This window comes from Vitis vinifera, chromosome 14 (genome assembly GCF_030704535.1).
Source record: "Vitis vinifera cultivar Pinot Noir 40024 chromosome 14, ASM3070453v1".
NCBI classification, from domain to species: domain Eukaryota; kingdom Viridiplantae; phylum Streptophyta; class Magnoliopsida; order Vitales; family Vitaceae; genus Vitis; species Vitis vinifera.
In genome coordinates, this window is record NC_081818.1 from 9,223,636 (window position 1) to 9,295,724 (window position 72,089).

The 72,089-nt window shown below is 32.8% G+C and overlaps 4 protein-coding genes and 2 long non-coding RNA genes across 9 annotated transcripts in view; 1 reads left to right on the top strand and 5 right to left on the bottom strand.

Moving 5' to 3' along the window:
- Window positions 1-3,626: 3,626 nt before the first annotated feature.
- On the top strand, window positions 3,627-4,210 carry LOC132255039 (uncharacterized). Its single transcript, XR_009467608.1, has 2 exons — window positions 3,627-3,896; window positions 3,951-4,210. It is a non-coding gene; the product is annotated as an uncharacterized LOC132255039 (long non-coding RNA).
- Window positions 4,211-22,856: 18,646 nt separating this feature from the next.
- Window positions 22,857-29,477, bottom strand: LOC100246193 (uncharacterized). Of its 2 annotated transcripts, XM_002272434.4 has the most exons (7): window positions 29,141-29,477; window positions 26,266-26,409; window positions 25,537-25,604; window positions 25,378-25,428; window positions 25,196-25,255; window positions 24,636-25,100; window positions 22,857-23,205 (listed from the first exon to the last, which is right to left on the bottom strand). In XM_002272434.4, the coding sequence occupies exons 1-7, from the start codon at window positions 29,262-29,264 to the stop codon at window positions 23,167-23,169; spliced, it is 951 nt and encodes a 316-aa protein (XP_002272470.1). In that variant the 5' UTR covers window positions 29,265-29,477; the 3' UTR covers window positions 22,857-23,166. The 2 variants fall into 2 exon arrangements, with proteins under 2 accessions (XP_002272470.1, XP_059598750.1); XM_059742767.1 differs by lacking the exon at window positions 22,857-23,205 and having other exon boundaries at window positions 24,490-25,100.
- A 7,231-nt stretch (window positions 29,478-36,708) lies between these two features.
- Window positions 36,709-38,525, bottom strand: LOC132255038 (uncharacterized). Its single transcript, XR_009467600.1, has 2 exons — window positions 37,979-38,525; window positions 36,709-36,948 (listed from the first exon to the last, which is right to left on the bottom strand). It is a non-coding gene; the product is annotated as an uncharacterized LOC132255038 (long non-coding RNA).
- Window positions 38,526-38,895: 370 nt separating this feature from the next.
- LOC104881473 (probable disease resistance protein At4g27220) lies at window positions 38,896-46,955 on the bottom strand. Of its 3 annotated transcripts, none has more exons than XM_019225083.2 (4): window positions 43,619-46,955; window positions 42,375-42,975; window positions 40,615-41,346; window positions 38,896-39,745 (listed from the first exon to the last, which is right to left on the bottom strand). In XM_019225083.2, exons 1-2 carry the CDS (start codon window positions 46,439-46,441, stop codon window positions 42,661-42,663), a joined length of 3,138 nt encoding a protein of 1,045 aa, XP_019080628.1. In that variant the 5' UTR covers window positions 46,442-46,955; the 3' UTR covers window positions 38,896-39,745; window positions 40,615-41,346; window positions 42,375-42,660. The 3 variants fall into 3 exon arrangements, with proteins under 3 accessions (XP_019080628.1, XP_010660144.1, XP_019080629.1); XM_010661842.3 differs by having other exon boundaries at window positions 42,375-42,888; window positions 43,619-46,954; XM_019225084.2 differs by lacking the exons at window positions 38,896-39,745; window positions 40,615-41,346; window positions 42,375-42,975 and having other exon boundaries at window positions 44,066-44,322; window positions 44,876-46,952.
- On the bottom strand, window positions 39,258-41,193 carry LOC132255058 (uncharacterized). Its single transcript, XM_059742689.1, has 3 exons — window positions 40,615-41,193; window positions 39,638-39,745; window positions 39,258-39,362 (listed from the first exon to the last, which is right to left on the bottom strand). The coding sequence occupies exons 1-3, from the start codon at window positions 41,191-41,193 to the stop codon at window positions 39,258-39,260; spliced, it is 792 nt and encodes a 263-aa protein (XP_059598672.1).
- Window positions 46,956-71,500: 24,545 nt separating the features above from the next.
- LOC100246093 (uncharacterized) overlaps window positions 71,501-72,089 on the bottom strand; it is an 11,225-nt gene continuing 10,636 nt past the window's right edge. Inside the window, exon 7 of the mRNA XM_059742575.1 lies at window positions 71,501-71,771. Coding sequence (XP_059598558.1) covers window positions 71,722-71,771 — 50 coding nt within the window. The 3' untranslated portion in view covers window positions 71,501-71,721. The remainder of the gene's footprint in view (window positions 71,772-72,089) is intronic.

Below are 72,089 nucleotides of genomic sequence, written 5' to 3' on the forward strand. Positions count from 1 at the left end.
GGAGCTACCTGTTTTGATTATATCATCAACATAGACAAGAACTATCAAAGTAGTGGCCTGACCAAAGTGTAGAAACATAGAACTATCAGTCCGAGACATGTTGAATCCCCACTGAAGAAGAGCATAGCTGAGTCTTTGAAACCAAGCTCGTGGGACTTGTTTCAAGCCATATAAAGCCTTCTTCAATCTACACACTCTATTTGGGAATTGAGTGTCGAAGTATCCAGGAGGTTGAGACATATAGACTTGTTCTTCTAACTCACCATTGAGGAAGGCATTGTGAACATCAAGCTGCCGAATTTCCCACTTAAAACTGAGAGCAACAGTAAGTATGATGCGAATAGTGGCAACCTTAACTACTGGACTAAAGGTCTCAAAATAGTCCAGACTATGAGTCTGATTATATCCTTTTGCCACAAGCCTAGCTTTATACCTCTCTCTACTCCCATCTGGCTTATGTTTCAGTTTATACACCCACTTATAGCCAATCACATTGACATCGGGTGGTTGTTCAACAAGATCCCAAGTATGGTTTCGATGAAGAATAGCAATCTCCATTTCCATAGCTTTAGTCCAGTTTGGATCTTTGAAGGCCTGTTTAAGAGTAGATGGTTCTGAAACCTTTATGGTAGAGAGATCAAGAATGGTCTTTTTCTTGGTTATACCACGCATGGACCTTGTTGTCATTCGTGGAGCAGGAGCAGTGACTTGAGGTTCTGGAACAGATTCAGCTGGCAAATCTGTAGTAGGAGATTAACTAGATGTGTCCAGAGGTGAAGAAGAGTCTATAGGAATAGGACTTTCACTTATGGATAGAGAATGAGAATCTATGGAAGCATGATTGATATTTGAATCTGGGAGAAGACATGGAGTAGGAAAATAAGTAGGAACTATAATGGCAGGGGTAGAGCCTTCTGTTGAAGTATCATTAGACAAAATGGAAGACTTGGACTGAGCAAGTGGGAAAGTTGATTCATCAAAGACCATGCGGGGAGTAATATAGACTCTTCCAGTTGCATAATCAAGACATAAAAACCCCTTGTGATTCAAACTATAGCCATGAAAAAGACATTGGACAGATCTGTACTGCAATTTATGAGTGTTGTATGGCCGAATGAAAGGATCACAGAGGCAGCCAAACACACGAAGAGATTTATAATCAGGATGCCTTCTAAAAAGAGTGAAAGAAGGAGAATCATACTTGAGAACTTTGCTTGACATTTGATTGATAAGAAAAGTTGTTGTCTGAAAAGCGTAGTGCCAGTACTTCATTGGCAAGGAAGCATGAGATAACAAAGCTAACCCAGTCTCAACTACGTGTCTGTGCTTCCGCTCAACTCTACCATTTTGAGCTGAGTTGTATGGACAGGAGAATCGATGGGCAATACCAACTGCTTGAAGAAAAGACATAAAAGATCGAAATTCTCCACCATTATCAGACTGTAAGTACTTAATTTTCATGTCAAATTGATTCTCCATTTGAAGCTTGAATCGCTTAAAGATGGGAAGGGCCTGATCCTTTGTTTGTAATGAATAAAACCAAGTGTACCTGGAATAATCATCTACAAAAAGAATGAAATATTTCGCTCCAGATGTAGATTTAACTAAGGCAGGTCCCCAAATACCCGTATAAACAAGTTCTAAAGGTTTAGATGCACGAAAATTTGAGAGTTGAGTGGGTAGTCTATGACTTTTAGCTAACTGACAATCAAAACAAATAGTAGATTTATATTTCCCAGAAGCAACATTACAAGTATTCATGACTTTTGAAACAATGTCAGGAGCAACATGGCATAGTCTATTATGCCATAACTCTACTTTATTTTCAACAGTACTAGAAAAATGGGAATGAAAAGCAGAAGCATTATTAATACTACTGCAAGGTTTCTTGTTGCTGAACACAGGAAACTTGTAAAGCCCATTTTCAAGCTTACCTTGAGCAAGAACCATCTTCGTATGTCAATCCTTCACAAAGAAAGCATTAGAATGAAACTCAATCAAGGCATTATTATCTGAGTAGAACTTAGCCACACTAATCAAATTAGTTGAGATAAAGAGGACATGAAACACATTCTTGAGTTGAAAAGAATGTGTATGAGAATGAAGTTGTTTAGAGCCAATATTGGAGATGGAGAGATGCTTACCATTACCAATAGTGACTCTATCTGTTCATGTGTATGGTGAAGTACTGGTTAGATTTCCCAAATTCTGAGTCAGATGGTGACTTGCTCCAGAATCCAAATACCAACTCTCATCTGTAGGACTATTAAAAGAAGAAGCAACCATAGCAGGTATATTGTTTTGATTCCCATTATTCAAAGAATGAGAAGTAGTCGTCTGACCACCTTGAAAAGAGATATCAAACCTATGATAACATATCTGAGCAGTGTGGCCAAACTTACCACATAACTGACATTGAGGTTTCTCACTTGGACTGGAATTTTTCCTTCCACCTTGTCCATTTCTACCTCCACGTCCACAACCTCTGTAGGTGTAATTATTGTTATTTGGAGCATAGCCTTGTCCACGACCTCCATTAAACTTCCTTCCACCACCTATGTTATTAGAGGAAGAGGCATAATTGGCAGACATTTGTTCAATAGAGCTTTGTTGCTCAAGATGATGCTCAAAGGCTAATAGCGTACTATGTATAGCTTCAAAAGAGATCTTATCATCTCTAATGTTGATAGCAGTAACAACGACATTGTAGTCGGATCCAAGACCTCTAAGAAGATTCATAACCTGATCTTGTTTTGAGACAGGTTCTCCAATAGCAACTAGATTATCAGCAGCTCCTTTGATCTTCATTATGTAGTCTATCATTTACATTGATCCTTTCTTTGTGGATTGTAATTCGAGTCTGAGTTGCATTATCCTAGCTCCTGAAGAAGGTGAAAAAAATACTTTCCAAGGCATTCCTAGCAGAGTGAGAAGTATTATGGCCTATGATCTGTGCCATGATACTTGGTGTGAGCAACGAGTACATCCAGCTGAGGATTGTTCAATCTTGTCTCCTCCAAGCAACAAAAGCTGGATTGATCACTCCTGGACTCGGATCTTTCTCCGGACAGATAGAGGTTCCATCAATGAAATCCTCAAAGCCATTAGCAAAAACAACATTATCAATATGAGATCTCCACAGGATGTAATTCGTCCGATCAAGTTTCACAGGCAGAGTGTGATTAAGCATCTGATAAGAAGGAATGGATGCCATTGTTGAGCTTTTTCCAGATCCAATCGAACCAGAGGAAGAAGAAGATTGTGTTGAAGTAGAGGCCATGTTTGGATCGAGAGAAACAGAGAGAAAGTGAGAAAGAGAAGAAAAATTCACACCTTGAACGTGAGCTCTGATACCAAGACAGAAAAGATGAACTAAAACTCTGCTCTCTTTGTTAGAGAAGCAAGAGAGAGAAATTGAATATATATATTGTTCAAAGAACTCTATTACAATAGATGGAGACAGACTGTAATACCAGCTGGTACAACTAAATTAATACAGTTGGTAAAATAACATACCAATAACAATAAAGCTAACAAATAACAAGTGGGCTTCATCTCATGAGATCAGTAACTAACTCCGCTTTTCTTGGCTTATCACAAGATTTGCTCCATAACCGAAGAAAAATTAGTCGTTGTCTATTCTAGAATATTCAATGCAGCAGAATTGTATAGGGATTGCAACATCATAAAAACAATGTTTGATCAATGCTGAGAAGTAAGCAAACTTCATTTTTTGATAATATTTTACTCCATACATACTTGAACTGAAAACCTAACATGAGGTATTGTCAAAATAACATCGATCTTAATCTGGCGATAATAAAGATTAAAAGCATATGAGGCAGACATGCGCTAACAGATGCATGAAACTCATGGGCTGCTAGGTAGAGGTGGTGGTGGTGGTGGTGGAGATAGTGAATGTGGTGATGATTGCAGTAGCCCAACATGAGGTGGTGAGGGAGGAGGCACATAAAATTGATGCGGCTTCCCAGGCTGAGGAGGAGGCTTCCACATGGGACTCCCAACTCGATCTGGGTATACCTTCATTTGCTTCAACAATCGATTTGAAGCAGCGGGCACAAAATCCATATCAGAAGCAGCTTCTAAGGGTCGTGCCATCGCCACGTAGCTCTTACCTGTGTGACTGATCTGCAACACCACACTATGAATTAATATAACTAAAAGCAAGAAAAGAGCATTCATTGCAGTCACTTTGCTATGGCATTATGCTTGATCTTATGTATATATTATATAGATGGAGAGGTCAATTAGTTGACTCATTGCTCGAGAAATATCAGATATGTTACCAAACCCAAATCGCACGTCTTGGAATAAATAGGAAAAACTAGAAATTTAAAGAATTCTCACGCCACCAATTTCCAATATTTGGCGGCTTTCGACGATTTCAGTGTAGCAATTTGAAAACATATTGTTTGAAGTAGACATCATTAATTGGCCATATCAAAATTGTGTGGTCTAATAATTCATCACATGGTTCTTTCGATGAACAAGAAAGAGATGGTGCACAAAAATTCCAAGTCAAGCAAAGAATTAAATTGCATGGACTTGGATGATACCGTTTCGAAGAAGAAATTAAAGGGATGAAATTATACTTTTATACGTTTCAAATTCTCAAGTCCAAATAGTAGGAAGAAGAAGATGCGAAGAGTTTACAATTTATTATTATTTATATTTACTTATACAAAAATTTATTCATAAATTTCTTTTGATTTTAATACTCTTCATATATAAAAAAAAAAATAGAAAACTTCAAAAACAATATGTGGAAATCAAATAGTAAATTTTCATCTAATTAATTTGGTTGACTTATAACTAAGGTTTGACTTAATAAATATTATTATTATTATACAACTAAGCTCAGTGCTTATTTGATTTTTTTCTGTTGCAAATAAGAACTTTTGTGGAGTAAAAGAAAGAGGTTTGATATTTTGATAGAAGAAATACAATCCAGATATAACAAGGCCCTTGCTATTTTCCCTAGAAATTTTGGCTATTGACGAAGAAGTATAGAATCATAATCCTATTAGTTGAACTCCGAATATGGAACTGGAACCAGCTACCGAATTACCATAATATATGATAAAAGGAATTAAAGCTTAATTTATCAAGTCAATATATATAAAAACTCTTATATGTTCTTACTCAAATTAACTTTAAATCATTTACTTATAAAATTAGAAATTATTAACACTAGTTAGTCATAATTCCTTTTTTTTTCTTTTTGAACATCTTCATAAGAAGAAACATGAGACATAAATTTAGTATTCTTCTTGGATTATATTCTTCCTGAATTTGGAGATACTTGATTCATTAGTTTAAATTTGATAACACCCATGGTTATAATTGATTTTAATTTCAATCAGAAATCTAAAAGAATTTTGTCTTAAAATAGGAAACTACCTAGACTGGGTGAATAGGGAATCCAAGCATTTACCCTTATCCTGTGCATTTACCAAAACACTACACAATGCGTCACTAAAGACTATAAATTCGAGTAAGAACCATTGGGACCCATAGGAAAATATTAACTCTCTCATAATCTAATTTTGAAGTTGACTCAACGTTTTTCTACAAAAAGTCAATTGTACTCCAATATCCTATGATATTAAATCGATATATAAAGCTCAAATTTGTGACCTACTAAAATTGCATACAAGCACCCCAAGAATTAGCATTTGTAATCTAACTTGGTGTATATTAACAACCTTTCAAGATTACCTCTATAATCCTTAAGTCTTAGATCTTCTATAGTCATATGTCAAATTTCACTGAAGGGATTACTATGGTCATAGTTTTCATAATCACATGTCCTTAAATCATTTAATGGGACACACTGTCTCAATCCCATAAAACACAATGATGTTTGATTACTACCAAAAAGTGCTATTTTGTAGACCTAATTATAATGGTTTTAAGCACCTTTGAGTAGTAATCATATTCATTTAACCCAATTAATTCATTAAGGTCCTTAGTAATTGGTTTTAACCATTTTGTGGCAAGTTTACATGTTTTTATCAGCTTATGAATCAATTCAAGCATGCCAAATGATGGAGGAGCTACTTGGACAAGTTATGGCAAAGCTTTTGGAAGCTCAAATTCATGAAGAACCAAGCTTTGGAGCTCCATATCCCTTTGCCAAAGTCGTTCAAAGTATGCAAGGAAAGAACAATGGAAAAGAGGAAAAGCAAGCAAAGTGAAGAGAAGCAAAGAGGACAGCAGCTGCAGTATTCTTTCGCACTTTTGGAGCACTTACCGAAGTCCATTTTTTACATACTATATACCATTTCAAAGCTCTGGAAGTCAAGAATCCAACGCTTCAAACCGTTCATGATTTGGAGTTGAAATGAGGAAGATATGGCCTTCGGAAGCCAACTGCTCTAGGTTATGCGAAATTCGCATAACACCTTCAAAATTCGCATAACCCATGTGTGTTGCGAATTTTCCTCTGCTTTTGCCGACTCCACTTTAGATATTTTCCTTTGTATTTTGTGATGTAATTTCCTTTCTTATCCTTATAACTAACCAATCACAAGCTTTTGCTTTTGTAAAGACTATATAAGGGGTGGAAATCACCTCTTGGAATATATAGAATAGATATTACGTTTAACACTTAGAGAATAAATACAGAGCTCTCTCGTTTCTCTTTTCTCTTTACTATTTTATTTTCTTGGAAGCCAAACAACCTCTGAGGGCTTTTCCTCAGAGGATGATTGGCTAAAACTTTTAGTTTCTCAAAGTATGGATGTTATGTGATGGCTTGGATGCAATCCCATGGAAATTTCTCGCACCCGGAAGGTAAGGTAGTCGTTTTTCATTAAAGGTTCATTAATGAAAAGTTTGGTTTTTATTTCCTTTGGACAAATTCCAACGGCCAATACTTGATAAGCTTTTGGATTTCTATCCATTAGTTATCTCCTACGAGCTATTGGAAGGTGAGGTTTTCAATTCCAAGTTTTGTATTAATCCGTTATAACCAATTTCAATGGCCATTGAAAGGTGAGTTTATCACTTGGAATGACTTTGAGTTGCCAATATTTGGTAAGCTTTTGGCTTTAGACCATTAGTTATCTCTTACGAGTCATTCAAAGGAAGTCTAAGGTGAATAACCATTGATGAAATTCACTACCATCTGTTTTGCCATTTTAAAGGATTAAAACTTGATTTGCTAAATCCATACCGGTTCGGGAAGCAAGCATCACCATAGTTGCAACCCCAACGCGAGGAGCCTATCCTGAGATTTCCAATTTGCATAAGAGCCAGAGCATAGCTATCCTATCTTTGAGAAACTTGTTTTTACACCCTTTCATTTTAGTCTTTAATGTTAGCTTAGATTAGTTTAAATCTTTCTAAAACATTTACATCTTCTTTTAAAGCTAACATCCATAAGAAAATCACCTATTTTCCTAATTTGAATATCACTACTGTTTGCGAAAACCCTTCCCAATGAACGATCCTAGAACCACTATGCTATAGTAGCTTGGCTACTTTAGTAATAGTATTTAAGGTATAAATTTTGTTGATACGCCTTTAAAGCTAAGCTACCATGAGTCGAATCAAATGGCGCCGTTGTCGGGGAAGGTGCCACAAGCACAGTGAAGCAACCATTAAGGGTAACTTGTGATCTTCATCACAAGTTTGGTGAGTTTTCTTATAATTTTTTTTTTTTTAGTTTATTTTTATTTAGTTAAATTTTTTATTTTCTTTTCTTTTATTTTTGTTTTAATTTCAATTTGTGCATTCCTTTTTGGATTCGAGACCAAGAGGGAACCCTGGTACAAGTTGAAGAAAAGAGCCTTAGTTGAATATCATTTTTTTTAGAAATGGAAATTCCACATGAAGATCAAAGCTCTCATTATGATCATGAGAAGGACAAATTTGCATACTTATCCATGAGGGATCGGATTGAATTAGGGAAAAGGCAAGTTCAACAAAGCCAATGGGGTAATAAGTATGCTTTGAATGAAGACATGAGCATGAAGGCAAAGTTAGCATCTATGGCTAGAAGGATAGAAGAGTTTGAATTGAGGAATGTGCATACTGAAGCACAACCACAAGCCATGCCAACTTCATTTGAGTATATAAACCATCCCAACCTTACAACCCAACCTCAACCTCAACCATCAATGAGTACATCTTCATTGGAGCAAGCCATTTTGAAGATAAGCAAAGTCATGGAGGACTTTGTAGGTGAGCAACAAAATATCAACTCTCATCTTAATGAAAAGATTGATAATTTGGAGAGTTCAATGAATGTAAGAATGGAGGGGGTTTATAATGATCTATCAATAAGGATAGAAAAAGTTCAAGACTCCATTGAGAAGCTCACCAATCTCGACATAGCAAGGGGGAAAAGGAAGCTTCCTCCTCAACCCCACCATAACCTTCAAGGAACCAATGCAAAAAGATCAAGGAAAGTGTTGAAGAGCGACACTTTGGTGGGGGATTGCTATGACAACTCTATGGACCAACCTTCCATTGAAAATCGTAAGGTTCAAGATGATAAAGGGTTACCTGAATCCTTTAAAGCATCCACTTCTCCAGGGAAGAGAAGAGAAACGAATTCCCTTGGGCCAAATGGGAAGGATGCCAATTTTGTTTGGGATCCAGGGGGAATTCAGCATGAAGTGGGTGTGTGAGTGAGGATGAGCTAAATAGTTCATCTTCTTTTTGGGGTACATGCTATCAGCTTCATTTAAATTCTATGCTTTCTTTAAATTTATGCATGTTTTAGTTTGAATTCTTAGCTTTAATTTAGTTTTAATATGTTTTTAAGATGAGTTTTGAAGTGTTCATGCAGGTATGATGCTTGCAAAAATCGAAGTTATGGTGAAAACAAGGGAAAACAGGGGAGAAAAGCAAAAAAAAAAAAAAAAAGAGCAATTCGCACCACCCCATTTTGGCAACTGTTGGGAACATTTCGATCACTTCCCGAAGTTCATTTCATGCATACTATATCTCGTTTCAAAGCTTGGGAAGTCAGGAGTCCATAGGTTTAAACGGTGCTCGATTTGGAGTTAAAACGAAGAAGTTATGGCCGTTTGAAGACGATTGTGCAAAGCTGAACGGGAATGTTGCAGCCGCACCCCATTTTGCTACTGTTGGACACGTTTTTGGAGCACTTTCTGGAGCTCAAATTATGCATACCATATCTCTTTTTGAAGCTTAGGAAGTCAGGAGTCCAGTGCTTCAAACGGCGTGCGATTTGGATTTGAAACGAAGAAGTTATGACCATTTGAAAGAATCCAATTTTGCATTTGGGCGGGTGAATAGTGCTTGTGCGAAATTTTCGCATAACACCCCCCCTTGTGCGAAATTTTCGCATAACACCCCCCTTGTGCGAATTTTTAAGCTTCCCCTGTTTTAGCCAAAAATCTCCAATTTTAACACCCCTGCAAGCTACATTCAAATGTCATTGCAACTTATATCAGTATACCATCATGGCATGGAGCCTTTGAGCCTTGTCCTCAGCTGCTCAAAGTGGGGCCCACTCATCATTTTTGTAAATATTTAGTATAAATTCCTCTCTCATTCAATTTTTGAATTTTGAAACAGGTGGTTCAACCTTCTCAACTCCAAGTTCACATCACATGAGGTACCACTTCCTTCCTCCTTATTTTCGATTCAAACATTGAGGACAATATTCATCTCGGTTGGGGGGAGAGATGAGGAAGTAAGTATTAGTTTAAATTTTTATCATACTTAGTTAAATTAGCTACTTTTTGTTTAAATTTTAAAATTTTTGCTTTAAACTCCATGGATATTAAGGATTAACTCTCAAAATTAAATGAGAGAAGTCGAGTTTCAACTTGATTACATGAGTCTTAGAGTTTGTATTATGCTCTTCTAAAAGTTGATGAATTGTTGAAACTCCCATTGCATGCAAACTTATTTCTTCCACTTTAAGCTTATCACACACCGTGCACAATAGGTTCCAATTATAAGATGAAAAACTATTTCCCTCTTGACTTAGGAAAATTTTAGACTTGGTACCTTTGACCTCATTTAATAGTGTTGGGACACCTTATAAAAGGCCAATGAGTCTTTGAAGAAAATAAAGAAAGAAAGAAAAATGTTTGCTTGCTTTGAAACCCGAGCAAGGTCTGAGGGGTATATGGTGAAAATCTTTAAAACCTGGTGCCCTAAGCCTTAATTGGTTGGGAGTCACCGACCTCAATGCTCGTTACAAGGGTGGATAGGTGGAGTTTAACATGTTGTAGGTGCTTGGGTATTAAAAATCATTCTCAAAAGTCCGGGGTAAAATCCAAGGAGTTAGTGGTTGAAAGATCCTTAAAGCTTGATGCCCTAAACCTTAATTGGTTGGGAGTCATCGATGGACCCCCTTTACGTGGACAATTTAGAAAAGAATGCCTTTAAGCTTTGCACTCCTACAAGAGAAAAATTGTGAAAGAAAAGAGGTGCGTTCTTAGCCTATTGGAGGTTGATTAGTTTGCTAAGCTTTGAAAAGAACTAGGTTGAGGGGAGAGATTAGTTTGACATACTATATCCGGAAACTAATAAATAACACTTAGATTTTAGTGGAAGAATTTGATTTGGATCTTTTGAGAGTGGAAATTCTTTTGATGCTTAAACTTGCATAATATCCATTCTTTGTACTCTATGATCAAGTGAATGCTTTGACAACTCTTATTATAGGTTGAGTTTCACATCTTTATTGATCCATGGATGTCCATCATGCCACTCATATCATTTTTTGGAGTGATTTGCATGATCCCTTTTATGTATATTATTATAGTTTACTTAGTTTTTATCTCCTCCATTGCTAAGGGACTAGCAATGAGTCGGTTGGGGGGTGTGATTACTACCAAAAAGTGCTATTTTGTAGACCTAATTATAATGGTTTTAAGCACCTTTGAGTAGTAATCATATTCATTTAACCCAATTAATTCATTAAGGTCCTTAGTAATTGGTTTTAACCATTTTGTGGCAAGTTTACATGTTTTTATCAGCTTATGAATCAATTCAAGCATGCCAAATGATGGAGGAGCTACTTGGACAAGTTATGGAAAAGCTTTTGGAAGCTCAAATTCATGAAGAACCAAGCTTTGGAGCTCCATATCCCTTTGCCAAAGTCGTTCAAAGTATGCAAGGAAAGAACAATGGAAAAGAGGAAAAGCAAGCAAAGTGAAGAGAAGCAAAGAGGACAGCAGCTGCAGTCTTCTTTCGCACTTTTGGAGCACTTCCCGAAGTCCATTTTTTACATACTATATACCATTTCAAATCTTTGGAAGTCAAGAATCCAACGCTTCAAACCGTGCATGATTTGGAGTTGAAATGAGGAAGATATGGCCTTCGGAAGCCAACTGCTCCAGGTTATTCGAAAATTTCGCATAACACCTTCAAAATTCGCATAACCCATGCGTGTTGCGAATTTTCCTCTGCTTTTGCCGACTCCACTTTAGATATTTTCCTTTGTATTTTGTGATGTAATTTCCTTTCTTATCCTTATAACTAACCAATCACAAGCTTTTGCTTTTGTAAAGACTATATAAGGGGTGGAAATCACCTCTTGGAATATATAGAATAGATATTACGTTTAACACTTAGAGAATAGATACAAAGCTCTCTCGTTTCTCTTTTCTCTTTACTATTTTATTTTCTTGGAAGCCAAACAACCTCTGAGGGCTTTTCCTCAGAGGATGATTGGCTAAAACTTTTAGTTTCTCAAAGTATGGATGTTATGTGATGGCTTGGATGCAATCCCATGGAAATTTCTCGCACCCGGAAGGTAAGGTAGTCGTTTTTCATTAAAGGTTCATTAATGAAAAGTTTGGTTTTTATTTCCTTTGGACAAATTCCAACGGCCAATACTTGATAAGCTTTTGGATTTCTATCCATTAGTTATCTCCTACGAGCTATTGGAAGGTGAGGTTTTCAATTCCAAGTTTTGTATTAATCCGTTATAACCAATTTCAATGGCCATTGAAAGGTGAGTTTATCACTTGGAATGACTTTGAGTTGCCAATATTTGGTAAGCTTTTGGCTTTAGACCATTAGTTATCTCTTACGAGTCATTCAAAGGAAGTCTAAGGTGAATAACCATTGATGAAATTCACTACCATCTGTTTTGCCATTTTAAAGGATTAAAACTTGATTTGCTAAATCCATACCGGTTCGGGAAGCAAGCATCACCATAGTTGCAACCCCAACACGAGGAGCCTATCCTGAGATTTCCAATTTGCATAAGAGCCAGAGCATAGCTATCCTATCTTTGAGAAACTTTTTTTTACACCCTTTCATTTTAGTCTTTAATGTTAGCTTAGATTAGTTTAAATCTTTCTAAAACATTTACATCTTCTTTTAAAGCTAACATCCATAAGAAAATCACCTATTTTCCTAATTTGAATATCACTATTGTTTGCGAAAACCCTTCCCAGTGAACGATCCTAGAACCACTATGCTATAGTAGCTTGGCTACTTTAATAATAGTATTTAAGGTATAAATTTTGTTGATACGCCTTTAAAGCTAAGCTACCATGAGTCGAATCAATGTTCATCTTGAGAATATCTATTGTCATCTGCCCTTAGTTAATAGTGACTTAATCCATAGAGAATATATAACCATGCACCTCAAAGTCTCACCCGTAGGTCAAAGCCAGTAAAGACATAAGCAGTAGCTCAATATTCTTTCAAAGTTGACAGCTCATATAGTATAATAGCTTAGTGAAATCATAACTAACCAATAACTAATGTCATGACTCATCATAAGTCCTATCCAATGTGTAACCATACAAACTAGTGCACTCATCATGAGAACCTTATCGTTATGACCATGACAAGTCATCCCTCCAATTAAGAGTAGAGTACTACAATCTCAACTAGATTACCTAAGTCCATGAACCAGCTATAAACTTGTCATTAGCTTGCAAGGAACTCATAATTTGGATCTTTTGTATAACTTTTAATACACCCAAGTCATGTATAATGCAAGTAATGTAAGAATGAATGTTCGATTATAGATAATGCAAAAACAAGATAGTGAATGGAAAATTGAAATCATAATATAAATAATGAAATTTAGTTATTGTTACATGATATCATGCTTTCAAGGGTTCTATCTTAATACAAAATGTGTCAAACTATCAACATCATAGTTTTTCTCTTAAATACTACTCTAACTTGACTTCGATGAAGCTCTGGAGTAGCTTTTGGGGTACTTGATGACATTAAATCATATTCTCATATTGTGCCTGAAAAGTACCATTCACTTATTGGACCATTAGTCAGGAGTTACTTGATATAACTATTTTTTTTTTCTATTTTTTTTTTCACTTGAAGAGATTTAGCTATAGCCAGTTCAACCAATAAGGCTTCATGCTTAATCTTATTATTAGTTTTTGGAAATATAATTTTAAGAAGCTCTTAAAGTGCCCCAATTAGGCTAATAAGAACAATTCCTACTCCAAAGCTCTTCCAGGAAGAAGATTAATCAACTTTTAGTTTCCCAAAGTGTAATTGTTGTGGTGATGACATTAGACTCTTTGATTTCCCTAATTTCCAATGCAAAATCAGCTAGTACTTGGCTTGTCTATGCATGGAGAGGGTAATATCAGATACCAACTTCCCCTAATTCAATAAACCAACACACCATTTTCCCTTAAAGCTCACTTTTTGCAGGATTATCTAGATTAGATAAATTGTTAAAATGACAATAACAAGAGCTTGAAATATAAGCTTGATTTTTTAGCAACCATAACTAATGCATACACCAACTTTTCTAGCGCAAAGTATGTGCTTTCTAGGTCAATTAGGACTTTATTAACATAACACACTAGAAGGTGATTAATTTGGATCTATTAAGTTAACATGGCACTTTCTACATGAACTAAAGTTGCTAAGTATAATAACAACTTATCCCTGGGTCATGCACTAATCAAAATAGGTGGCAAAGACAGATAATCTTTTAGTTGGGTTAATGCTTTCTCATGTTCTTTTGTATAAGTTTTTTTGCCTGTTTTATAAGAGTTTGAAGAATCGTAGGCATCTATTTGAACTCCTTGAAATGAATCAATGTAGGGCAGCTATTTTCTAGGCAATTGTATATCATTTTCAATTATAGAAGACAACATATCAAGAAAAGCTCTCATCTTATTCAGGATGACTTCAATTCCCTGTTAACTAACCAAAAAGCCTAAAAACTTTCCTCTTTCCATACCAAAAATGAAATTCTTCAAATTTAACTTCATGTTATATAAATTCAGGATGTTGAAGCAGTGTTGAAGTGGGCAAAAATGGTCTCTATTGTCAACATTTTCACAAGCCTGTCATCAATATATGCTGCCATCGTCTTACCTAATAGCGAATTGAACATTCTGCTGCCAGTTTTTGATATGTAAAACCTTCATTTTTCAATCCAAATGGTATAATAGCATAGCAAAAGCTTCCCTTTTCTGTTATGAAGGTTATGTCTTCAGCATCTAGAGGATCCATTCAAATTTGGTTGTACCCTAAGAGGTATTTGGCAAAACTTAATACTTACTACTTATATCTTAAGCTACTTGTAAGTTAAATTCGTAAGTTTTTTACTCAAAACTTATTACTTAATTTTTATTTTAAGTATTAAGGTTGTTTGCTAAATTTAATTTAAAATTTATTCGAGATCATTTTATTGGTATATTTACCGTCATTAATTTTAACTAATATATATATATATATATATATATATATATATATATATATATATATATATATATATATATATATATATTAGTTAAAATTGATGAGGGTAAATATATTTTTTAAACATTTATATTTAAAGTATTGTAGATTCATAAAATAACCATCAAAATATTTACTATAAAAAATGAGTTATAAATATAGTCATTGTTATAAAATATACCCTAATTAGATATGGGTAAATCAATAAGGCAAAAGAAAGTTAAGATTTAGAATTAGTTAATCATTGTGACTGAATACATTTTTTGCAATATTAAGCTATTTTATCAAATATACTTAATCTACTTAATGACTTAAATTAAGTCATTAAGTCATAAAGTCATATTAAGTCATTAAGTTGATTAATCAAATACCTTCCAAGTAAGCATTCATGAATGACAATCATTGATGCACAATTGTAGCATTTATCATTTGTTCAATACTAGGGAGTATAAAAATCCTTTAAGTACACTTTGTTTAGAGCAGTATAATCTACACATAAACACAACTTCTCATTCTTCTTCTACATGATCACTATATTTGCCAACTAGGTGGGGATACTTTACTTTTCTATTAGATCTGGCTTGTAGAAGGCACCTTACTGCCTAACTCACAATCTCTTTCTTCTTGGCTGAAGACTTTTTGATTTTCTATTGTCTGGGGGGATATATTAGGTATACATTCAAGCAATGGCCCATCACTGAGGTTGTATCCCAAACATATCTTGTATATCCCAAGCAAAATGTTTTAATTAGCCTTTAAAAAATTTATCAATTCTAACCTTTCTTCTGCCTATAAAAGCTTTCCAATCCTAAGATTTATGAGGTGCTCAAGTCAAATTTATCAATGATTTCTATGTCCTCAGCTATCGAGAAAGAATCCCTACACTTACTAGATAGAAGTTGTAATTTCTACAATGGTTATAATATCTCATTAGATTGTTTTACAATAATGTTTTTCGATGCTATACAATAGCACTTCCTAGCTTGAATATGATTCCAAGTATTGCCATTATTTTATTATGAGATTGGAATAGTATTTACTAATGGAAGCAACGACCTTCACTTGGTGAATCCACCCTCTCCCTAAAATTGCATAGTAAGAAAAAAGGGACATCCGTTATCAAAATTCTAGTAGTCTACAACGGGTGTCTCTTACTCTTCCTCACATCTCTATCCGCCACATATAAACCTCACAAACTCATCTCTCCCTCATAACCTTTTTCCCTCGTGACCTAGAATATTTATAAAGATATTCTCACTAGTTTTCTTTATTTTATAAGGAATCTATGTTGTGAAAAACCATGATAAAGAATAATAATAGGAATAAAAGAATAAGAGAATGAGAACACAAAGCACACAACGATTTGTGGTTTGGCCTAAAGCCTACATCTATGGGTAAAGATAGAGAAGAATTTCCACTATTGTTGAAGGAGATTACAACCATATAGCTCTTAAATCATGAAGTCCCAATTACACCAAAAAAATAAAAAAAGACTCACTTTTTTTTGTTAAAATATTTTCCTATATTTTTTTCCAAATTACATAGGAAGATTCCATATAGGAAACTAATTGTATAATTTTCAAAGATGTCTATTTCTAAAAGAAGATCTCACAATAGGATATTTATTTTATAATAATAAGAAACCCCCTTTGAAGAATATTTTATATTAGGAAACTATCATTGACTTTCCAATTGACTTAAAAATAAATTCTGAGATACTTTCCAACAATCTCCACCTTGGATCAAATTCCATTGAGTCAACCTTTCATCTCTCTATGATACACACTTTTGAATCACATCCCAACAAGAGAGCAATCAACTCCATCTTCAACTAAAATTCCTTTTGTCATCTTCTTGTGTGCTCTATTCTCTTTCTTCTAAAAATCTTCATTGAAATCCACACCCTTCTTTTATGTGTAGCCCTTGTCATTAAGCATGCTTCGAACCGAGCATCCTCCACTCCTTGAATTCCTTCCTTTCTTTTAAAGACCTATTTACAACCAACAATCTTTTGATCTTTAGGCTTCTCAACTAGTTGCCAAGTATAGTTCTTTTGAAAAGATTCGATCTCCCTATTCATAGCAACAATCCATTGTGTAGACTCTCAACTAGTGATAACTTCATGATAAGTACAAGGTCCCTCATTTTCAATGCATTTTGTCACACTAGTGTATAAGCAACCAAATCTGCATAAGTATACCTCTAAGGTGGTTTAATCTACTTCTTCATTCTATCTCTAGCCAAACAATAATGTTGCTCTAATGGTGTATTTTCTTTATCATCAAGATGTTGGAGTACGTCTTCCTCCTTGGGCTTTATTAAAATTGTTCTTTCTATAGTTCCTGAAACTTTAGGCACAAACTCCACCTTTTCTCTTCCACTTAGGTTGTTTTCTACATCAAATTGCTCCTTCTTAGGACTTGAAATTTCAAACTCATTAAAAGTCACATCTCTACTAATAATAAATTTGGAGAATTTTGAATTTAGGCACCATAACCTATACTGTTTCACTCCATCTGCATATTCTAAAAATATGCACTTCATGGACCTTGGTTCCAACTTACCTTCATTCACATGAGCATAAGCAAGATAATAAAAAAAAAATCTTAAATTAGCATAATTAGAAGAGGAACAAGACCATACCTCTTTAGGAGTCCTATAATTGATAGGAATTGAAAAAAATCTGTTCATAAGATAACAAGCTGAATTTATCGCTTCTGTCTAAAAGTTCCTTTGACAACCTTGCACTTGAAAGCATGCATCATGCTCTCTCTTAGAGAGTTTTATTCATTTGTTTTGCAATACCATTTTGTTGTGGCATATGTCAATGTCTCACAATACCTTCATTCTTGCAAAACTCAATAAACTTTTTCCTGCAAAATTCCATGTCATTGTTGCTTAATCTATTTTCTTGTATACTTCTCAATCATAGTTTTCCATTGCTTGAACTTCTCAAAGACATCATTCTTATGTTTCAAGATATATACCTAGAACTTTCTAGAGTAATCATCAATAATGGTCAATATATATCTTCTATCACCATGTGATACAACCTTAGAAGGGCCCCAAAGATCTTAATGGATGTAATCCAAAGTGCCATTATTTCCCAAACACACAATGCTCACAAAATTCCAATTCTCTTATTTTCTATCCATCAAGCAAACCTCGTTTGCTCAAGATTGTCAACCATCTCTCACTTATATGCCCAAGCCGCATATGCCGCAATCTAATGGTCTCTAAAATTGATTATGTTGTAAGTACAATTGTGCACCTGTAACCATGCTACCTTGTAATATATAAAGACCATTAATTTTCTTTTATTTCATCAAAATAAAAGCAGCTTTATTCTCAAAATTATGAAAATTTTATTAAACTCATCAAGGTGGCCTTTAATGGATGTACCTTCTTTCATCTGGAGAGTGAACCACCACTTCTTTAAATAGAAGCGATTTGTTAGAGACTCTGTCATATACAAACTTTCTAGTTTCAACCATAACTTGGCAATCGTATCCTCATTGCTAAGTACAACAGAACAACACTATGTGTGTTCTCCATAAGTCCATCCTTTTCTTTGTCAAACATCACTGTTGGTAGAGTCTCTCTACCTTTCAATGCTTTAAACAACCCCTACTAAACCAATAAGGCACACATCTTAATGCGTCGTAAACTGAAATCATATCTTTTGTCAAACTTCTCAACCTCAAATTTTATCATCATTCCAAGTCTAATAACATGTGTTTTGATGCTAGTTCATTATGAAAAAATCACGTTAAAACCTCAAATATCTTTGTGTGAATTGTTTTATCTTTGTGTTCTTCAACTAACAATTGTTTGTATTAATGTTTTCATCGGTACAACAATCTAAATACAATCATATATAAACTTTAAAAATATTTTATATAATATTCCTTTTACACAAAGAAAAATGTTCCAATTAGAAATTTGAAATACTTCACAATATATAAAATTTAAATGGCTAAAATCTCATAAGCATCTCAAAATTTATGAGATCTTCCATGAAAGGACTATTAAATATTCTTGGAACGATTTTGTTCACTATTTGAAAATTTTCTCTTTCATCGCACCAATTCTTTCTTTCAACTCATCAAGCTGTAATTCCAATGGTCCTCTCTCTCTCTCTCTATCTCTATTTGGCTTCAAAGTTCCGTTTCAAATGTATTTCTCCTCTTCAGCAATAGGTGGTGAATCTTCCCGTTGCAATTTAACTTCTTGTTAATGTGGTCATGAAAAGACAAAAATGCTGGTTCGTTTGAGCCTTAAACAGGAGCATAAGTCATTCTCCCTATTCAACTCTTCATTTTATTGTCTTATGGCTTGTAATCATGGCTTAGGACACAGCAGGGAACTCGACATTTTGAATTTATGTCCTATCATGGCTTAGGAGTTGTTAAATGCAATAGAACACTTGTTTTCAAATGTCACTACATCTATTACAAAAATTTATTATTGGATTTTTTTAGTAAAATCTATTCCTTAAGGCTATGTTTGGTTCTTGGAAAATGTAAGGGAAAATACGAGGAAAAGAAAATAGAAAGGAAAAATGGAAGGAAAGAAAAAAACGAGAGAAAATAACAATGGATTTAAAATCAATAAATTATTTTTACATGCTACTTCAAACTCATTTTACTTATTTTCACTTTCTAATATAAAGATTAAATAATTTGAAAATATATAAATTTTTAATTAATCTTACTTATATATTATTTTTTTTACTATTTTCTATAACACAACCAAACATGAGAAAATTATTTTCCTTAATATTTTTTTTCTTTCCTTACTACTTTCTAGGAACCAAACATAACCTAAATGATTAATAAAAATTTTACTAACTCATCATTTGTAACTTTTGTAAAGTTTACTCATATATGCAAATTGCATGAGAAGGGAACAACAAAGTGCTTTTATGATGAAAATATTTCATTATTTGGAACACATTATCAAGTATTATATGTCATCCATTATGGTGAATGTTGAATGCTTATGGAGATAAGTTAGTATAATAACTTCCTTTTTTGGTACTATTAAATTTCGAGGCTTAACAAAAACATTAATTGTTTATAAATTAAAGTTTGGAATAATTGTAGAGAAATATTTTAAATGAAAACTAGTTAAAGTTTGAATTACCACCCGTTCAAGAGAAAATAATGATGATTTTAAAGCAAAGTAAAATGGAAATTAAGGCCTTGTATGGTAAATGTTTTTTGGAATAGTTTTTTACTCCCTAGAATAAAAAATCATGAAAACATGTTTGACAATCATAAAATAGAAAATAGTTTTTTGTTTTTAAAAATAGAAAATAGTGTATTTTCTTATAACATTTTTTAATTATTTCCACTTATTTTTTAGGGCTATTTTACAAAATAATTATAAAAATATGAAGATGGTTAAAAATAAATCATTAAATATAAAAGTTATTTTGAAACATATTTAAAAACATATAAAACAAGTTAAAAATATTTTAGATTTCCAAACTTTTGTTCTACAAAACATTAAAGAACAATTTTCAAAAATTATTTTCAAAAATAGTTGCCAAACAAAGCCTAACTTAGTAAAGCTTCCTACATATCATGAGTTACAAAATTAGATTTTTAATTATAATCCTAATGTCAAAGACCATATTTAAATATTATATTTGCAAAAGGTTTTCTCATCAATCTCGAGAAAATAACTTTATTTCAAGAAATTAAATTTTGGGAAATATCATAATGATTTAACACTACAACTTCGTTCGATAAATATGAACCAAAGATATTGCATTTTGTTTATATTGTTGTTTTTTAAAACAAGATATTAGATTATAAGTAGTTAGTGACTCCTTTATTGATGTAGAACTAGTAAGCTAAGTAGTACTCTTTTACTGGTGAAGAGTTTTTATATTAAAAGAAGAAAGAAAAATTTAGAGTGTGTTTGGTAATGATTGTAAAAAGTGTTTTTAATATTTTTAATACATGAAAGATAAATATTTTTTAGTATTAGAAAGGTTTGAAGCACTCCCTATAATCACTATTAAACAAATTCTTAATATTCATATTAGATGCCCTTATAATACTCACAGTCATGCTTAAAGTAGATATGAAGTTTTATTAAAATAGAAGTAACATCTAGAAACACATTTTTTAAATCGTACAATCAAACCAAACTTGAAATGAATATCAAATTATTTTGAATATATTCATTGATTATATATATTTTTTTTTTTCTGCAACAATGATTATATTTCATGGTCATAATGAATATGACGATTCTAACAAACAATGAAACTTTCTTAAATTTTTGACAAATTCACTTGAAAATCTTAAATTGACACCTAAGTAAGATTTATAAAGACATTAATTGCCACAACGGCTACAATTAAAACCACCAATATTGCTATTATTAAAGATCTAGAAGCTTTATTTTTTCTATTTTGATTGATGAACCCCATGATACCTCATCAAAAAAGCAAATGGTTGTTGTATTGTTTTGTATGGAGAAAAGAAGTTTGTAACTACTTTTACTTAAAGTAGGTATCAGTCGATTATTTTCTAGACATGGATTGAGCATGAATGAAGGCGCATTTTATATTCATTTTTTTCTCATAAACTTTAATTAACACTTGTTTAATTCATAAACAATGGTTGGGTTTAGAAAAAAAAAAAAAAAGGCCTTTTTATTGCAATGAGGATGAGGGATTATGATCATGTTTTAGAAGAAGATGATAGTGTGGTTTTATAAGGTGGAAAAAATAATCATAGACTGTCATTAGAAGCAACTTCTGTGATCTAAGCAAGAAAATGGAATGAATGAAATATAGTTAATAATTTATGGGTGTCAATAAAATTTGCTTTAGTCAAATCCAAAATTCCACTTAAACTTAATGAAATTTGAAAGTTCAAAAACTTCATTAAAATCCTTTAAACACTTTCCTTTTATAAATTTCAAGTATTTCAAACTCTAGTGAATTGAAACCAGTTTATTTATTTTTCCCTCTAGACTCCCTAGATTTTCCTTTTTTTTAAGCTATGTCAAGCTCCAAAAAGTACTAGGAAAAGAAAAATAAATAAATGCTAAAAAAAAAAATATGGTTTTCTCATGTTTGGTTTTATTACAAAAAATAGGAAAGAATGTCAAATGTAATTAAAATTATTAAGAAAATTTTAAATTATTTAATCTTTATATAGAGGAGCTAAATAAAGAAAAAAAAATTGAAGTAATATATCAAAATAATTTATTAATTTTAAATCTATTTTTATTTTATTTTTTCTTTCTATTTTTTCTCTCCATTTTATTTCCCTTGTATTTTTCTTCAAACTTTCGAAGAAATTAAAAAGTTTAAAAAAAAAAATTGGTTTCAAATACCAAAATTTGTTGGCATGAAAAGTTCTTTAGGAGCAGAAAAACTCCTAATTATTTTCTAAAATCACTGTAACATGCATTTTCTAATATCTTTCCTTTTTTTTTTTCCCGCCCTTTCGGTAGAACATGATCCAAGAAATACAATCCTTTCAATATCACACCAATAATTCTAACTTCTGGTTAGTACCTTTAAGAAGCCTTAGTATCATAAATAATAAAACTATAAATTATGATAGAATTTGGGTAAAGCATCCACTAGTTTATTGGCTTCACTTCCAATGTAAATACTAATGCATGTCAAATCTTCTAACGGTACCTCACCGTCCAAATCCATTTCCCACAAGCCAAACACACCAACACCGGAACTGACATACATTATGGCACCAATTGCCCAAAGAAGCATTAAATTCCTGGAAAACTTCACCATACATGTCCAAATTAGAGATTCAAAACCATCAGTCTCTTGAGAAGGTAAGGATATGGCATTAAGGGATTATTTAAGAAGAAACTAGTTTTGTTGTTTTGATTGATTTTAAGTTTTACATTTTAAAGACAATTTTCAATTGATATCATTAAAAAAAAATCCTTCAATTTTCAATTGATATCATTTCTAGCGGTGAATTGGGGAGTTTAGGTCTCTTGAGTTCATCCATTGCATTTATAGAGTTGGGCTCTGCCCCTTTCTCTTTTCATATGTATGATGGATTGGTAAGAAGCAAATAATTGGCACATATAAAATGAGATGAAATTCTGAAATCATGAAGACTTCAGATTCAACCTGAACCATAAAAAATCCTTGGTATATTTTCATAAAATACACTGATCTACTTGAGAATTTGAATTCATTATTTTAGTGGCAACAAATACAACTAAATAATACAAAGATCTAGAACCAGGATTTAATACAAGAACTAAAAGAAAATGGAAGACTAGAGACCAGAATCATACAAGAGCTCTCGAACCATGAAAGAACTAAAGACCTATTAATACAAGAAACTAAAAGGGAAGGAAGAGAAACCATGGAGCTGCACTTATATCTTCATGTGCAATTATAAAGATCGATGCTCTATGTATTACTGTTCAATATACAAGGTCCTCCCCGATAATGAAGGATCATGATAGCCTCAGCTCTCTCATCGCATCAGTAAAAATCTGAAAATTTATGGATGGAATTAGCATGATCCAAAATAGATAGTATAATCCAGCAATTTGATATCAGGATATGAATTACCAGAGAAACATATGCTTTGACAGAAAACATGATCAGAAGAGTGGAAATGGTTGTGAGTGAAGCATTTATTATAATGTTCTTATGCTTCCCTCCTATCAAAAAAAAGTTCCTCTTATTTGTTTCAACTAAAAATATAATTAATTAGGAGAAGAAAAATAGTTTTGAGTGAGACATTTTGTTGTCACAATCTTATGCAACAATCAGCACCATCAGCATATTCATCATTTTATTGTTGTCTAAATAATGCATAGTACAATATGAGATAAGACCTATGTAGCCAGCCTATACTCAGGCCACACAAGCAAATGAAATGAAGGCCATGCGCCAGGCCTACTAATGCAGTGTCATATACAGCAGCACAACCGTGTGCATGGGCTTTCCACTGCCCAGCAACCACACACACCACAAAAGAAAAAAAAAATGAGGCATCATTTTCCTTCCATTTTAAGACAAACATTTTGGTTTTAACAAGCAACCATGTCCATTGCACATAAGAGTAATTAACATGTTCTGAGAAAGCCACTTCCCAAGGTAACATATTGCAGCCCACAAGTTTTGAAAGTATACAACCTCACTTGGGACACTAGATTTGTCTTCACAACAAGGACCAAATATTATATATGTGAGTGTAGATAACCTTCTTTTCTTGTTTTCTTTCCTCATGTTACCTGGAACTGAACATGGAACCTCCCTCATCCCACCCCAACCTCTTACCACTCAAGTCCTCAAGGGCATGGACCAAATTTTATAATGATGTGTACTTTTTTTAATGGGGAAATGAGTGAACATGGTAGTCAACCTCCATAAGAGACTTGAAGCTTATTTATAAGCATCAGATCCATCTATTTCACTGGATCTCAGGACACAAGGAGATAGCTGAACAAAAAAAACAAGTGTGCAACTAAGACCCAATGACCAACGCGAAACCCATGGTTGCTCAACATGGACCATAAATCAGTTCCTTTTCTGTCTGACAATCCATTGGGTACATATGATATACTTTAAAATTGTTCCATTTAACAGAAAAAAAAACTGGTAATGTTGCCATGAAGGAAGCTTAGATTTGGACCTAGTATCTGATAGTATTAGATCTGAATCAGTCTTAAAACAGATTTGTAACTGAATCAGATGAGACGTAGGATATTGTAATGAGATATGAGTTCGCTAAATTGCTTCAGATGTGATTTATTTTATGGATAGCCATGTTAAGGTTCAAATGTTTCTAAGATAATATTAATTTTTCATTTAGTGACAATTAAAATGTCCAAACAACATAGTTCATCAAATGAGCTCATCTTTCTAAGGAAGAACATAAATCAATTCCAACAGTAATAGTCCAGGATTTGCATACCTTAGAAGGAGGCCTCAGATGCTGATTTGAACCTGCACGAGGAAGCTGGTTGTGACTACTGATTCTTCCATCATGCTCAGAGTAACTGCTTTGCCCTTGTTTAACAAATAACTGAGTCCCTCTATTAGATCCTTTATTAAAGTTTCCAGCTGGTGATTTATTGTTCTCCCAAGATTTACTCTCAAATTGACCTATTCTCTTGGCATTAATTATATTTCTATTCTGGATGGCATCATTGTGGGAACTCTGGTCCTTCTTTGAGAATTGCGTAGCTGCTGCTTGTGCACCAGCTATGGCTGAACTGAGAGTTGACGATTTCTCCATTTCAGTTGCTTTAGATTCAGGAAATCGTGCAAAAATAGATCCTGGCTTCAAGGAAAAAGGATTGCGTGGATTTGGAAGCGGGAACTTTATAGGCAGTGGACTTTCAACAGGAGCAAGACCTCTAACTGCAGCCTCATATATCTGTGTGGGGGTGTTACACAGTTACACAAGTTAGTCCAAAGTTCACATGCATGTGTGACAAAGAGAAAGGCTTTAGTTCTTTGCTCTATATTTACCTTCCTTTCCAAGTCATAGACACCTTGGTTGCCTCGCATCTCAAATGGAACTAATAATTTCTACATTGATTGGAGAAGAATTAATTCAATCCACATCTTCAGAAATGCTTAAGTAGAACAGTAAGCTACTAAGTGTAATTCTGGAATTTATAGTAAATGCATATCAGTATGAAAATAGATACCTGCGGCTGTTCACAAAGCCAGCAAAAATCTGTTAGTGCCTCCAGCCTCACCTGTAGTGGAAAAGATGCTCTAAATTACTCAGACAGCACTGGGAAATATGAAATAGTATCTCATTGTTTCATGGATAAGAGAAATGGAATAAAAGTTCAGTAGCCCACCCCTTCAGATACCTCCTTCCAGCATGCTAGTTCTTCACGTTTAGAACAGCCAACCACTTGAACACAACCTATTTCGCAGATGACACAATTCAGATCTGTTAGAGCATTTATATATTAAGAATTCTATTACAAAGGAAAGTTCCGAGGCATGTAGCAGCAACCCCTCTTAGCTTTTTTTTCATGCATATATTATATGCTGTGCCCATAGACATGTCAATCGTTTTTAGGTATCTAAATTGGACTGTTAACACCTGTATGTCATTGTTTCATAGATTCCAATATGGTAACACCATATTGGAGTACATAATAAATTGAGATTCCAAATCATGGTTAACTGGTTTACTGGTATGCTTGCTCCCGTAATTATTGTGATTTGAGAGGAAAACAAAAATATGCCCAAAAAATTTTTATAAAAAAAATGTCTCAATTTCTCTTTTCTTTTGCATTTTCTTTTATTTCTTTTTTTTTTTTTTCAGTTTTTTTTGGTATAACCCTTTCTTTTTCGAGAAGAATTTCTTATCCAAAAAACAAGCAAAAGAGGTCCTTGAAAATTCAATTCAAAGCAGGAAATAGGCAGGCCTCACAGAGTTTAGTCACAATTACCAATCTATACATGAAATGTCTTGACAATGTTACCAAAATAGGTTAAAATAAAAATAAATAAATAAAGCATAAAACAAAATAAAAAAGAAAAGTCAAGCCATATCAGAGTTACAAAAGTATAAATACCTAGAAGTCGTGAAACAGGATAATTTTCTGGGAACTTGAGATCATAAATCCCATCCACTGCATATATTTCCTTGTAGAACTCCTCCATCGCTTTAACTGTAGCTTCATCAGGAACCTTACTAGCAGCATGAATCCAAAGTCGGCCTTCAAAAGAGAGAAATCCTATAACTCAGCATACCTTCTTTTCAAGAACAGAGAACATACACAAGAATTCAAACTTTCAGGTTTAAAAAATTAAAGGCACTTCAAGATTTAATCAATGAATTCATCTCTATGTTTTAGATGGTTATATATGTCTTAGATTAAACAAACAACTCGGGTCTTAAATGCTCTGTAGAAAAAAGCTTCAATTTTCATGAAATTTCAAACATATGCCTAATGCGTCCTTGAGTTTAATAGATGCTAGCAACAAATGGTAATCAAACCAGAACGAACACAATTACATTATTCTAAAATCCATGCTAACATGAAGTCCTCGCCCAAAGACGTAAAGTTAAATTAAAGAATGATTCAAGCCCAAAGCTTTGAATTGCTATGCAATTTCAATAGCTCCCACTAAACAAAACTTCTCAAAGGTAATCTATTAGAAGAAATTAACAACTCTTCTCAATGCCTCCCTTAGCAATAATTTTCTTTCCCCTTTTCCCAAAAGCAGGAATTATTTGTTGCTTGAAGAAGCCTAAAACAATTCCCTATTCCATCTACGCCCCACCAACATCACACCCAAAAAAATGGTGATGGAAACCTAGGACAGAATAGCAAACTACCCCTCCTAAAATGTTACAAAGCTTCTTTATAGAATTATGGGTCTGGCCTTAGAGTTCAACCCTAGTGAAGACTAACCAAACACAAGACATCCATCACAAAATTCTGCAGTAAATCATTTCCACTGGAGGTATGGTACACCTCAAGACTCTTTAAATAATGATTCTCAACTTGCACAAAACATCATCAAGATTCACCCCAATCATGTGAAGTACTCACTCCTATTCATAATGCAGAATATCTCTTCTAAAAATTCACATAAAGGTCTACACGCTACATCAAAAACCTTAAGTAAAGTTCTTGAGTCTTCTTATATCTAATCCCAGGAAAAAATGTTACTCCAATATTCTGGTGGCAGGTCATTGCTGTGGGTCAGCACATATTTTTAGCTTCCCAAGATCTAGTTCCTTTAATAAAAATTTTATTACCTAGCTTATCTAGCTTATAAAATTATTCAAGAACAGAATTCATTGACTTGTCCAAAGATTCAAGACCCTCCAATAGCTGAGAATGCAGTTCCTTACTAAAAATCTTCAATGCCAAAACACCATTTGAGATAATGTTCTTGAGCTAAAAGCAAGTGAAGTCACTTTTATGTGTGCACGTGAGCTAAACAAGGTTTTTAATAAAAGCATAAATTTAGAGAACCCTTTAAAATATGGTAGACAGAATTTTAATTTATCAGCAACCTACAAGTTAACCAAATTCTTTAACCCATATTTGCAATATCAAAAATATTTTAGCATCTAATGCATCACATATGAGGATTCAGTGAACAGGTCTTTTAAAACTGTTGTAGCTGATGTGAAAATTGACAATTTTCTGTTTCTTGACTGCTGCAAATTCTACCCGGGCTGAAAGTCACAACCCAATAGCACCATTTATCACACACATACACACAGTATCAGATATTTTACCAATATCCAAAGATGGCTCACAAAAGATGGTGTTGGATCTCAAACGGGCAGCATGAGAACAGGACAAAAAGGCAAACAACTTCAAGGAAAACCATTAAATGAAGAATTTACCAATGTAATCAACATTCCAGGTAAAGAACCTCTCCAGTGCAAGCTAAGAACCTCAGTATAATCACCCACCATGCATTAGACAAGGGTCCCAAATCAGAGGGCAAATCCCATCTGAATGCAAAGTGTGAAATTGCAGAGGAAGGATAATGGAAGATCTAAGCCTCTAAGTAACAGAAAGAAGCCACACACATTCCACATTTTGGTCACATCAAAGATAATAATGAACTTGCAAACCCAATCAGAAGACAATCAATTTCTTCAACTTGGTCAAGATAAAATAAATTCTAGAAACTAGCTTAACTAACCATGGTTGTAATTAGTGTTTTCTCATCAGGAAAAGTCAATACATATACGGCATTGACATGTGATTTGAATCAAATTGAAGGAAATTTGAAATGAACATAGTTTAGCCCCTTTTCAAAAGCTAGGTCTCTCTATTCAACAATTCGTTGGAAATCAGAATGTATGGCTGTTTGGCATGATATTTAATTTTGAAGAACTGTTTGGAAAGTAAAACTAGGTTGAAAATTTTGAAAAATCTACAGCAGAGTGAATCATTAAATTTAGTATTTGAACATTAATATTAGTCCAAATGCTGTAGAAAATTATTAAAAAAAAAAATACAAAAAAAAAATACAAACAAACAAAACAAAACAAAAACAAAAAAGTGACCATAATCATGAACCCAAATAAATAACAGAAAAACCAAAATCAGAGTTTCAAAATAACTTTCCAACCCTAAATGTCTTAACCAACTGAACAGAAGAAAAACAAAAATTCTCAGCATTCTATTCCTTAATACTCTATTATTTCTCGATTTGATTACCAAGAAAACATGGAAAAACAAGTTTGGCTTCCTAAAACAAACAAAGAAACAAGAAATCAAAACCTCAATACAACTTAACCAGAAACTTGTATCACACTCAGCGGAGTCTGTACTTAATTTTCTCGGTTACAAACCCCCAAAAAACCTTAAACGCTTATTTTACTTATTTTATTTTCCTACTATTCTCCGCAAAAAGGAAAAAAAAATGGTTTTAGGGTTTATAACTGAAAGAAAGTGTAGGGTTTAATATGATTACCTCTAATAGGAGCAGGCCAAGACCTTCCCTCAATTCGCTTGATACCATAAACAAGCAGTGAAGCCCAGGGTTGGTGCATGGTCAAACATGGGTTTCTATAATTCCAGGAGTTTCTTTCTGTCATCTCTCCACCAGATTTTGTTTCTTGGAGGTGTTTGGAATGAAAGAAAATCGAAGAGAAGTGTGTAGCAATGAATATGGAGCTTGTGGGTATAGAAAGTATGAAGTTTTGTTTTGGAAACTTTACCAAAATCAAATAACTTTGGCTGGAGTTAGTTTTATTTTTCCGTTAAATATTAAGATTATGCTTTACGTCAAGATTGTAATGAATAGGAAAGAGATAAACTTGAATTTCTTTGTATGCAATCTTATTTGAAAGTATGGATATTTATTATTATTTAAATTTTAAAATTTGTAAATATCTTATTTTTAAATATTACCTGGTTTATTATTATTTAATTTTTTAAATATTAATAAAATTAGTTAAATTATAACTTAAAATAATCTAATTTAAAAAAATGAATATTAAATATCTAAATATTTAATTTTTAAATATTATCTAAATGATTTAAATTGTTTCAAAGGATTCAAATGAATATGATAGGATGATAAGGCATTTTACGATAAAAATAAAATAAAATTAGACAAATACTTCACTTTTTCCTATATGGTATAGATTTTGTTTTTGTAATTAAATTGTATGTCTTTTATGGTAATTTATTAATATTAAAAATGTGTTCATTATTATGTGATATATGGTCAAAAAAATACTATTAAAATATCTTTTTCAAATTCTTATAAAAGTATTTTTCATATAAGCACTAGAAAATGAAATACTTCTCATAAAAATGCTTAGATTATAATTGACTCTAAAAGTGATTTTTCAATTAATTTTAAAAAATATTTTTAAAATTTTATCAAACACCTCATTTAAAAAAATTATTTTAAAATATTAAATTATTAATATTTTACATATTTTATCCGTAGAGTTGCCATAATAAAATTATTTTACAAATTTAATATTAAAAGTCAAAAAAATTTTCAACTACTGTTTCATTCTTGATAACAAAAAGTTCAAGAAAATAAATTTATATTAGGCCTTTGAAAAACTTCATCTTAATTGTGGAAGACTATGCGCGAAAGATAAAAGATTAAACCAAAAATTAAAAAGGTAAAAACTTTGATTCTTAAATAAAAAAATACTACAAAATGTGATTGATAATTTCAATAGAAAAATTATTTCTTAATAAACTATATTAGGAAATGAAGATTATTAGAGTCAAGATTGTTCAAAATTTGTTGCATTCATAGCTTCATTGGTTGAATTTGTTTTTTTTTATTTATTGGATTTTCATTATAAAAAGTAGATTATTTTCCTCAATTTTGATGATGCATTTTTTAAAATTTTTATTTTTATATTAAGAAAAGAGTAGTTCATTCATAAGAAAGTAAGTGACAATGAACAAAATATTATGATGCAAAATAAGGTTTTCAAGTTTCCTTTTGAGATGTCCAAGAAGTACTATTGATTTTTTCATTGACTACTTTTTTTTTGTCACAAGTCATGAATGTAACTACAAATACAAAAGTTATTCTTTTCCACCATATAAAAGTTTTGATCTTTGTTTTCATATGAAAAAAAAATTAAGAGAAAATAGTTATTTTTTCATAAAGAAGAATTGTATTCTTTCTTTATTTTCAAAGAGAGAAAAAAAAAATGTATTCTTCTCATTTTTTAGGGTGAGATTATTCCCACATAGGCTAAACTTTTTTTTTAATAATGGTTGTTTTGAATAGTTTAGAAACTCTCAAAAACCGCTTCCTTTATTTCTCTCATTTATTGAGTCGAGTTGGGTCAACTCATTTAGGCATTCTAACCCAACTCTTAACACATTGGATTGAGTAAACAAGGTTGACCTAGTTTTCGGAAAGAAACGTTAATTTTTAGCCATATTTCATCAAAAGATGATACTTTCACTTAATTTCTCACCATTATCCTAATTTAGTTGGTTATTTAGAAGGTTTGATGATTATTTTAGATATTATTTTACCCTACCCTTCTGGGTACCAATATCTCACCAATTTTTCAGTTGAACTATTGGAAATTATAGAGCTTATTTGGCTATGCAATTTAAAAATAATTTTTTATTTTTTAAAACAAAAGATTGTTTATAAAAACTTGAAGTATTGTTGGTTATTGTTTTATGAAAACAGTTTTAAAAAATAAAGTGTTATAGCATGGATTTCAAATGGTAAATAAAAGTACAAGTAATGAGAAGCAAAAATAAGAACAATTAGGATGAAACATGAAAATATCATTCTATTTAAGAAGATTCTAACCCTTTTGATAACTTGAGAATCAATGCACCAGGCATCTCTTAGTTTATCCCCACTCTAAGATATAATAACTCAACTAATTTGTAACACCCCAAATTAATTTTTGTGGGCAAAGTAGTAATTTAAATAAAGTAATTAAATACTTTTAATAAAGGTAGAAATGTCATTTCATAATTAATTCTTTCTTGTCTACTCTTTTTAGAAAACCTTATTAATCGAAAATCAGATAGATCGAAGAACATAGAGCACCTTAAAATTGAACATTTGGAGGTTTAGAGTTTGAAGAACAGATTTTCCGATAAAATTTTAATCTTTAAATTATTATTTAGATTGATTAATTAGTTTTGAACCCTAAAAAAAATATAATAATAATAATAATTTTCTTTTAGTTCAAAATATTGAAAATTTATGAATATAGGTTGTTTTATTGATAAAAAGAAGGAAAAATCAAATTTTTAAATGAATAGATCTAAGTAATGAAATTGATTAAAAAAAAAAGGGTTATGTGATTGATGAAAGTGTAATAATAATAATAATAATAATAATAATAATAGGTTTTGTGGTCGTGTGTGTACGTGATATATATCCAAACTAAACTAGTTTTTCTTTTAATTTTTTTTAATTCATTATTACTTACGCCATATCAATCAATTATAGTTCATATCATGTCACTGTGGAACTCTCTATGTAGAGAAATCAATAGCTAAAAGCAAAGAATGCATGAACTACAAAAAAAAAAAAAAAAAAAAAAAAAAATGGACTTTGTGCATGTGAATGTAACATTATTATAAATAAAAAGAGAAAGTGGGAGGATAAAGAAAATATTTATAATATATTTATAATATATTTAAGATATTGAAAATGGGGATACAAGATTAGGTTAGTCGTTGGTTTAATAATAAAAATAATAATGTATATTAAGTAATAAATAAAATAGAATTCAATAAGTGAAATAAAATGATAGTTTAATTAAATTAGTGATGTGTTCTTATAATCAATTTGAAAAAAAAAATATATAAATTAGAAATTTATTAATTTTACTCAAATAAGGAATAGATTAATTAAATTTTCTTTCATAATTAGAAATATTAATTTGACTATCTAAAAATTTTTAGGATTGTCAAACTTCTAATTTTAGATAAATAGTAACAATTATTTTTTTTAATGTTAAGTTAGGTGAGGAGTAGATTTTTCAAGATTATTTTTCTCATAATATATATATATATATATATATTATTTTGAAATGTGTAAATGTTATTTTTGTTTCTATGCATGGATCAAACAAGTTTTGTATGAAAAATATGTTAGAATATTTTTTTTCTTATTTAAAACAAAAAATTTATCGGATATTATGTTTTTGTAAGTTTTGAATAAATGATGTCAAGTATTTGACTTTAGTTTATTTGATTCATATCAATGGGATATAATAGTTGATTTTTTAGTCATTGTCAAAGGGATATAATAGTTGACTTTTACATTTTGGTGTACAATGTAATTGATTTAGACCTTAACTTATAGAAGTTTGATTGGAGGTTATTAGTACTAGTAGTTTTTTTATTTCATCCACCTTAAAAATAACAATTTGAGACTAACCGCCCATTTGTAAAGTGTCACCTAATTGAGCATCATTTGTTGTTTGATAACCAAAGCACAAATATTTTGGAATTCTTTTAATTTGAATTTGATATGAAATTATTTTAATATAGATATGAATGTTGGGTATTTTGGTAATTTTCGACCTACATATTAACATCGTACATTAAGCTATCTTATTTAAAGTAAGGAGTATGGTCCTCGATCTAAATAAGGAGGAAAAATTTGTATATTATTCACATCCCATTAGTGAGTGATATGAGGATTCTATACAATACTCGTTCCAAACGTGGAAGACAAGACTCAAGTACAACATCTCAATGGATGAAGGTGTATCTTTTAATATTGTTATCCTATCAATTTAGCATGAGATTCTGACGTATTTATCATCTAGATTGTTTTTGTTTTTGGATGAGATTAGACTTTATTATCTATCCATGAAATAAAGTTTTATTATTTACCTAGATGACAATTAGTTTTTATCATCATTTGATATGATTCATGGTTGTCTAACAATGAAATGTTTGGTAGAAAAGTTTTGGATGCTTAAATATGTTTGAACTCAAAAGTTTTATGAAAAAGAATGTATATTATATATTCTGTTTGTAACTATAATTGAAAATATTTGATCCATAAAACTGTATTGATATTTCTTATTGGGCTTTGAACTCATTTCCCCATTGACAATTTTTTTGGGTACCCTCAGTTCAAGTGAGGAGTGACCATTAGGATGAGTGTAGACCCTCAATTTTGTCCCTTTAGCACATGTCTTTAAAATTCATTTTCAATGCTCCACAATAATTCCTTGGTGGCCCATGGCTACTCATACCACTTACCTTTTTCTGAGTTACCTCGGAGATTTTGGTTGAGGGATTATTTGATCCCTTATTGTGACCCTTGGCAGCCCTAACTTAGACTTAGGCTTTTCTTGTTTTTTTTAGGATAGCTTTTAGATACACTTGCCCATTAGGCACCACCCTAGGCCCACTTAGTCTCATCATAGGCCGTTTAGGCACACTTGGCCCATTTGGACATTTTTAGTGTGACTTGTATGACTTGCATGGCTATATGGCTTTTGGGCTCGGCTTTTGTTTATTGGTTTATTTTTATTTTATTTTATTTTATTTTTTAGTTTTAGTTTTATGATTATCATTCACTTTTTATTGGTTATTTTCCTCTTTATATTATTTTCCTTAACTTATTTATTTATTTATTATTTATTTTTGTTTATTTATTTATTTATTTTTACCGTTTCCTAATTTATTTACTTGCTTATCTATTCATTCAATTATTTAACTTCAAAAATTTCATGTTTTTGCAAGGAAACTTACTATTGGAGTTTAAGGAAGGTGGGACTCTCCTTGGAAGGTTTTGGAGAGGAATTTGAAATTGGGAAGATTGCTTTTGAATTGGAAGATTTAAAAAAGGATAAGGAGAAAAGAAGAGAGAAAATAGGAGATTTCGCCTTTTTTAGGGGGAAACAAATTTAGGTCTTGAAGGCTGATATATATACGTGAGAGGGGGCATGCAAAAAGGGGATTCGGTGGAATTGTCTTAGGAGGGTGGATTCTTGGATGGTCTTTGCGGAAAAGCACACAAGAACGAGAAAAGGGTGATTGCAGCCAAGATTGTCCAGATACGTGAGATCATTATGCACCTATCATTAAGCAATCTTGTTTCCCATAGAGGCATTTTAGCTTGCTATCCAGGTACGCTCCTTCATACCTATTTTTGAGAATTCTATAGACACATATGTTACTGATGACTATATCCATACATAATGCGATTCTTGGGTGTTTTGATATATGCTTGATTTGCTTGGATAAAACACTTTGTGTGATATATCATCTAAACTAAGCATTGATGTTTTATAATAGCGCTCAAGAAGCGGTTCAGGTACGCACCCTAACTCTCCTTTATTGTGTTCTTATCTTGTTTAGCATGCAATTTTTTTGAAATCACCCTAGCTCACTTAAGTATCCATGATTAACCATTTAATTGCCACGTTTCCCTCAACTTAGTCAGTAGAGACCTTTTAGGGCTTAGAGGGGTGCTACCTCCTAGAGGTACCCTCCCAATAAGTAACCTGATCCCCGGACCTAGACTCAGGTTTCCCAAAGACATGCTTCTTTCCAAAATTATGGAGTCACTTTTTAGGGTTTTTCTTTCTTGTTTTATTTTCCCTTTAAAATAAAAATAAAATAGGTGACGGCTCCAACTTTTCCAAAACTAAATAATTTTTCACAAATAAATCAAAAGCGAGTCTCGCTGATCGAGTGGGGACGCATGTGAAAAATGCGGGTCCACAATGAGATTTTGGCTTTATTAGGACATTTGTTTAAACTTTTTTTTTTAAACATTGTTAAATATTATAATTTAATTATTATTATATATTGTTTAAGTTTGAACTTGTTTGGATAAAAGTATCTTGATTTATATGTTAGTATTAAAGTTGAGATTTGAATATTTAAGAATTTTTGTTGAATTTGGTAATTGGGTAATTTTCAATTATAAGATGAATGTTTCTGTTATTTCCACTTTAAGCCTTTGGGCTTAAGGTGTGAAATGACCATTATGCTCTTGGAATGGATTTTGGGGCGTGTCATAATTCATTATACAAATCACACAAATCATAAACCTCAAAGCTTCACAAGATAATACCCTTCTTTTCCTCAATGAATTAAAGAGATTTTTTTTTTTTTTTTTTGTCAAATATGGTACAAAGATATTGATCAATGTTGGCTAAGATATATAAAGCTTTACTATAGATAATAATGTACCATCTGATTTAGAACTTTGAAAGATTGTTGTTTATTTTTATAACGGTTTAACTACGTAATCAGACCACTTTCTACAACAAATTTTTTTTGAAAAAAAATATATATATTTGGAGATAAAATAGTTATTTCTCTTGATATTTTTTCTTTGTAAATAATTGAGAAATTCTCAACATATGTTGACAACAAAAATAATTTTAAAAATGAAGTGAATTCAATTTAAGGGTTATTTGATTATAAGGGTTGTTGAAACCCAATTTTGAAAATTTAATTTTTCATTATTTTTTTTATCTTATTTTAACAAAAATACCCTTATTTTTTCTGATAAAAATATATATTTTTTTAAAAAACTTACATATAAATACTTGAAATAATTAAAGATATTTATGTTAAAGATATGTTATTCTTAAAAAAGAAAAAAATTAAAATTATTTTCTCATATTTGATTACCCATGAAAAATATGAAAATAAATTAAATATGATTAAAATTAATTAAAAACTTATTCATTTTATATTATTTTATATTTATATAGAGGAGGAAAAATAAATAAAATAAGTTTAAAAAAATATATAAAAATAATTTATTAACTTTAAATTATTTATTTTTTAATTATTTTTTATTTCCTTCTATTCTACTTCTCTGTTCTAATTTTCTTGTATTTTCCCTTAAATTTTCCAAGAACCAAACATAGGTTAAATCTATGCTGTGATACCCTTCTTATGTCTCAAGCATGATTGGATCAAGCCAAACCAAATATAAGCTATGTGTACAAAAACAGAGACTTATACATGATCCAAGTCGAGATTCATTATGCCACATAAATGGTAACCATCCACAACTATGAAGGAATTTCAACAACTATGAACAATGTAGGATGTCTAAATTTCATACCATCCAACAAGTCTACATGAACTTCAAATATAAACAAATAGCCTGAGATAGAGTGATACATACTGCATTAATATGGTTAGAAATCCAGCCACTCAATGCCATAAGGCAAGCTTTAAGAGCACAGTGACATCCCAAGAACTAAACAAGGTGTGATCATAATGCTGAACCAGCTCCCAATTCCAGAATCTCAACTTCAACTTCAACGTTACCTGAAAATTGCAAATAAAATATTATGAGCGTTTAACGAGGTTAAGTAAAGAGATTACAATTACTAGTGATTGCAAATGGTATATATCGTATTTGATTGAATTAGAAATATCAATTTATTAGCCTATAACTAACGAAGTAATCAATTCAACATGATAATAACTTAACAGAATGAATATTACATTGAAATAATTGGTATTAGCAATAGAATTTGGTCATCACAAGTCTATAGTCATCTTGACCTCCCTACCACATGAGATCGGGAATTAGCATCATGTTATCAAGCAATCAATATGTCTTGGAATGGAGAAGGTCAGACTGCATCTTGGAATCTGAGGAATTTATACACCCAGTATCAAAAGACCACAAAGCATTTAGCATTAGAAAGATAACAAAAGATCCTAGCGACAGGTGACCATCCTCACCTGTTTTTTCACTCTATTCACAATTAGCAGAACCCAATTACTAATTCATGGTTTTGTGGTTTCAGAACTGCTTTATTTATTTTCAAAATACAGTAACAGATCATTCTGCAATACCATTTCCTTCTATTATAGGATAAATAGTTCAGAAAATAGTTCACAAGCTTTCATTTTAACGGTTGCTAATAGGTATAACAATAACATATTTACTATGAATTGCTAGTTGAGCAATCTTACCAGGCCTAGCATCATGTAAATACTTGTCTCACAACAACTCAATGTAATACTAAAACAAAAGATGCAATACCCTGACTTGATTGCACATAAAATAAGTTGCAAGAGCAATAGAATTCTCTATTCACTGCCAAGGAGCATGGCAACTTAATCAGGGATTGATATATCATTTAAATATAGAAAAAACAAACAGAAAATCGAGGATAGGTATGAAAAATCTGAAGACAATGGAAAGGTAAAGCCCTCTTATATTTGATTTCAGTGCATGAAATAACATTGATGTTGCCTCCCTAATAGTCATACTGTTATCATTCACCACAAGTAAAGAAAATCTTAAATCATCCTCTGTAACTAAGATTGTTGAATCAGTACATACCATGCGTCCTTATAAACAAATTATGGATGGTGGTATTTAGATCATCCTGCCAGTGCCACTCATCATCTGCCACTTCTACTCTTTCTAGCCTTGGTGTAGTTATGGGGCCTGAAGAGAAAATTTTCATCTTGGGGCATTCTTCCACCACCATATGCTCCAAGGATGGGAATGAGAATATAGAACCACCTGAACTGAAGCTTGTGAGGTTTGGCAAACACAGAAGTACCATGTGTTGTAATTTGCAGAAAACAATCTCATCTGCTCCTTCCCCTCCTTCATTTTCAACTACTACGAGCCCGTTTGATAGTGATTCTAGTGAAAGTGTTTTTATTTGAAGTGTTTTCTGCTATAGTGTTTCTGTGAAAAACACTTTTATGATAATCAGAAAAAATGATTCTAAAGTGTTTTTGATAATATATTGTATAAACATAAAAACACTTTTAATATTAATAAATTACCAAAAAGGACATACAATTTTAATTAAAAAAAATGGTATGATAAACAAAAAAACTTTTTATTAATGAAAAAACATCTAAATCACTAAAAAAAATAATATTGAATAAAAGATAATTTTAAAATAAAAACAATATATGATTACCTATTAATTTCTTAAAAAAAAAAAAAGACTTTTCTAATTAAAAATAATAATTTTTTTATCACTATACTAAAATTTTAAAAAATATTTACAAAAAATATCTAAATCAATAAAAAAAAAAAAAGAACATTGAATAAAAGATAATTTTAAAAGTAAAACAATATATGACCACCTATTAATTTCTAAAAAAAAAAAAGATTTTTCTAATTAAAAATAATAATTTTTTTTTATCAATATACTAAAATTTTTAAAAATATTTACAAAAAATATCTAAATCAATAAAAATATTTACCTTCGATCCACGATCTCGAATGAAAATAGAGGTTTACTGTGTTGTCTCAGATGGAGAGCGATGGAGGAGGAGAATAAAGGAGAGAGGTATGAACGAAAGGGAATAAAGATATCGGGAATCACTGGAGGGCATTTTTGGAATATTTCAAAAAAATTGAAGTGTTTTTTAAAAAAAAACACCTGTCAAGTGATTCTCTAAAAATCACTTCAAGTGTTTTTCCAGATTTTCAAAACTGTTTTTTAAAATTTGCCAAACACTTTATTTTCATCCCAAAAACACTTAAAAGTGTTTTTAAGGGTAGAAACACTTTTAAAAATCACTGCCAAACGGGCTCTACTACTTCCATCATATGTGATCCACCTATTTTGAGTTTTTTGAGTTTTACCAGACTTTTAGCTACCAAGGGTGATATCAAACTTTTCAGACTGCCACAAGACCACACGTCTAGAGTATCTAGATTTTGGAAAGATACCGAGCATGGTGCCAAATTTATCAAACTGTCACAATTCCACACTTCAAGACTCTCCAGACTTTGCAAATCAAGGCCTGGTTTGGAGTTTTCCTTCCATAAATGGGTCAGCCCTGGAAGATCACGCAACCATATTTCTCTTAACCGTCCAAGCATCTTGGCTTGATTTTCCTCATCATGTCCTTCAAGTTGGAATATCTCTTTGACTGAACTACATCTTTTCACGTTAAGTTTTTCCAGATTATGTAATCTTTGAAGCATAAAGGAAGGAATGACAACCAAAATATCTCCATATTCACATACATTCAGAACTCTTAGTCTGCAAAAGGAATTAACTGGAAATTGTTCTTGCCATATTTCTGTCGCGTTGTTGTAATCCAATGTTAATTCCTCCAAGTTAGGGAATGCAACCTGATAAATGGCTCAAACAAAACAGATTTGTTCTGTCAATTAAAACAAGTATACAAATAACATATGCATATCTACAAAGAGGAGCTGTTTTATTTCTCTGAACCAAGCGAAGAACATGGCAAAATAATCAATTCACAGAAGATGCAATGGACAGCCACCTCTCAATGTCTAATTAGGATCATTTGGCATTTGAGAAGTTCAGTGCAAGGTGTAAATCACTTTAATAAAAATGGATTGGAATGGTGGTGCAGAATTGTTTACTATAAGTTGGCTGTTATATAATAGTTTTAAAAATTAAATAATTTCTGAAAACCAACAAAATTTACTATAAATTGCAATATTGGTTTGAACTATATAGACTAGTCATATAAATTCCTCTCACAAGAAAGGATTAGGTAAAATTTTAGCTTAAAAGTTCAACTGCAATAGGGAGAAACAAAGAAATCCAGGATCCTCTCTAAAGGAACTTCTGGATCAAGTGGGGGCCAACAATCCTGTTGCTAGCATGTTGTTTTGGTCTCTGCATCCACCTTTTCAGGTCAAGTTATTAGTTTACTTGTACTGCAAGACCTGCTCAATCAGATAAATTCAATTGCATAATATAATTAGTTGAAGTCTCCCACTAGTTTCTTTGAAGGGATATCTGGAAAATTCATGAATAGTCTCTGATTGGACAGGTTTTATAAACATATATAAGGGTTCACAAAACTGAAAAAATAGTGGCAAGGAAGCAATCCAATACATGATCTACTGAGCAAACTAATTGTGCTTGCTACAATAACATGAAAATTTAATGTACAATTAAACAAAACTTGACAATTATGAAACTTGATGAGGTGAATCACATCCAAAAAGGTTTGGGACCTTACCTGTTGCACCAAGAAAAGGGGCTGGTGAATCAGCATATCAAGATTTCCCATATGATGTATTTGTTGGAATGTTGGAGTTTCAAATGCAAATAAATCGACTTCAGGGCACTCATGCACCTTCAGTTCTTTCAACAATGGCCACTGTGAAGTATGTGCCCCTGGGTAGAAACTCCTGAGTTGATGTAGATGGGAGAGTCTGAGAGAGGTTACTTTAGGGAATACAAACTTAGCTGCTGTCTTGACTCCATTGTCCTTTGCAACAATTACCTCTATCCCACAAGACCACACTTGCAGTTCCTGAAGTTGCACTAGATCTCTGACTAAAGATGCTGGAAAAAGGTTTTTCAAACTCTGACATTGATCAATCATTACTGATTTTAAGTTTTGAAAAGTGAGAATTCCACGGGGTTCCTTATTCCATATCTGTTTAACCTTTGGCAGAAATTGTAGAATCAATTTACTCAACTGAGTGACTGCTACAGCTTCCTTCACATTTATCCCTTCCATATCAAAAACCTCTTCTAATGAACTACAATCCACTGCTTTCAGAAACTGTAGACTCTGTAACCTTTTCAACATACTGGATGGAAAAATATTCAGCAGTTGTCCACAGGATGCCACCTTCACATCTTTTAGTTTGGTGAAGGAATCTTGAGGAAGTTGGTTGTGCCATATCTTTTTCACATTATCCAGTCCTGAGATGTTTAATAGCTCCAAGCTAGGCAACGCAGCCTGTGGAGTTTATCCCACCATTTTTTTATTTATATATTTTGAATAATTTAACATAAAGACAATATAAGGCAGAAGGTTAATACAAGAAAATTATCCATGTCTAGAACCAGCTTGAATTGGGCCAAGAAAAAAAAAGAAAAACATGATAAATTTCATCACTTCATCTTCTCAGAAATATTAAAAATATTGCTTATGAAGTTGCCATCAATGCTATCAATACCATTGAAATCAAAATTCTCTGTTCCAGGTGACTGGTTGGTTATGAGGTGTCCTTCCCATCTAAGAAAGAGCTTTTTAAAGAGAAAACATGCATCAATTGGTCTCAATGCATCAATTTAAGTCCAAGGCACTGACTAGCATTTGATCTTGGTCTATACTGATTCAAATATTCAGATACAATAAAGAAAAAGACAAGGAGGAGGATCCTACAATTGCTAATTTTTTTCTTTTTTCTTGCCACTTTCACATGAATTATTTTGTTAGCTGAGCAGAGGAATTCACATTTGCAGCTGAAATTTTGTGGATGGAACACAAATTCCAGATCCCAGAAAATGATTAGAAGCACCTCTCAAATAGCATTTATGTAAAAATGGTGGAAAAACTTATCGGAAGCAACAAGATACTCGGTCATCTTATAAACCCTAAATCCACCTTTCCTTAAAACCCAAAAAAAAAACTAAAGTTCTACCTTAACATTATTATAGGCAACTACTTTGGGTTGTCCTGTATATGTTTACCAGAGATCCCCATTGAAGAGGGGGTGGAGGGAATATACATGCTTAAAAAAGTTGAATTCCATCACCTAAAATAATTAGAATTTTAAGGAAAAAAAATCTGTCAACAAATAACAGAATTTGGATGAAATTCATTCTAATATGAATAGAAAACTATCATACAATTAAAATATTCCAGAAGCAAGATTTAATCTAAATTTTCTTTCTTTTCATTCCAAATTTGATTCTAAACAGTATTATAAGGAAATTTAATATCATAAGAAGTAAAAAGAAAAGGATTCTAAGAGAACTGACCTTCTCATTAAAGAGCACTGCAACTGGGATATCATCTGCAGAATCAAACCTTTTTAGAACATGATATGCTTGATAGAAACTTGTTAGGCTGGGTAAAGATTCTAGTGAAAGATGGATTAACTTAGGAAATATGATAGTGCCCATAAGACCCAAGGCCATAGAAGCAGGGAAAAGGTTTCTCAAGCTTCCACATTTGTGTATTTTAACCATTTCAGGTTTTGGAAGCACAGAATGTGTCGAGGGTCCTTGTTGCATATATGTCTCAACATAGGCAAACCAATTAAACTCAGTTTTCTAACTTAGGCAGGAGCCCAACAGGTCCATCATCGACATTTTGCCCTTCAAGATCAAATACTTCTTCAAATTGTTTACAGTTTTCCACTATTAGTACTTCCAAATTCTGTAAGTTTTGAAGCAAACTGGGTGGGAGTACTTTCAACAGTGAAGCACAATTCTTTATCTTCAGGGACTGGAGGTTGCAGAAGGAAAGTAGGAGTTGACCATGCCAACCCTCCTGTAACATGAGAAACTCGGAGAGCATAAGAACAATGGTATATTGCATCATTTGTATATGCCAAACTACTGAGGACAAGGCATAATACTGCAATAAATATAGTGAAAATAATTATCATGACAGCTGTAATCTCAAATAAAATTAGAGTTTTCTATCAAGCATGTTTATAGTTTCCAAAAATGTTATAAAAAATATGCAATTTCTCAAAACTTTAGGCATTTGTAGTTTCTGTCAAGATTTTCATACACATATATACATACACACATACTATGCATGTGTTTATATATGGATTTTATACTAAGCTCTCCAGAACTAATGGTCTGGTATTTGGACATCGCACCAAGACAAGATTCACTGGGTCTATTTGGATTGTGAACAGTTTTCTATCACATCATTGTAAAACCTTAAATCTTTGCACAGTTTTCCCTTTGAACCCAGAGTTCCAAATATTAAAACAAAACATGTAACCTACAAAAGGCATGATGTCATGTCATATTTTCCTTTCATTTATTAATAGGTTGGGTATTAGTTGAAACTCATTCTCTTAAAGTCTTAGAAGAAGAGGCATAAACAGTGATAATTTTTGGGATATAAATGAAGGGTGACCTATTGACCCAAATCAACTGAGTGGCAAGTCCTGAAATTTTTTTCCAAAAATAGCAATTTTTTAAACTGAAGAGATTCAAAAATAAAATAACTAGTTAGAAAGTATTATTGAGCTATGACATACCAGTTGGTTGAAAACCGATGTTTGATTATCAAGTTCACCCTCTGAACAAATGCCGTTGAACCTTACATTAGTTGTTGGTGACCTCTTCGTGGTGGAAGGCATTGTTTTCCCTTCTAAGCAGAAATTTCTGAGCTTCGGTAAATGTTGTAAAGTCAAGTATCTCAGCTCAGCGAACAAAATTGCATCAACAGCATCATCTCCATCTTCTTTTCCTTGTGCAACCATCTTATACATATTTTTGCATCTAGTTATTTCTATTTTTTCAAGTCTTGAAAGGCCTCTAGCCATAGACATTGAAAAGAGGAATTTTAAACCATCGCAATATTCCACTTTTACAATTCTTAAGTAACTAAAGGACCCTACTAGAAGTTGGCCATGACATACTTCTTGCAAGTTAATCAACTGATTGAGAAATAATGACTCCAGAACAGGAAAAGCACAAGGTGACAGAATTGGATCCATTGAATTCATGATATGTTGCATCTCTGGACTTCTTTCAACATGGAGACACTTTAATTGAAGAAAACCTTCCCTATCTAACTTGGGAAAAACATTTGCAGCACCACTCAGTTCACGCAAGTGTAGATCTTTTGCTCCTTTCAACAGTAAGCTAATACCATCAGCTAGACGAAGGCTTGTATCGAGCTTATTGAGCTTCAATGTTTTTGTGGTTGGACAATTTTTATCCCAGCTCCAGACATCACCTATAAATATTCTATATCTTATCAACTTCTCAAACAGGACGTCTGTCAGCAACAGTTCGGCATCTGGTATTTGTATGTCTAAAGTAGTTAAATAGGGCAAATATTTGAACTCAGCAATGGAAGCATTACTTTTTCCTTCCACCTCCCATAGAGTAAAACTATTTTCCATGCACAAATTTTCTAATTTGGACAAGCTTGATATGACATTTGGTGGAATTTCTCTAAGTTTGGAACAGTCCCGCAAATCAAACAGCCTTAGATGGGTCAACTGCGCTATTTCTCTGGGCAACTTTTCAATATTCGAACCCATAAAGCTAAAAAATTCTAGTTTCTTTAGCTCTACAATTATCGAGATGTCTCCTAACTTGCACCAATTCAAACTCAATGTTCGAAGATTTGTAAGGCAACGGAGTGATGAAGGTAGTGATGTAAAATGCATATTAGAAAGGTCTAAAACTTTGAGTTTTTTCATCTCTTCAAAAAATGTCTCTGGGATTTTCAGATGATAATCAATGGTGTGATAGAATAAAAAAAGTTCAAGTTCCGGACATACCAATTCTATAGGAAGTTCACAAATATCATTGTAAGCCAGAGACATCTTGGTGCAGGTTTGGAGTTCATCCATCTTTGGCCACTCTACCAATTCATCTTCTCGCAGAGAAAATACACGATGGACCTTGGATACAATTGCTATGGCAACATCACGAACAACATCATGCATTCTAACAAATGAATTGTGGCCAGTGTCTAGTAACAGCTTTGAAGCTTTGAGGCTATCGACCAATGTATCAATTCTGTTTTTTGCCTCTTCCAATGTATTAGTTCCTTGAAACAATCGCAGACCCATACCATATTTCAATAAATCATCAATATAAATCTTATTAGACATTAAACCACAAAGTAAGAACAAGGACTTAACTTCATCACCCTCCAAGTGTTTGTAACTCAACTCCAGAGTTGAGTATACCATTGCATCCATTCCTTTAATGTTTGTTGGAATAGACCTCTTTAGTTGTCGCAAGGCATCCTCCCATATAGACAAACCCTTGTTTTTTAATGCCTTTGCCACTGTTACGATTGCAATTGGCAAACCTGCACATTCTTTTGCTACATCAATTGCTATGGATTGCAAATCTGGCTCCTCAATGGAATCACCTGCCATCTTCTTAAATAAAATCAATGCTTCTTCTTCTTGTAAATGTTCAACAGGGAAATCCTTTTGAGTACCCATCTCATTGGACAATATATGTTTATTTCTAGAGGTGAGCACCATTTTACATCCCTTATGATCATCTCCAAAAGGAATTCCCACTTTCTCCAGATCGAGTTCAGTCCAAATATCATCCAAAATGATGAGGATCTTCTTCACTTTCTTCAACCTCTCACATAGTCGAGCCGCTCTTCCCATTTCACTCTCCTCCTCAAATTTCAAACCAAGCATGTCTGCAAGTTCACCTTGAATTTTTTTCAACTCAGGAGTGGAAGATATATAAGCCATAACCACCTTGTCAAATAACTTCTCTTCTTCAGCTTGTTTAGCTACTTGTTTCATCAGTGTGGTCTTCCCCACACCAGCCATTCCCCATACCCCAATGATATTGACATGAGCATCCCTCAAGGCCTCCATAATTTCATCCAAAGTAGTCATTCTTGATTCTAAAGCTTCATGACCTTTGAAAGGCGCAGATCCTATCCCTGGCAGAGGAGCACGATATGATACCCTCTCAAATTTTCCATCTCCTTGAATTTCAGCAACAACCCTTGCCCTCTTCTTCGCTTCCCTGCTTAGCTGGTATTGTGACTTCAAATTTGGACAGGACCCATTGAAACAGCTCTGGTTTGCTTTCTTCTCAACCTCAAAAAATATGCCAGCCTCTTCCATGAACCCACTAACACGTAAAAGCCACTTGTCAACATCAGCTTCAATTTCATCCCCATTCCTAATAGCTTCATCTACAGATCGCTCCAACCTAGCCCTGGCATCCCCCAGCTTCTCAACTTGTTGCCTGAGATCATCAATGTTGCTGCGGTAGTTAAACAGATAGCCAAATGAACGTCCAATTGGAGCGACCAGGTACTCTGCAACTTTTGCTGCAATCGTAACAACAATTTCCTCCATTTCCTATTTGGGATTTCCCACTTTTTCTCCTCCAGGAAACCAGATGACAAAAAATACCAGCAGTGCGGATTCAATGAAAGGGTTTTACTTTTAGCAAGCAAAGGGCCTCAAAGGACTATGGGTCAAGAGAGAACTTATGCAATTGGATTCAATGTGACAAAAGGAAAAAAGGAAAAGGAAATGAAAGGTTTTAGAAAGCAAAGAAGGAGATGGAGGCACTAACCAGAAGAATGGAAATGAAAATGAAAATCAGCCGTGGGTATGCCCTCTCAATTATTCAAAGTTCCAACCATATCCATCGATGGGTTCTCAGTGGGTCAAGTTATCATTACAATTTCTGAGTTTTTTATTACTGTCTTTAATGTTATTATCTATTTTCTCACAGTAGTTGAGATTTTGATTTCACTCTTCTTGGAAAGCTTACCATGCTACCTGTGCTTTGGTGGCATTTTTCAACCACAAGCCACTGTCTTCACACAACTCTACTTGGATTAAGGAAAGTGAAGAACAATGAAAATAAAAGTAGAACCTTCTACCAGGCTGCTGTTATGAATTATAGTCAAGGAAGACAACGAAGGAAAAACAAAATTGGAAGGAGAAGCAAGTTGGTCAATTCTGGCTTCTTGTTTGCTCCTACCACATCAAATAAGACAACACTCAACTAATTAAAATCAATTTGCCTACTAAAATTTTCCAACTTTATTAGCAATGAAGCCATCTCATTTGACCAAAATAAAAATAAAAATTGGAATCTCTTATCCTTCGTGTATAAACCATTTGTGAGCCCATGGTTACATAGTTTTCAATTTTTGTTAATTTATTCAGATTTTGTATCGTCTTTTTATTATTTATTTTTTCCAAAAGAAATGAGCTAATAATTTATCTATGAACTCGATACATGTATGGTATTAAAAACTTTTTTTTTCTTATTTGATGTAAAATATCATACTAATTGGAAGTCGATTATTTTATAATATTTATGATATATATTATACGATATAATAATATTTATTTCATTTATTCTTTTTTTATTAATTTTAAAGAAAAAGTAAAATTAAAACTATTAAAGGGTATTATAAGTCAATTTATTGATTTAATATGATTTAATGACTTAATTTAAGTCATTAATTAAATATTTTAAATATGTTTGATAAAGTAATTTAATATATTACAACTTAAAATTATAATTGATTGAGTAATTCAACTTAACCAATTAATATAATTTAATAATTTAAAAATAGTTTAATTCAAAGAGAATTTTAAGTAATTAAATAATAAATATTAAATTTTAATCAAATAAAATTTTGTTTCATTTACTATTTAAATTTAAGTATAAATATATAGAAAAAAGTTTGAAAAAAATATTATGGATTGATATGGAATAATATAATCTGATCAACCTAACTAATTCGAATCTAATTCAACCAACTTAAACTCGGAATAATCTTAGAAACAAAAGAAGTTGAATTGATTTTGAGATAAGTACTCAGGGTTAGAGTTAGACTCCGAATCGGGTTGAATTTAAGTTAATTATTTTTTAATTGAACCACCAACCTAATCCAACCCTGTCCTGATTTCAGCCCTAATTGTAATTGGTTCCTATTTTAATCTTAATTAGTAATTCAAACCAAGTAATGAATACTGAGACATAGGATGTGTTCCAATCCAGAAACATGCCCTAACGGTGTAACAATGAGGACCTCTCTCAACAGGTTGAGATGCTGAGGGATGCCAGAGCTAGGCAGCAGCAGCAGCCTGTGGATGGGGCTCTTAGGAATGGACATAGAATCAGACTGATGTTTGCAAGTGGTTGACACATGCAGGCTGATGGGTTCATACGAGGTGGGGTGCTTGCAATTTCCTAGAAGACGAGAAAGAAGCACAGAAGAGTCGTTTCAATGGGTTGTGTCCTAGTTTGAAGTCCCGGCAGCTATGAGCCTATGAGCTAAACAGGGAAGCAAGGAAGAAGGCAGGGGTTGCTGTTCAAATCCATGGAGATGGCCATTCTGAGAGTGTATCGTTTCGTCTTTCGAGGAAAAGTTATTTCCTTGTCTACTGATCACTTGTATACAGTAAGGAAAAAAAGGGCATTGTCTACTTGTTCTTATCAAGTTCCTTGGAAATTCATTTTCCAAGTTCTCTTGCTACATGTTTGATACGTGGGGACGAAGACTATAAATGGAGACATCTATTTTCTTTTTTTTGTCATTTTTCTTTATATTTGGATGACTGGAGTGATTATAAGAATGGAAAGAAAAATAATTTCCATTAGGAGACATTTTAATTTATTTGATGCAATTTATTTTTAAAAATAATTTTCAAAAAATAAAAATATTTTTATTTGATTTTATAAAAAAATTTAAAAATTTAATTTATATAATATAAACTAAATTTCATTGAAATCTTATTAAAAATAATTTTTCAATTACAAATAAATTAAAAAATCAATAGTTTTTCATAAAATATGAATAGTAATACTATAATAAAATAATAAATTATATTTTTTTTATAAATATTCTAAAAATATGAATATTAACATTTATCAATTTTGTTAAAAATGAATAATAATAAATTAAAAATAATAATTATTAATACTATTTTATTCGAAATGAATTTAAAAATAAATAAACGTTTTAAGATATAAATGATTCAAGTTGTTTATTACATGTACAAGTCTAGTAATTAATTCAAGATAAAGTGTTTGAACATTTTTATTTAGTTTATAATTAATTAATTAATTTTTTGAATTCCAAATAATTCAAAGCTACAACAGTTCATGCACTCAATAAATAATTCTATCTAATGAACTCTAAGCATAAAAACAAAAATAATTACTATCTATTTCTGTCTAATTTATTGCAGAAATTTAATCATAAAAATACATATATTTGAATATGAAAATATTGTTTATTGAAAATATACCTTGATCATAGAGAGTTGTTGAATACAAGCTTGTTGATAGCGGAAGGATGACTCAAAGTGATGAATACAAAGGACTAGATTTTTGAAAGAGGAAATTACAAAAGCAAGAGAGAGAATTTTTTATAACACTGAACTCTTTTGCCACTCTTGTGCACTCTTGAGCTCTCAAGTTCTCAAGTTCTGCCTCATGATGAAATTTGCAACTCTATTTATAGGTGAGAATTCGGACTTGAAACGAAGTTTTGAGTCTTCAATTTTGAGAAATTTTTTAATCCACTTCCACATGTTAGGATGACAACTGGAGCATGAATGAAGTCTGCAGAAGGTAAATTTTATTCTCTTTGTCTTCTTCCTTTCCTTTTCCATCACGTTCATTTTGAGTCATGGTGAAAGAAAAAAAAACACTATTCATCTCTTTTTTTCTTTTTCTTTTTTACTTTTCATTCTTCACATTTTCATGCTTTACATACTTTCCAGATTTTTTTTTACTGGATAAATACAAAGGAACAATTGTACAAAATACAGTTGTACAAAAGATTCATGATATCTCTTAACTGAGCATTTCTGAGAAATATTTTTCAAAATTTTGTTGGGCTTCTTTTTCAAGGACATACTCTTTTTTGTACTTATCAACAAGATAAGTAAATTTAGTTTGGAACAAAAAAAGGACTTCTAGAAAATTAATTGTAGAGATGATTTTTTGAATATTGTCTTCAACAATGAGATTATAGTTGGAAGAACTATAAATCTGCTTTTCAAATATTCGTCCTACTTTTCCATTACAAACATCAAATTTCTTTCAAGTTTTGAGTCCAGATTTTCCTCCTCTTCAACCTTCAAAAAGTTTTATTCAAGTTTCTAAATCAACCTTTAAAAATATTCCTGTTCAGAATCAATCCAGGCCTAACACTATTTCAACATTACCTTCTTCTTCTTCTTCTCCTTCTTTTTCAATTAGTCAATATTTCAAAAATCCCAAAACCTTAGAAATTGCTTTCCTTGAGCCAGAGTACAGTTATGAAGAAATCCCTAAAATTCTTCCTTACATCTTTCCCCAATGAGTCACCTTCAATTCCAATGATCCTTTGAAAACTCGTCAATTTTATGAGTTCATTCTGGTGGACACGGATTAAGTTGAAATTACTCGTAACATTGATAAAAACAATCCTCAGAGGATTGCTTTTTCTAAATGTCAAATTCTCATAGTCATGACCATTGCTGATCAGAATAAATAAACCCTTCACTTGCAAGGCATTTAGTCAACCTTTTTCATCCCATGAGCTACAATTACATAGATTATATGGATGTTTGGTACAATATGTTTTATTTACAAAGCTACCAACATTCTTGGTTCATCCAATTCTTAAGAAATTGTAATACCAAATTTCCTGCTTGGTTTCAAAAATGGTGGACTTTCTTTGGTCTACTAGACTCCATATTTCCTCTTGAAATTCAAGAAAAATTCAACTTCTACAAGAGTAAGACTTCATCTCAGTCTATCACTCAGTCGAGACTCCTGACGTCCTGTTCGAGATTAAGAATTTCATGGATTCTCACATGGAACATTATCAAGAAGAAAAAACAACCTCATCCTTTTCCATTATCTCTTTTTAGAGAATTCAACATCAAATGGTGGGACAAATTCAATCATGATTTTGTATGTCAATAGAAGATTTTGCAAATAATTTCAATAAGACCTGGATCTTCAAATTCAAATGATTCAACAAGCTCTTCTCAAGGACCGACTCAAGAAGAATTCCTAACTCTGAAAAGCAAATGTCAAGCTTCATTAGTAGTCGCTACTGATTTAAAACAATATCATCAAGGACTCATTCAAACCCTAAAACAGTTTGGAGATCATCAAGAAAATGAAGAAACTGAAGACACGGCTTTATCAGATGATTCATACGTAGACCCTGAGTTAATCCTTTACGGAGGACCTATGGGTCAATCTAGATAAAAGATTTCAAGAATCTTTTGTACAACTGTACATTTGTATAATTGTCTCACTGTATTTATCAAGTAAAAAAAAAAATCAATAGTCAAAAGTCATGAATAGTGATGAATAGTTGGTTTTGTCTCCCACTTTAGATTTGAAGACAACGTGGAGCAAGGGAAAAGAAAGAGAATAAATATTCTCTTCCAAAGCCATCTAACATGAGAAAATTTTCTTACCTTCTTCTGCAGACCTCATTCACCAAGGCTCCAGCTATCTCTACACGTGACAGATTTCAAAAAAATTTCAAGTATGAAGACTTAAGATCTATTCAAGTCCGACTTCATCATCTATAAATAGAGAAACAACTTCCTCACAAGACAGAACTTGAGAACTTGAGAACTCAAGAGTGCACAAGAGTGGAAAAAGAGTTCAATGTTCTAAAAAATTCTCTCTCTTGCTTTTGTAATTTCCTCTTTCAAAAATCTAGTCCTTTGTATTCATCACTTTGAGTCATCCCTCTGCTGTCAACAAGCTTGTATGCAACAACTCTCTATAATCAAGGTATATTTTCAATAAACAATATTTTCGAATTCAAATATTTGTGTTTTTATGATTAAATTTCTGCAATAAATTAGACAGAATTAGACAGTAATTATTTTTATTTTTATGCTTGGAGTTCATTAGACAGAATTATTTATTGAGTGCATGAACTTTTGTATGTCCTGAGTGCAAATGGTATCAGAGCCACGTTCTACTTGAGAACCAAGTGGTGTTGCGAGTTGGAATAGTAATTAATCACTTATTTAGTCTTGACTTAGTTCGGATTGAATTTCCTGTGAACGGCTTGGTCAGCCTAGATAGCGGTGTTTGAAGGGCAAAAGAAGCGTAAGTCCCATGTTGATTCACTTGTGGTGGTCCCTGTTCAGGAAATTATCTAAATTGATTAAGGATAAAATTGTGATTATTTTATGTGACAATGAGTAATATTATTATGGAATTAAGTAGAACTAGGTCTTCTAGATATCTTAGGACCCATGATAGTTCTTCATCTGCATCAAATAATTCTGCATATAATTTAGAAAGTTCTTCATATGAGATAATCAGATTTACAAAATCATCAGTTGCATCATCACTTGCATCATTACCTGCATCATCACCTGCATCATCATATAGTCATCATATAAAATTTAATAATTCAAAGTTAGATGAAGAATTAAATCAAATAGAAAGTCAACTAAAAAATATGTCAAACTTTGTTTCGGAAATTCCTCTTTTTGAAGAAAAGTCTGAGTCAAATATTTTCTATAATCATGATAAACCTCCTTTAAACATAAATATCATTAGAAAAAGAAATATTAAAAGAAATTATTTTGTTCCTGAAGTAGAATTGATTAAATCAAATTATTTTTCTCTTAAAGATACTGCAAAACGAAATTATTTTCAACAACTTCTTCCTCAAGTTAGAAATACTTTAAGAAAACAATATGAAAAATATATGCAACAAGTTAGGATTACTATTCCTTTTTTTCCTTTGGTTTTTCAAATTTTGGAAACCCCTTAAAAGAATTGCAACATTAACCTCAAGAAAAGCAATAGAAAATTCTCCACATAATAAAAAATTATTAGATCAACAAAACTCAAATCAAGAAGAGTGAAGTAAAAACTTAAAAGAAAAGTCAAGTGAAACAAAATTTAATCAAGTTTTGTTTTCTTCTACCCCGGGAGAGGTGGAGGAAACATCGAAGATAGAAGAAAAAAGAACAAGTGAAATTAATGAAATACAAAAAATAGAAAATAAAGAAAAAACAAAATTAATTAAAACAATAAATGTAATATCTTCAAAAGTAGATAAGCAAATATTTTTTTATGTTGTAGACATAATTCAAGATGAAGAAACACAAAGAAACTATTTACAAAAGTTAAAAAATTTAATTCTCACGGAAGATTCAAATAAGATTCAAATTAAACCTACACAATATTCAATGGATAAAATTTATAATAGATTCAAAAAGACTCAAAGGCCTATAACTATTAAAGATTTGGAAGAAGAAATACAAGAAATAAAAAAGCAAACAAATCAATTAAAATTAGAAAATGAACAAATAAAACTAGAAAACAAGCTGATAAAACAAGAAAATGAACAAATTAGAAATATAATACAATATAAACAAGATTTTGCCGAAACATCGGATAATCAAGATCCAAGAATAATAATACCTAATAAACAAACTCCTATAGAATCAATTATAAATACAATATCAAAAATAGATTTTCAAAGATGGTATACAAATGTAAAACTCATAGTCGAAGATTTTAAAATGGAAATAGTAGCATTAATAGACTCAGAAGCTTATATGAATTGTATTCAAGAAGGATTAATTCCTGTTAAATATTATGAAAAAACATGACAAAAATTTTTTGTTGCAAATAAAGGAAAATTAAAAATAGAATTTAAACTTCAAAATGTTCATATATGTCAAAATAATTATTGTTTTAGAACTCAATTTATATTAGTACAAAACATGACTAAATCTTTAATCTTAGGAACTCCTTTTATTACCTTAACTCTACCATTTTCAAGTAAATGATGAAGGTGTCAAAACTACAATATTACGAAACATCATATTTTTCCCTTTTATATATCCATTAACTAAAAAGGAAATACATCGAGTCCAAAGTGATTCAATAAATAAAAGAATAAATTTAATTCAAAGAAAACAAGCTCATATAGATTTTCTATCAAAAGAAATTCAATATAAAAAAGTAGAAGAACAACTTGTAGAAGAAAAGGCTCAAAAGAGAATAAAACAAATTCAAGATCTCTTTCAAAAGGAAATTTGTTCTGATCTTCCAAATGCTTTTTGGTCCAGAAAGAAACATGAGATAAGTTTACCTTACATTCAAAATTTTGATGAGTCTAAAATTCCAACTAAGGCTAGACCTATTCAAATGAATGAAAAACTTTTAGAATATTGTAAACAAGAAATTGATTCATTATTAAAGAAGAAATTAATCAAACCCTCAAAATCTCCTTGGAGCTATGCCGCTTTTTATATTCAAAATGTTGTTGAAATAGAAAGAGGTGCACCTAGATTAGTCATTAATTATAAACCTTTAAATAAAGTATTACAATGGATAAGATATCCTATTCCTAATAAGCAAGATTTACTTAAAAAACTTCATAGTGCTATAATTTATTCAAAATTTGATATGAAATTAGGATTTTGACAAGTTCAAATTAAAGAAGAAGATAGATACAAAACTGCTTTTACTGTCTCTTTTGGTCATTATGAATGAAATGTCATGCCTTTTGGTCTCAAAAATGCCCTTTTTGAATTTCAAAATATTATGAATGATATTTTTAATCCTCATTTTTTAGTTCATAATTGTATACATTGATGATGTTTTAGTATTTTCTGATTCATTAGAAAAACATTTTGTTCATTTCAAAAATTTTGTCAATGTCATTAAAGCAAATGGAATGGCATGTTCTGCTCCAAAAATAAAATTATTTCAAACAAGGATTAGATTTTTAGGACATGAAATATTTCAAGGAAAAACCAAACCGATTCAAAGGTCAATAGAATTTGCTGACAAATTCCCTGATGAAATAAAAGATAAAAAACAATTGCAAATATTTTTAAGTTGTTTAAATTATGTCTCTAATTACTTCAAAGACTTGATAATCATTTGTGAAACTTTATACAAAAGACTTAGAAAAAAATGCACCTGCATGGATTGAGCATCATACTAATTTAGTCAAAGAAATTAAACAAAGAGTCAAACATTTACCATGCATTAACATCCCTCATCCAAATGCATTGCTCATTGTAGAATCAAATGCATCTAATTTAGGATATGGAGGCATATTAAAGCAAGAATACAACAATCAAGTGCATATAGTTAGATATCATTCAGGGATCTGGTTGGGCGCTCAAATAAATTATTCAACTGTCAAAAAAGAAGTTTTATTTATAGTTTTGTGTATTTCAAAATTTCAAAGTGATTTGATAAATAAAAAATTTCTTTTGAAAATTGATTGCAAAGCTACAAAAGATATTTTACAAAAAGATGTTAAAAATTTAGTTTCAAAACAAATTTTTGCAAGATGACAAGCTTTACTTTCAAATTTTGATTTTGAAATTGAATTTATCAAAGGAGAGTTGAATTCCCTTCCTGACTTCCTTACTTGGGAGTTTTTGCAGGATAAGGATCCTCCTCCATCCTAATGGGTATTCCTGTTAGGCATCAGCTTCCTTCATCATCCATGAAAACAAAAACTTCATATGCAATGATTTCAAACTTTTCAAATATTCGTCCTACTTTTTTTTGTTAAAAATGAACAATAATAAATTAAAAATAATTTCACTTTACTTTTAAAAATTATTACTAGAAGATAATAATCAAACCGTGTTATAAATTTTAAAAATAATTTGTTGTTTTTAAAAATAGAACATTGTTTTTAAATTACATCCTCAAATGAGATTTTATCATTTAGCAAAAAAGAAAAAAAACTCTCAAAAGATGTTTTTATAAAATGAAAATAAACAATTATTTTAAATTATGTGTAATTTGAGATTTTTTTAAAAAAAAAATGAAAATAAAAAATATTTTAAATCATATGTATGTATATTATTGTCAATTTGTTTTTGTATTCTCATTTCCATTATTGGTAACATTAAAATTGAAACAAATAGTCATTCTAATATTATATTCTTCAATGCATTTAAATACAAAAAATTAAAATCACCAAATTCATTTCTATTTAAAGAGGTATATGAATGAAAACAAAATGGAAATATCCATTTCCATTCTGCATTCCCATATACCAAATATGATCTTAACGTATAGAAATGGTTTTTGCATTAGAGCTCGAAATAGGAACTCACAAAAAAATGATTATTTTCACTCTCATATTAAAAATAATTGTTAAATATTTGATTATTTAAAAATAAATATTCTAATTAAATAATTTTATATTTGAATATGTATCATTGATAAAAATATCTAAATGTACAATAAATATTTTCAAAATTTAAAATAATTTCATAATTAAAATTAATAAATTTTCTTCAATACAAGCTCCTCATATTCACTTTTCAAGCTGTTGTGTTTCTCATCAAGTTTAGAACGTCTTTAACAATGATTCTAAAAAGTATTTATTATTTTTTTCATATTTGAAAAACAAAATTTTGAATTGTTAGAAATTTTAAAAGTTATTCCTAAAATCACAATCCAACGTACTCCTACTAAACACATCTTATTGGTATCAAGATGATACTTTTATTTTAATGGTGATTCAGACTGCTATAACAACAATTCAAAAGGGCCTAAAAGCAAGAGAAGAACGAAGAAGTCAAGGAATGAAAAATCAATGTTGTTTGATTTAATAAAGCCCTTGGGGTGGGAATGGCTGCGAAGACCATCTGTACTGTTAGGTTCTTAGCTGAACCAAATCAAGTCTCGTAAGCCCATTATCGGTCTGAACTCTGGCTTCCTCTGTGTTTCCTTTGTCTCATTTGACAGCAAGCCACCAACAAAGTCATGTATTAAAATACTAGATTAGCTTAGAAAATTGGTTCTCATCGTTGGCCCATTTTTCCTTCTTTTTTTCTTAACTAACCCAAGTGAGATTGTGATTTGCATTTTCGTTTTGCTTGTGAGTCTCTTTGTATTCTGTCCTCATCTGCTTCCTGCAATATTTCATTTCCTTGTTTTCATTTCTCACCTTCAATCCATTGGCTACCACTCTCTTCTTTGTTTGTAGCTGCTGCTGCTACTACTACTGTTGTTGTTGTTTTCTTTTGTTTTTCTTAGTCTCTGCTTTTGGTTTGCATTTATTATCCCCACCAAAAAAAAAAAAACCCAAATTGGAAATGGCAGAAATAGCTATTGCGATTGCAGCAAAAGTTGTTGAATATCTGGTTGCTCCAATTGGACGTCCTTTTGGGTATCTGTTCAACTACCGTAGCAACATTGATAATCTCGTCCACCAAGTTGAGAAGCTGGGGGATGCCAGGGCTGGGCTGCAGCGTTCCGTGGATGAAGTTATCAGGAACGGGGATGAAATCGAAGCTGATGTTGACAATATAGGCGCAAATGGGTTCATGGAAGAGGCTGGGAAGTTTCTTGAATGGTAAGAAGGCAAACAAGAGCTGTTTCATGGGGTTGTGTCCTAATTTGAAGTTGCAGTATAAGCTAAGCAGGGCAGCAAAGAAGAAAGCAAGGGAGGTTGGGAGCTAGGAAATTTGAGAGGCTGTCATATCGTGCTCCTCTACTAGGGATGGGCTCTGCAACTCTCAGAGGGTACGAAGCTTTAGAATCAAGAATGTCAACTTTGAACCAAATTATGGAGGCCTTAAGGGATGGTGATGACAACATGATAGGGGTTTGGGGGATGGGTGGTGTTGGGAAGACAACACTGGTGGAACAAGTGGCTTAGCATGCCAATGAACAGAAGCTATTTGATGAAGTGGTTATGGCATCTGTATTCCAAAATCAAGATTTGAGGAAAATTCAAGGACAACTGGTAGACATGCTAGCTTTGAAATTTGAAGAGGAGAGTGAATGGGGAAGAGCAACTCGATTAAATGAGATGATCAAGAAAGAGAAGAAGACCCTAATAATTTTGGATGATATTTGGGCACAACTTGATTTGGAGGAAGTGGGAATTCCTTTTGGAGATGACCATAAGGGGTGTAAAATTGTGTTGACTTCTAGAAATAAACATGTATTGTCCAATGGGATGGGTACCCAGAAGGATATACCTGTTTTACATTTACCGGAAAAAGAAGCATTAGTTTTATTTAAGAAGATAGTGGGTGATTCCATTGACAAGCAGGACTTGCAAGCTATAGTAATCAATGTGGCAAAGGAATGTACAGGTTTGCCAATTGCACTTGTAACAGTTGTAAAGGCTCTAAAAAATAAGAGTGTGTCTATATGGAAGGATGCTTTACAACAGTTAAAAAGGTCTATACCAACAAACATAAGAGGAATGGATGCGATGGTGCACTCAAGTCTGGAGTTGAGCTACAGGCATTTACATGGTGATGAAGCTAAGTCATTGTTCTTGCTTTGTGGTTATGATATTTTTATAGATGACTTGTTGAAATATGTTATGGCTCTACGATTGTTTCAAGGAACTGATACATTGGAAGACACAAGAAACAGAGTTGAGACATTGGTTGACAACCTCAAAGCCTCAAATTTGTTACTAGAAACCGGTGACAATGCGTTTATGAGAATGCATGATGTTGTTCGTGATGTTGCCTTAGCAATTGCATCCAAGGATCATGTGTTTTCATTGAGAGAAGGTGTTGGATTGGAAGAATGGCCAAAGCTGGATGAACTCCAACGCTGCAGCAAGATCTCTTTGCCCTACAATGATATCTGCAAACTTCCTGAAGGATTGGTATGTCCAGAACTTGAACCTTTTGTGTTAAACTTCCTGAAAATCCCAAATACAATTTTTGAAGGGCTGAAAAAGCTTAAAGTTTTAGATCTCACTAATATGCATTTTACATCACTCCCTTCATCAATTCGCTGCCTTGCAAATCTTCGAACACTGAGTTTAGATTAGTGCATATTGGGAGATATAGCTATAATTTCAGAGCTGAAGAAATTCGAATCTCTTAGCCTTATAGGTTCTAATATTGAACAGTTGCCCAAAGAAATAGAGCAACTAATCCATCTAAGGTTGTTGGATTTGAGTAATTGTTCCAAACTTCAAGTAATTCCACCAAATATCATATCAAGCTTGTCTCAGTTAGAGTATTTGAGAATGGAAAATAGCTTTACAGGATGGGAGGTTGAAGGATCCAATGATAAAAAAACTAATGCTAGCCTTGCTGAGCTTAAATATTTGTCTCACTTGGGCACTTTAGATATGGAAGTACCAGATGCCAAGTTACTGCCAAAAGGCATACTCTTTGAGAACTTGATAAGATTTAAAATACTTATCGGTGATGTCTGGAGTTGGTGTGAAAATTGTGAAACCACAGAATCATTGAAGCTCAATAAGCTCAACACAAGCCTCCATTCGATGGATGGTATTAGTAAATTGTTGAAAGAGCAAAAGATCTATACTTGTGTGAACTTAGTGGTGCTAATCATGTTCTTTCTGAAGTAGATAGGGAAGGTTTTCCAGCATTAAAGCATTTTCATGTTGAAAGCAGTCCAGAAATTCAACATATCATGCATTCAGTGGAACAAGTTCCAGGAAATCCTGTCTTCCCTGCCTTGGAGTCATTGTATCTCACGAAGCTGATTAACTTGCAAGAAGTGTGCCATGGACAACTTCCACTAGGGTCCTTTGGACTTAAGAATTGTAAAAGTTGATGATTGTGATGGAATTAAATGTCTCTTTTCAATATCTTTGGCTTGAAGCCTTCCACAACTCCAAGAAATAGAAATAAAAAGATGCAAGGTTATGGATGAGATGGTTGAACAATATGGCAAAGAATTAAAAGATGGGAATGATGTAGCTGATACAATTTTGTTCCCTAAATTACCATCCTTGACATTACAACATCTACCAAGGCTGCTAAACTTCTGTTCAGAAGTGAAGGCACTGCCTTCCATTTATGTAAGCATGAATTGAGGTCAACTCAAGTAAAGTCTGAAGGAATTTGTTTGGAGGGTGAACCTGGTACTCACATACTGCTTTCCAGCAAACAGGTATTTTATGCTTAATAGTCCTTTGTATGACATCTTATTTTCCCTTGTCAATTTAGGTAATGTTATTCTTCAACTAGAAATTCTCAGGATGTGCTAGTCAAGCAATTGGGTCAACAAGCCCCCCTTCCACTTCAAGTCCTAAGTGCTATAATCTATAACCCTTATTCTTACAACCCTTTACCAGCAAAGATATTCACCTTTGATACGAATGATTGTCTATTGTACTAAATTTCAATCTTTTAATGAAAGGCAAGGAAAATAATGCTTGCCTAATAGGTATTTTATAAAATACAGAAGATAATACTATTATTTCAGTCTTTGAAGCTCTTCATCAAAGAGTTGTACCTTCATGAAACAAACTTCAATAATATTTGTATGTTTCTCCTTTATATGATCATTCACTGTTAGTATCTTATGCTTCATGCATTATACATGATGGGCATGAGGACAATATGGTGCATATGTTATGGATACATACCTCTAGTTTGCTTAGTCTTTAGCTCAAATAGCAATTTGCTTACCATAACAAGTGGCATTTGAAATGATTATAGGGAAAGATGTAGAAAATAATCTCAACTTATTTTTTATTTCCATTGTCCACTTATAAAGTACTTATAAAAAGTTGCTTAGTTCTAACTCAATTCAATCTTTTTTCATTGATGTTTAATGAGAAAACTGTTGCAATCCTCACAGAGCCTGTGAGGTTTTTGTTGGTGATTTATCCACATACCACTAGTTATGGAGAGGCTTGGTGTAAAATTCTCTTGCCAATTTATTCTGGTTTATCAACAACCCATTCAGGGCTTACTATAACATGAAGACAATGCATGTTGGACATCCTGACCCAACTCCAACTTAACATATAACTATGTTAGACCTAACATATAATAATGTTATTCTTTCATACTATGATCCATGGAAATTAATTATATTTTATAAAATTTAGCTGTCAATATTTTTAATTAAAAAATGTAACACTCCAAACTGCTGGGAATGAAATTTCTACTGAGAAGTCAAGTTTTGTTGTTTTTGTAAAACCCAGACTGAAAAAAATGCAAATTGGTCCGCAGTGCCTAGTATTATTCGAGTTTTGCGTAATATATTGAAATATTTGAAGCGAGAATATGATGATCAACTTGGGAAAATATACTTGGATTCTATCAGTTCTTGTTTGTTAAATGTGCCTTGGGATTCATTGAATGATGTTTGTGTTGGTCAGAATGGTGACACTTAGAGATGCTCGGACGCTTTTAGTCTAAGGAATGTTCAGCTACCAGAGTCAAGGGTTGTATTTCTAGGAAATCTTGTTCAGTTCTTCTGTTCATTGGTTGAGCAAAGTGGTTCTCTGGGAGTCCCAAGTGGTTCTCTGGGAGTCCCAGGTGGTTCTCTAGGTAAGTATCCTGTTCTTTGTAACATCAACAACCTTGTTCCTAAGTTTTTATCTTGGTGCCTCGGCAAGCAAGGGAATTGTAACAGCTTGTGCATCTCTCAGTACTTTAAACACAAGTTGTTGATGCTAATGATTAGGTTCAGTTTTCATATCCGTCTGCTATGTTCAATTCTTGCTTCTTGGCTGCAAGTTCTCTATGAATACTTTCAAGATCTTTTGCTCCAACCAATATGTCAAGTCAAGCCTGATGAGAATGGTTGTCTTGAAGACTCTCCATTTTTATTTAGTATTCTTGATGGAGAAGTATATAGCATGTCTTTATGCCATTTACAGAGACAGGCTGTTTTCCTTTTCCTAAGGTGTTCCTTCAGTTTGATCAGCCTGAGAGAAGAAATCAGAGAGCAATGTGCATATGCAACTACAAATTCATCCATGACATTTGACCTGAATTCAAATTTGGAATGTTGTAGTCAAAAGAAAGGTCTATCAGAGCTTTATGAGTGGCTTCAAGGACATATTCTTAAGTGTTTAGTTGTGGACCACGAAATGTATTGGGAAAAATGCATAGACTTCGCCTTGTCATTCCTTCAACTATTTATGCATGAAGATGATATCCTGTTTGAGGTGCTCTTGCTAACGTCTAGCTTACCTTCTTGTGCTGAGCAACAGGTTTGCCAAGAAAGGAGGGCTTTTCAGGAGATGAAGGAAGATTTACTCTTACATGTGTCACACCTTTTAACCCTTTACATCTGTTCCATCTTTTCCTTGCAAAGTTACACTATGATCATCAAGTGCTTCTTGATTACCTTATTTCAAAAGATACAGGAATTAGTTGTGCGGAATATATTTTGCAGTGTTTGCGTAAAATATGTGAATCGTGAGACTTATTCGTGGAATTTTCAGTGACTGGGAAATTCATGAGTCAAACATTTCACAAGAAAAGAGAAGTCTTTCAGTACGGCTTAGATTCTCAGGTAGAACTGTCATCTTCACCAATTATAGATGCTGGCATTCCTATGTCACTTGAGAAGGAATGTATAGGAAAACACAACTATGGCCACAAGGAACGTGGATCTAGAGGACAACCATTTAAGGAAGCAAAGGAATGTTTATTTTCCTTGAAAAATTCTATGGAAAATCTTTATAAAAAAATGAGAAAACCTCAACGCTGGTCTGATCTTCCATGGTTGCATACAGATTCTTGGATCAAATGTTCCAGAAATTTGCTTCAAGAAGATATTACTGATCAATCTGAAACACAGTCAGATGATCTTTGTTTTCTGCAGTTCGCCTCAGGGTCCACTGATGATGCTAAAGGAGTGGTGATAACTCATGTGGGGAATTGAAGCCGTGATTTCTAGTTACCTCCAAAGGTTGACTGAGCATGAAGAGAAAGCTCTGGAAATCCTAAGGCCAAACAGAGGACTCATCTAATCATACTGTCATGAATATGGGATAGAATTCTCAAACAATAGCTTATGAGGATCATGTTCTTGCTGGAGTAATTGGTATTGGAGGAAGTGGATGCATCTACATTTTCTGAACACCCAAGTAAACGAGTTAAGGTTGAAACTGGCCTTCAATCCTTTTGTGTCATGTCTCTTGGTGGTGCCTTATCTATTCCTAAAATAGAAACCCCGAGACCCACTTGTCAGCCTGATAAAGAATTCAAGTCAAATGCTGCAATGGAAGAGGCGATAATAAATTCTCTCATAAGGGTAGCCTTGGTCATAGAGCCCAAGGACAAGGAAGCAAGTCTTATGTATAAACAAGCTTTGGATCTACTATCTCAAGCTTTAAAGGTGTGGCCAAATGCCAATGTTAAATTCAATTATCTTGAGAAGCTGCTGAGTAGCATTCAACCATCTCAGTTGAAGGACCCATCAACCATCTCAGCTCTACTACATGGCTTGTATGTCATGAATAAGGTTTTGGAGAAAAAGCCTCATTTATTCATCCGAAATAACATCAATCAAATTTCTCGAATTCTTTAACCCTGTTTCAAGTACAAAATGTTGGATGCTGGAAAGTTATTATGCTCCCTGTTGAAGATGGTGTTTGTTGCTTTTCCTCTAGAAGCAGCCAATATACCTTGAGATGTAAAGATATTGTATCAGGATTTGATACATAAGTAGATTGCTTCTGTTACAGCTCCTCAGACATCGGATGAAGACAACTCTGCTAACTCAATTAGCTTTGTGCTGTTTGTCATTAAAACATTGACTGAAGTGCAAAAGAACCTTATTGATCCCTACATCTTGGTTCGCATCCTTCAACGCCTGGCATGAGATACGGGAACGTCAGCTAGTTCTCATATGAGACAAGGTCAACGAACAGATCCAGATTCTGCAGTCACTTCTTCTCGTCAAGGTGCTGATATCGGAGCAGTTATCTCTAATCAAAGGTCTGTCATGAAACTAATTAGTGAAAGGGTCAGACCTTCAGACATAGGACTTGAATTGCATAAGGACAGTCCAGGAATAACCCCTTTGAAACACTGTTTGCAGAAGAATTTAGGTGGCGTTTGTTTTTTGGTTGAATAGAAAAAGCCAAATATTTTGGTTTTTTCTATTCAGCTAAAGGTAACATGTTGACATCATCCAACATGGCTAAAATGAACTTGTTATTAATAAGTTCAATTTAATTATATTGGATAATGTCAACAGGTTACTTTTAGTTGAATAGAAAAAGCCAAAATATTTGGCTTTTTCTATTCAGTCAAAAAACAAACACCACCTAGTCTTATTCTTGAAGGTATCAGGACAAACTTGGACATGAAATGGAAGCAGGGATCTTCGCCAAGGTTCGCGCTGAGAGAATAATTCCATCTCCAAGACTCGGAACCCCATCAAGACCTCTTGTCAAATGTTCTCCTCCTGTTTGATTTCGCTTACCATTATAGTCATCTGCAGTGTTGAATTTCATTCGAATTTTTCAGACAAGTCTCCGCATTCAGCCCATGGAGATGACAACCAGAATTCCAAAGCAGCAGCGATCAGACCAGTACCCAGATTCCAATTGTTGGATATGATGATCAGCCATATGGGGCCCCACCACTACCAATCTCCTCTTACTTTTTGCCACTTCACTTCCTCCATGCCATAATAAAGAAATGCATTTTGACAATACATGGCCAGAATTAGTGAATTGTAAAGAACCAGGAGACGTTAATCCAGGTTGTCCAGCTCTGCAACTTACAAGGATATTATTAGGTGTGAAAATGAAGTGAAGAGCCTAGTCTAAGCTCCCCAATGTACCCAAAACAGAACGAGCTCCAGAAGTCACTACAGAGCTTGTTGAGACATAAAGCAATCTACCAAGGCAGAAGGCAATATTGGCTGGTGGATTTGACCCATTGCCCTTGAATGGCATGTATGATCAAGGAGATTACGAGATGGGTTCACTCGGAGGGTATTTGACAGGCGGCATACATAGCTGGGACTCCATGTACACGATGTTAGTAGATATGGTAGAGATCGAAAGCTCCAATTTTCTGGGATTGGATATGGCCAATGACGAGAACCGAGATAATCAGATTGTTCGATAATGCAGTGGAGCATTAAGAGGCGTCCGATGCTGTTATTGATAAATGTTCAGCTTTACAGAACATTGGCCAAGTTGATCTATAGTTCAAAAGAGTTATTCGAAGACACATTCTCTCCAACTATTGAAATGGAAAGTTCAAAGAAATCTCAAGCATTATTTCATCCACTACCCGTCCACGTGTGCCACCTCATAACTTCCAGCTAACGCCCAAAACCCTTCAGTCGAAAATTCAAAAGTTCAATCCTATCAATGCCATATGCCATGTTGGGGACTGGAATGACGACACAGGATACTTCGTCTTCTGTCTTGCTTTTCTTTGATAAGCAAATATTTATTTTTAATGTGGGAAAGGGATTGCAGCATTTTTACATGGAGCATAAGATTAAGTTGTCGAAGATTGATCACATATTTTTATCTTGTGTCTGTTCAGAAACCGCTGACGAACTTCCAGGCCTTCTTTTTTACTTTGGCTAGCATGGGAGATGAAGGAATGTCTATCAATATTTGGGTCAGTTCTACCAGCATCCATCCGACAAAAGTTGTTAAGTGGATCAATTCCCTCCATTTCCTCAACAATGTCCAATAGATGTGAACCTTAAAAGGGCAAATATGATGAATCCGGTTCATTTATTATCCACAGGAAATACTCATAAGTTCTACAAGTGCTTCAATAATGATCTGAAATGTGAAAAAGGTCGTTGAGATTTATGGGCAGAGGAGAATCCTCATTTCCTGTCCCATGCATTACCTCAAATGTGCTGAATAAAATATCAGGTAGGCCAAGGCAGGAAGATGCACAGAGTAAGATGGTTGAGGCAGAATTTAGAAACATGGTTAGCAGAGGTCTCAGTTGATACAAGGAAGGAAGCTTTATTTAGGGCCATCAATCTTGCTTTGATGAGAGGTGTTACAGCAGCATTTGATTTTGGAAGATATCTTTCTGGTGCAACACAGTATACTGTCTTGGGAAGACCATTCCGGTTTGGTGAATCTAGAAGGAGTCGAAATGCTTGTCAGGAGAAATTCAAAGAGAAATAATAGCAGCACCACCTGCATCAGTAATATAGTCTCAGTCACACTTCTAGGTCCCACTCTTGCGTGGCCACCTTGGTGCACCATCTCCTCCTTCATTTGTTTCTTTGATCTGGAACTTTCAGTTTTGAATTGAATTTTCTCATCCATTTTCAACTGAATAATTCCAGCTTTAAAGATCCATCACTAAACCTTCTTTTTAGACAATAAAATCCTTATTTTCAATGAACTTTTGCTGCCAAATTTCGTTTCAGCATGCACCTTCCTAATTTTCTCTATTTTTCAACAATTTTTTTATTATTTTCTTGATTGTCAGTAAGCATGAACAAACTTCATAATTCCAAACAATGGAATTCATAGAATCAACTCATGCAAAATCAATTAGGATCTTGGTGGGGGATCCAACATTCCGGACATCATCTCTGATATTGATTTAAATGGGGTTTTGTTTGATTGATTGTGCTTTCTCTTTGTGGAACATGAGATTATTTGGAATCTTTTATTGGGCTAACCTTGTTTTCCATAGAGGCATTTAGCTTGCTACCCAGGTACGCTCTCTCTCCCACTCACTTTCAAAAATTCTATGGACATGTATGCTATTGAAGATCATATCCATGTTCAATATAATCCTTTGGTGCTTTAATATATATGCTTCATTGTGCGATTATTTTTTATAAACCGCATACTGGGTGATATACTATTTAAACTAACCATTGATGTTTTATGATAGTGTTTAAGAAGTGGTTCAGGTACGCACCCTAACTCCCCTTTATTGTGACTTGATCTTGTCTGGCATGTTATTTTTTGTAATCACCTTAGTCTACCTAGGTATCCTCAATTAATCAATTAATCAATTAATTGTCACATCTCCCCCAACTTAGTTAATAGAGACCTTTGTAGGGCTTAGAGGGGTGTTACCTCCTAGAGGTACCTTCCTAATAAGTAACCTGATCTCCAGACTTAGACTCAGGTATTTCAAATACACGTTTTTTCCAAAAATTATGGAGTCATTTTTTCTAGGGTTTTATTTCTTGTTTTATTTTCCCTTTAAAATAAAATAAAATAAGTGGCGACTCCAACTTTTCCAAAAATTAATTTTTCACTAATAAAAGAAAGTCTCGCTAATCGAGTGGGGATGCACATGAAAAATGCGGGTCCACAATCACTTTTACAGCTTATAGCCTTAGAACTCTTTACCACTTCTGTCAAAATGCATTACAGTTTTTGTTTCTCAAGACATGCTTTCATTTCTGTGATATCTTGATTTGTTATTGTTTGCTTCACTTGAGTTTTAGTGTTTGCTTGCTAAGAAAAGAAATGGGAGGAAAGGAAGTGTTGAGTTTTATGATGTGGGTTTTGTTAATATCCAAGAAAAGTGAGACTATCATCAGCTTAAGCATGGATGTAGTCCTTTTTCTTGAAGCTAATAGAAATCCAGGCTATTGTATGTGGGCCATTGTTTTCTTATGCTTATTTATTAATTGCAATGAATTAAATATAGATATTTTTCAGGTAAAATTTTTGTCAAATAGTATAAATGAAGCAAAATGTGGCTGAAATTTTGGTCAATTTATCATTTGCATGCGTGAATAAGAATATTGAAATTGAATGTAAATAGACATATCTACGCTATAATGATTTGTTTTGAAAAAAGATGAAATTATTTAAAATAATTTTTATGTTTTAATTAAGTATATATTTATGTCTAAAAAATTTAGTTTTATGAATCTATACATTATTTATTTTGATCATGTTAATCATGGGAAGAAAACACTCAATTTTAAAAACTAACTTCCAAGCAAGTTTTTTCTTTTATTTGGTTTATAAAACTGTTTTTACTAAGTCAATCTTTTAGACATTGCTACCCGTCGTGCCCATCGTCACTTTTATATATGAACAACATCACATATTGTATTAGTTTTGCCATGCCTTTTGTTTGAATTAGAGAAATAAAAATGCACTTCTTTATACATACAAACACCTTATTTATATGATAGTTGTAATTTGACAGACTAAATTATTTTGTTTGAGGGATTTATCAGGTTGCATAACCTAATTTGGAGGAATTGACATTGGATAGGAACAGTGCCACAGAAATACAGCAAGAGCAATTTCCAATGGAGTCTATTTGCAAACTTAGAGTTCTGAATGTACTTAGATATGGAGATAATTTGGTTGCAATTCCATCCTTTATGCTTCATACGTTACATAATCTGGAAAAGCTCAATGTGAGAAGATGTGGTTCAGTCAAAGAGGTTGTACAGCTTGAAGAACTTGTTGATGAGGAAAGTCATGCCATGGCACTTGCTAAGTTAAGAGAAGTACAGCTGCACGACCTACCTGAGCTGACGCATTTGTGGAAGGAAAACTTCAAACGAGGCCCTCGTTTTCAAAATCTTGAAACTCTTGAAGTATGGAATTGTGATCGTTTGATAAGTTTGGTACCAAGCTCAGTGACATTCCAGAACCTAGCAACTTTAGATGTATGGTCTTGTGGCAGTCTGGTTAATTTGCAACCACCATCAACAGCTAAAAATCTGGTGCAACTCAAAAACCTCAAAGTAGGTGGATCAGATATGATGAAAGAAGTAGTTTCCGGAGGAGGAGGCAAAGCAACAGATGAGATTGCTTTTTGCAAATTAAAACACATTGCCCTTGTTTGTTTAGCAAACCTCAGAAGCTTCTGTTCAGGAGGCTATACTTTCACATTCCCATCCTTGGACCATCTAGTAGTGGAAGAATGCCCGAAGATGAAAGTTTTCTCTCAAGGCTTCTCAACCACACCAAGGCTAGAGAGAGTAGATGTGGCAGATAATGAATGGCATTGGGAAGGTGACCTCGGTACCACCATTCAAAAGTTGTTTATACAGCTGCATGGTATGTACCAATTCACCAAATTTGCTTTCCATGAACGTTTATAATGATCCTTTCCCTCATGTGTTTGCTAGTTAGGCACCAGGGCACTCAATCCATTGCTATGCTTTTCATAGCAGAAATATTTTTAGTAGCTTAAAATGATTGTCATTGTAATATGAATGAATGCACTACTACAAAAATTATATCCTTGGTGACTAAGGTTCCAATCTTGATCTTTAGAAAAAGGGATGAATTGTACAGAGGACCCAATCTTGGCCCTCTTTAATAAGCATAACCTTTGGTTTGGTCTAATATTGATGCTCATAATAAGTGCCTAATTATAAAAGGCTCATATCTGCTCTCAAACACCACAGCTTGATACTTTTTATTTTCATGGCCCCTTCTTTTTAAACCCTCTCAACGTCTCTCCTGCCATCATCCTCAACTGCTCCAGCTACATCCTTCACCACTAAATCCCATTTCTTTTGGTCCACAGATGTTAACCAATTCAGACTTCAGTTCTATGACCATGTCTGGTTTCATCAAATCATAAACCAGCTCCTCCTTTCAAGGCCATCTTCAGTGGAGATTTCTGTTTTCAGTAATTCTAATTGCTCCTTCCCTGCAACAGCTCTCTTCCTTCAAAACCGAGAGATATGGAGTTTGGGCTAGTGTTTTCTATTCTCTTTTGAAAATGGGTAGGTTTAGAGTTTTGATTTTTGAGATAGGCCATACAGAACTTGGATGCAATGTGATAGTCTGGGTTAAGGTTTTGGTTTCTTAGTATGTATGTGGCTATGTACATGTGGTTGTTGCTCCCTGAGGTTGTTTGGTAGTGATCCTGAAAAATATTAGAAGATGGTAGAGTCTCACTTCCTCATGTTCAACATGTGTTTTGTGTAGGCTATTAGCAGTATCAAAGAGAATTTGGGAGGGTTTTTTTGGTGTGTGATGTGAGTTATGAGTGAGAGCAAACTCGAAACACAAGCTGAAACATATAAGCAGTGTGGTTTATTAAGTTTGTCTTGAGAAGTTAATCCCATTATTTTTCAGTTTTCCTTTCGAAAAATTACTCTAAAATCCAAATATGGTTAGAAGTTTTTCTCTCCTTTAATGGTCAATATAGGATGTAATATTATTTTATTAATATAGAAAAAACTTGCATCAGATTTTCAGATTTGAGAATGGAACAAGCAACATGGTGATATGGCAATTAGATTTATAGCTAAAGAGGCATCTAAAGTAATTGAAAGGACCCAATCACACTGTTAATTGTAGAGAAATGGAACTCTACATAATTATAAAACATAATAACTAAGATCAATCTCACATTTGGCTAGAAAAAATGGAGGGCTGTCAAGGAAAAAAACAAGAAATAAAGCAAAATAAAGGGAACCTTACAAGACTCTTCTAAATATGCAGGGTACTATGTATTCCACTCCCATTAATAGATCAAGCCAAAGCCTAATGGCATTGCTCGAGTTATGGAACTTATAAGGATAAAGGTGGGATATATGAGTGGAGGGGGACTGGATTCATATTGGACCTTATTGTATTACATATTGGCTTTATCCTTGGCCATTACAACCCATCCATCTATAGATGAGTCACTTCAAGCAGAATTTGGAAAATTCCTGTGAATTGGTTAACCTTTTTGGTGAACGGAATGTTTTGGTACTCTGCAAATGGTTGAGTTCCATATGCTAATTTCTAAACATGCATCTCTAGGTCTCATTTGGTTGATGGATGCAAAATATCAACTTTGAAGTTCTATATAATTTTGATCTTATGTTACATATTTTTATTACGCAACATGGGGATGGATTTTGTTCTAGGATGTAAAGGAAAAGTAAATTCATTGTGCAGGTTGAGGGAGAAGTTTCTTGGTTGGAATAGTTGAAAACAAGGAAAATGAAAGGGCTTGTTCTGAAGAAGAGTTCACAACTAGAAGAGATTTGTAGGAAGGCAAATGTGGTCCTAGAAGCAGATAGAGCAATGGAATATGTAATTGATGCTATGGAGTCTGCCATTAGACTTTTATAATATAGAAGTTTAATATTGCTGATATGTTTATGATTTATTGATTGCTTTTGTAACATCCCTTTTGTTGCAGGAGTTGTCCATGGTTTTTTGTCCTTGAATAAATTGAGCATCAACTTGCCTAGGTTAAAGAGGAAGGTTTTATCTGGAAAGAAATACTTGAAACAATTGAGAAACGGTTAGCAACATGTGAGAAGTAGAGCAGCATGTGAGAAAGAGAGTTGGTTGGAGAAACAATGTTGGGTGTTTTCTCATATTTGTATTGATTCTTTGTTCTATTCTATCCCTCATTTTTTTATGGTTGTTCAGGATGATAATTGATGCATTGGTGGAAGCATTACTCATCTTACTCCCAGTCATGCTGAGAAAGCTTGTTCTTCGGTTAATAAACTTTCAGGTACTATGGTATCATACTTTATACCGAGTACTATTTTAGTAATATTGGCAAACTTGGAATCATACAGGTGGTTTCTATGTTTGTTGAATTTCAATTACATTGAAATAGTATCTATTCTGCTAACCGATTTACCAGATCAATTGCAACTGTTCTCATTGATTAATGTTTCTATACCCTATTTTTTTTGCCTTAAGCCCAATTGCTTCGAGCCTAACCAACTATAAGCAATAATAAATCCATAAATAGAGATTTATACTATGATTCAAGTGGAGATTCATTATGCAACTCAAATAGTGACCATCCATAATTATGAAGAAATTTCAATAATTATGAACAATGTGGAAATCATCATACAATCCAACAAATCTATATAAACCTAAAATATAACCAAATAGATTGAGATAGAGTGATACATATTGCATTAACATGGAATCAATCCAGCCAAAGAGTAACATTCCCAAGAACAAAACATGATGTAATCATAATGCTGAACCAGCTCCCAATTCCACAATCTCAGCCTCAACATTGCCTGAAAAACATAAATAAATCATTATGAGCATTTAATAAGGTTAAATAAAGATATTACAATTACTAGTGATTGCAAATGGTATATATATTTGTTTATACCATTTTCAGTTGCAGAATAGAGGTTTTCGGATCTACTTTATTTATTTTCAAAATACAGAAACAGAACATTCTGCTATATCATTTCCTCTTATGATAGGATAGATATTTCAGAAAATAGTTCAAAACATTTCATTTTAATGGTTGCTAATTGGTATAATGATAAATGTCTAAGTATGAATTGTGCTTGATAAATCTAAAAAAGTCTCACATCAGTACATAC

Coding starts and splice junctions, on each gene's coding strand:
- LOC100246193 (XM_059742767.1), bottom strand. CDS start 29,264: ATGACAGAAAGAAACTCCTGGAATTATAGAAACCCATGTTTGACCATG. Junction 25,429..25,536: donor GGAAGGAGGTATCTGAAGGG/GTGGGCTACTGA, acceptor TTTCCACTACAG/GTGAGGCTGGAGGCACTAAC. Junction 25,101..25,195: donor TCTATGACTTGGAAAGGAAG/GTAAATATAGAG, acceptor ACCCCCACACAG/ATATATGAGGCTGCAGTTAG.
- LOC132255058 (XM_059742689.1), bottom strand. CDS start 41,193: ATGTTGAAAAGGTTACAGAGTCTACAGTTTCTGAAAGCAGTGGATTGT. Junction 39,746..40,614: donor CCCTTTTCTTGGTGCAACAG/GTAAGGTCCCAA, acceptor GCCATTTATCAG/GTTGCATTCCCTAACTTGGA. Junction 39,363..39,637: donor GCAGACTAAGAGTTCTGAAT/GTATGTGAATAT, acceptor GAATTGTGACAG/TTTGATAAATTTGGCACCAT.
- LOC104881473 (XM_019225083.2), bottom strand. CDS start 46,441: ATGGAGGAAATTGTTGTTACGATTGCAGCAAAAGTTGCAGAGTACCTG. Junction 42,976..43,618: donor CATCGGTTTTCAACCAACTG/GTATGTCATAGC, acceptor TATTTATTGCAG/TATTATGCCTTGTCCTCAGT.